At 47.7% G+C, this 67,041-nt stretch overlaps 10 protein-coding genes and 1 non-coding gene across 13 annotated transcripts; 6 read left to right on the top strand and 5 right to left on the bottom strand.

Moving 5' to 3' along the window:
• The first annotated feature begins 9,388 nt into the window (after window positions 1-9,388).
• Window positions 9,389-15,263, top strand: LOC117857882 (putative pentatricopeptide repeat-containing protein At5g09950). The gene is made up of 2 exons (XM_034740779.2): window positions 9,389-12,728; window positions 14,302-15,263. Exon 1 carries the CDS (start codon window positions 9,496-9,498, stop codon window positions 12,661-12,663), a length of 3,168 nt encoding a protein of 1,055 aa, XP_034596670.1. The 5' UTR covers window positions 9,389-9,495; the 3' UTR covers window positions 12,664-12,728; window positions 14,302-15,263.
• On the bottom strand, window positions 13,664-14,782 carry LOC117857883 (light-harvesting complex-like protein OHP2, chloroplastic). The gene is made up of 2 exons (XM_034740780.2): window positions 14,316-14,782; window positions 13,664-13,956 (listed from the first exon to the last, which is right to left on the bottom strand). The coding sequence occupies exons 1-2, from the start codon at window positions 14,780-14,782 to the stop codon at window positions 13,842-13,844; spliced, it is 582 nt and encodes a 193-aa protein (XP_034596671.1). The 3' UTR covers window positions 13,664-13,841.
• Window positions 15,264-15,873: 610 nt separating the features above from the next.
• On the bottom strand, window positions 15,874-18,333 carry LOC117857529 (uncharacterized). The gene is made up of 3 exons (XM_034740241.2): window positions 18,148-18,333; window positions 17,265-17,907; window positions 15,874-16,411 (listed from the first exon to the last, which is right to left on the bottom strand). The coding sequence occupies exons 2-3, from the start codon at window positions 17,816-17,818 to the stop codon at window positions 16,342-16,344; spliced, it is 624 nt and encodes a 207-aa protein (XP_034596132.1). The 5' UTR covers window positions 17,819-17,907; window positions 18,148-18,333; the 3' UTR covers window positions 15,874-16,341.
• A 728-nt stretch (window positions 18,334-19,061) lies between these two features.
• On the top strand, window positions 19,062-21,416 carry LOC117857530 (uncharacterized). Its single transcript, XM_034740242.2, has 3 exons — window positions 19,062-19,365; window positions 20,234-20,314; window positions 20,790-21,416. The coding sequence occupies exons 1-3, from the start codon at window positions 19,204-19,206 to the stop codon at window positions 21,156-21,158; spliced, it is 612 nt and encodes a 203-aa protein (XP_034596133.1). The 5' UTR covers window positions 19,062-19,203; the 3' UTR covers window positions 21,159-21,416.
• Window positions 21,417-23,640: 2,224 nt separating this feature from the next.
• Window positions 23,641-29,790, top strand: LOC117855011 (uncharacterized). Its single transcript, XR_011898154.1, has 4 exons — window positions 23,641-25,471; window positions 25,570-28,797; window positions 28,885-28,896; window positions 28,977-29,790. It is a non-coding gene; the product is annotated as an uncharacterized protein (transcript).
• An 826-nt stretch (window positions 29,791-30,616) lies between these two features.
• Window positions 30,617-32,230, top strand: LOC140220055 (pentatricopeptide repeat-containing protein At2g13600-like). Its single transcript, XM_072293985.1, has one exon. The coding sequence runs from the start codon at window positions 30,617-30,619 to the stop codon at window positions 32,228-32,230; it is 1,614 nt and encodes a 537-aa protein (XP_072150086.1).
• Window positions 32,231-34,033: 1,803 nt separating this feature from the next.
• LOC117858340 (single myb histone 1) lies at window positions 34,034-39,206 on the bottom strand. 2 transcript variants are annotated; one of them, XR_004640950.2, is made up of 7 exons: window positions 38,696-39,206; window positions 37,926-38,155; window positions 35,357-35,441; window positions 35,039-35,122; window positions 34,594-34,923; window positions 34,296-34,499; window positions 34,034-34,207 (listed from the first exon to the last, which is right to left on the bottom strand). XR_004640950.2 is itself a non-coding variant. In XM_034741394.2 (6 exons), exons 1-6 carry the CDS (start codon window positions 38,843-38,845, stop codon window positions 34,482-34,484), a joined length of 897 nt encoding a protein of 298 aa, XP_034597285.1. In that variant the 5' UTR covers window positions 38,846-39,206; the 3' UTR covers window positions 34,034-34,481. The 2 variants fall into 2 exon arrangements, 1 of the variants encoding a protein (XP_034597285.1); XM_034741394.2 differs by having other exon boundaries at window positions 34,034-34,499.
• A 1,304-nt stretch (window positions 39,207-40,510) lies between these two features.
• LOC117857639 (uncharacterized) lies at window positions 40,511-42,982 on the bottom strand. The gene is made up of 4 exons (XM_034740417.2): window positions 41,513-42,982; window positions 41,097-41,440; window positions 40,716-40,981; window positions 40,511-40,586 (listed from the first exon to the last, which is right to left on the bottom strand). The coding sequence occupies exons 1-4, from the start codon at window positions 41,720-41,722 to the stop codon at window positions 40,555-40,557; spliced, it is 852 nt and encodes a 283-aa protein (XP_034596308.1). The 5' UTR covers window positions 41,723-42,982; the 3' UTR covers window positions 40,511-40,554.
• A 253-nt stretch (window positions 42,983-43,235) lies between these two features.
• On the bottom strand, window positions 43,236-44,966 carry LOC117857640 (uncharacterized). Its single transcript, XM_034740419.2, has 2 exons — window positions 44,775-44,966; window positions 43,236-43,554 (listed from the first exon to the last, which is right to left on the bottom strand). The coding sequence occupies exons 1-2, from the start codon at window positions 44,895-44,897 to the stop codon at window positions 43,444-43,446; spliced, it is 234 nt and encodes a 77-aa protein (XP_034596310.1). The 5' UTR covers window positions 44,898-44,966; the 3' UTR covers window positions 43,236-43,443.
• A 98-nt stretch (window positions 44,967-45,064) lies between these two features.
• Window positions 45,065-48,055, top strand: LOC117857638 (protein PIGMENT DEFECTIVE 338, chloroplastic). The gene is made up of 8 exons (XM_034740415.2): window positions 45,065-45,729; window positions 45,871-45,945; window positions 46,040-46,111; window positions 46,244-46,324; window positions 46,819-46,916; window positions 47,075-47,200; window positions 47,361-47,409; window positions 47,518-48,055. The coding sequence occupies exons 1-8, from the start codon at window positions 45,112-45,114 to the stop codon at window positions 47,707-47,709; spliced, it is 1,311 nt and encodes a 436-aa protein (XP_034596306.1). The 5' UTR covers window positions 45,065-45,111; the 3' UTR covers window positions 47,710-48,055.
• A 14,005-nt stretch (window positions 48,056-62,060) lies between these two features.
• On the top strand, window positions 62,061-66,245 carry LOC117859321 (cytokinin riboside 5'-monophosphate phosphoribohydrolase LOG). 2 transcript variants are annotated; one of them, XM_034742552.2, is made up of 7 exons: window positions 62,061-62,487; window positions 63,073-63,170; window positions 63,798-63,828; window positions 64,437-64,536; window positions 64,616-64,686; window positions 65,484-65,627; window positions 65,751-66,245. In XM_034742552.2, exons 1-7 carry the CDS (start codon window positions 62,302-62,304, stop codon window positions 65,853-65,855), a joined length of 735 nt encoding a protein of 244 aa, XP_034598443.1. In that variant the 5' UTR covers window positions 62,061-62,301; the 3' UTR covers window positions 65,856-66,245. The 2 variants fall into 2 exon arrangements, with proteins under 2 accessions (XP_034598443.1, XP_034598444.1); XM_034742553.2 differs by lacking the exon at window positions 62,061-62,487 and adding an exon at window positions 62,537-62,989.
• The last annotated feature ends 796 nt before the right edge of the window (window positions 66,246-67,041 follow it).

Here is a 67,041-nt window from a genome sequence, read left to right as displayed (position 1 = left end):
GCGCCGCAGCGGGCATGGCTCTCGGGCGGCTGACGACGTGGCGCGGGGGGCCGCACGCTTTCTTCCGTCTTGGAACGGCCGCCGAAAGGACGTCGTGCATGCGATCCAGTTTCCTCTTTTTTTTTTCCTCTTGCAACGTCACCATTTTGCCGAGATGGCAGTTTATTAAATGTTATGGACACCATTGGTATTATTATATATCCATGAGTACTTCAAATTGATATACTATGGTCCGTTTGGATACGTCTGCTAAAGTTTAGCACCTATCACATCGGATGTTTGATGCTAATTAAGAGTATTAAATATAAACTAATTATAAAACTAATTGCACAGATGGAGTCTAATTTGCGAGACGAATCTATTAAGCCTAATTAGTCCATAATTTGATAATGTGGTGCTGCAGTAACCATTTGCAAATGATAGATTAATTAGGCTTAATAGATTCGTCTCACGAATTAGCACAGGGGTTCTGCAATTAATTTTATAATTAGCTCATGTTTAGTCCTCCTAATTGGCATCCGAACATCCGACGTGACACTGCTAAAATTTAGCACCTAGTATCCAAACCTCTCTATATGCATGAGTACTCCAAATTGATATACTATCTCCGGTGAGTAAAACCGTCCGAACGAGTAAAACCGTCCGAAGAGTATGGCCCTGTTTGGCACGGCTCCACTCCTAAAATCCAGCAACTCCATCAAAAAATTCAGCCAAACACCCCAACTCCAAAACTCCATGGAGCTGTAGTGCAAATGGAGGTGGAGCTTTTGAGCACCTCTTTTGCTGCTCCAGAAATCTCTCTTTTGAACCTCCTTGTGGAGTTGGTGGATAATTACCCACCAATACCACTGGTTATGGAAAAAAAACGTTTCATTCTATTCTATTCTACCTGTTCCCCGTCCCGCGCCTCCCTCCGTTCTCACGACAGCAGGGTGTCGTTCGGGTCTTGGCCACCGCCGGGCGCCCCCGCCGCCGGCCGCATCCCCCGCTGCCAGCCGCAGATCCCCCCGCCACCGGCACCAGCCCCGCCCGTCGCCGCCCCAGCCCCACCGCCGGTCATCGCTGAGCCCCGCCGCCCATCGCAGCCCGGCCCCGTCCCGCCACCTGTCGCCGCCCGCCGCACAAGCCCCGCCCCCGTCGCCGCCCGTGCTGCCCCGCCACCCATCGCCGCCCAGCGCCACCCCCGTCACCGCCCACCCCGCCACCCGTCTTGCCCCGACTGCAAAAATTATCCAGGGAAGAAGAAGATAGGATGGAGAGGATGATAAGTGGGACCTTAATTGGGGGCAACAATGGCAATCCACACTGAAATCGATCTTTTTTGAAGCTAAGAGCACCCATCTAGCCAAACACCCATTTTAGTTCTGGAGTTTTGGAGCGGAGCTAGCTCCATGTGGAGTTCTGGAGTGAAGCAGTCCACCCGGAGTTGGAGCCATGCCAAAGAGGGCTTATATATAGGTGTTCAAAACGGTTTGAGATTGAGCATCTTGAGCCAGACCGGCTAGCCATAATACTAATGCATCTGGTTTGGGCTCAAACTAGTTGAACATGTCTATAGCCTAATCACTAAGATCGATCTTAATGTTAGGTTGATGTATAAACCTAATCGACAAAGCCTTCTATTTTTATACCTGAGTATCAATGTTTATATAGCACAATAACCATTTTGGACATTTCGGTCGTATGAGGAAAACATATACGGATATACCAATTGTCTAGTGGAGGTTTGAAAAGTGAGAGCCTCGGAGGGCTAGGAAATGTACGCTGACTGCCAGGTTTCGCTAGTAATTAAATATAAGTTAGTCTGTGAATATGTTTACTTATCTATAGTCATCCATCTTTTAATTTGGATGCTCATGTAAGTCATGCATGTCCGGTTGATTAACTAACCAGATTGTTCGGCATGCCTATGTTTAGTGTCTACTATGTTCAGTCCTCTTAATCCACGGATATATGCATGCTAATATTGAACAAAATTATTCCCTAGAATGCAGTATATCCAGAGCACTTGTGCTATATCAGATTTTCTGATTAGTTGAATTCCAATACAGAACTACAGATAAACTGAATGTTCTACTGATTACACTTCATTTGACTTGCTAGCTGAATCCTAGTATAAACATAGTGATATCTAACAGTAAAGGAAAGACATTAAGTAGCAGTTAGCTGATCCATCAGTTTGTCTTTATTTTCATATAGAAACTTTGTAGGAACACTGAAGTAAAACCTTAGTAGGCTGTGGTATGACCTGTGTTTGTCTACTCATCCTCATGTTATGCTTGGTTTATTGATTCCCATCTTACAGAATTTGTTCTGGGCCTGAATTCGTTTACTGAAGCATGTTAATGGGTGGAATTCAAATCCGTCTAAGTCGATCAATTGAAACGGTTATGCATTCTTATTTTTTCGTTGGATTTCCATTTGTTCATAAAATCATTGGTATGATCTTCCTATCTTAGAAGGAAATCTCGTCATTTGTTCTGATTTTGATAGATCAGTTGCTACTTATTAGAAGGTAATAGATTAATTATGGGCTAACCCTAGAGGGTAGCTATATAGATGTCTTACATGGGCCTATTGGGCCCTAATACACACAGTACACCAACACTCCCCCGCAGTCTGAACTACCGACGCAGCGGAGTTGCAGACTGGACATGAAAAGAAAAGCACACACACAAGCCCCCCCACAGACGCAACTAGCCACAGGTGATGTTGAGGCTGGAGCGAAACTCGGTGAAGGCGGGTGACGAGAGGCCCTTGGTGAAGATGTCAGCAAACTGAGAGGTGGTCGGGACGTGGAGGACCCGAACATCGCCGATGGCGACCCGATCCCGGACGAAGTGAAGGTCAATCTCCACATGCTTGGTCCGCTGGTGCTGAACAGGGTTGGTGGAGAGGTACACCGCACTGACGTTGTCGCAGTAGACAAGAGTACTCCGGGAAGAAGGAGTGTGGAGCTCGACAAGGAGCTGCCGAAGCCAGGATGCCTCAGCCACGCCGTTAGCGACGGCGCGGTACTCCGCCTCGGCACTGGAGCGGGAGACCACCGGCTGACGCTTGGACGACCAGGACACCAGGTTGTCGCCCAAAAAGACGGCGTAGCCGGAGGTAGAGCGCCTAGTGTCCGGACACCCGGCCCAGTCAGCGTCAGTGTAGACAACAAGCTCAGTGGAGGGAGACCGGTGAAGAAGGAGGCCGTAGTCCACAGTGCCCCTGAGGTAACGGAGTAAGCGCTTCAGAGCAGTGAGATGGGGCTCTCGGGGATCATGCATGTGAAGGCAAATCTGCTGAACTGCATAAGTGATATCTGGCCTGGTGAAGGTGAGGTACTGAAGTGCCCCAGCCAGACTCCGGTATGCAGTAGCATCTGTCACAGGCGTGCCGGCGGCCTCTGACAACTTGGCCTGAGTATCAACTGGAGTGGAGCAGGGCTTGCAGTCAGTCATCCCAGCTCGCTCCAGGATATCAAGAGTATACTGCCGCTGGTGAAGAAAGAGGCCGGCCTGACGAGGCTCAACAGTGACCCCAAGAAAATGATGGAGCACACCCAGATCCTTCATAGCGAACTCCTGCTGAAGCGAGGTGATGATCCGCCGTAGGAGGGACGGACTGGAGGCAGTGAGGACAATGTCATCAACATAGAGCAGTAGATAAGCAGTCTCAGCTCCATGGTGATAAATGAACAGCGAAGTATCGGACTTGGCCTCCACAAAGCCCAGCGTCAGGAGGTAGGCAGCAAACCTCGAATACCAAGCTCGAGGGGCCTGCTTGAGGCCATAAAGAGACTTGTTGAGCCGGCAGACCATATCAGGCCGAGAAGAGTCGACAAACCCCGCTGGCTGGCTGCAGTAAACAGTCTCAGTCAGAGTGCCGTGCAGGAAGGCGTTCTTGACGTCGAGCTGATGCACGGGCCAGGAGCGGGAGAGAGCCAGTGAGAGAACAGTCCGGACAGTAGCTGGCTTGACCACCGGACTGAACGTCTCGTCGTAGTCGACACCAGGGCGCTGAGTGAAACCCCGGAGAACCCAGCGAGCCTTGTACCGCTCAAGAGTACCATCAGCCCGCCGCTTGTGAGTCCAGATCCACTTGCCGGTGATGACGTTGGAGCCAGGCGGACGGGGCACCAGACCCCAAGTCTGGTTGGCGAGGAGTGCCGCGTACTCCTCTTCCATCGCGCGGCGCCAGTGAGGATCCGACAGGGCGCCGCGGACGGAAGAGGGTACAGGAGAAACCTGCGGCGCGCCGGGCATCGCTGAAAGAGCCCGGGGCTGCAGGGTACCAGCCGCAAGTCGCGTCACCATAGGGTGAACGTGACGCGGGTGTCGGTGTAGGAGAGGCGGATGGTACACCGTTGGCGCGACACGGGCAGTCGGGGCCAGTGGAGGTGGTGGTGGTGTAGGCGTCGCCGGCGGAGAAGAGTCCACCGGCGATGACTGAGGCGGCGACGGCGGTGGTGGGGCCGGCTGCAGGTCCAGTGGAGCCGGCCGCGCCCGGCGCTGGTAGACGCGGACGGGCTGCGCAAACCGGACAGCAGGTGCTGCGGGCGGTGCCACCGGTCCCGCGCAGGGCGAAGGGGAAGAAGCAGCACGAGAGGCCGGCACCGTCGAACCCGTGCTGAGCGCAGGGTCGGGGACAGTACCGGTGGACGTCGAGCCCGAGGAGAACCACGGCGGAGCAGTACCTGCAGGACAGAACGGTAGCGGTGGCTGGTCCACCGGGTCAGTGGGAAACAGGGAGGAGAGATCAGGGTCGGAGGTGGAAGGAGGTGGGGTGGTGGTGGAGTAAGGAAAGACGGACTCGTCAAACACCACGTGGCGAGAGATGAGGACCCGCCGAGAAGAGAGGTCAAAGCAACGGTACCCCTTGTGATCCGGGGAGTACCCGAGGAAGACACACTGAGTCGAACGGGGAGCCAGCTTATGAGGAGCGGTGGCTGCGGTGTTAGGATAACACGCACACCCGAAGACCCGAAGGTGATCGTAACGGGGGGAGGTACCGAAGAGAGCGTGGTGTGGAGTGGGAGCGGGGCAGGCAACAGAAGGTAGGCGGTTAAGGAGATAGGTGGAGGTGTGAAGACTCTCAGCCCAAAAAGGGGCAGGGAGAGAAGACTGGAACAGAAGAGAGCGCATGGTGTCGTTCGTGGTACGAATCATGCGTTCAGCCTTACCGTTCTGGGAGGAGGTATAGGGACACGACATGCGTAGGTGCACGCCGTGAGAGAGGAAGAAGGCACGTGAGGTGGTGTTATCAAACTCGCGGCCGTTGTCACACTGGACGGCCTTGATGGTGAGACCGAACTGAGTGGACACCCAAGCGAAGAAGTGGAGAAGTGTGGGAAAAGTATCAGACTTGGCACGCAAGGGAAAAGTCCAAGAATAATGAGAGAAATCATCAACCACAATAAGATAGTACTTGTAGCCAGACATGCTCAGAACAGGAGATGTCCATAGATCGCAATGTACAAGGTCGAATGCATGGGTCGCATGTGAAGAAGAGGTAGGAAAAGGAAGTCGAACATGACGGCCCAGTTGGCACGCCTGACACAGGTGCTCATCATGAGCCCGAGTACATGGTATATCGGACCTACGACTAAGCTGTGTCAGGACAGCACGGCCAGGATGACCAAGACGCCGGTGCCATGTAGTGGAAGAAGCTGTGGCAGCAAAAGCGGCTGAAGAAGCGGAGGGCGAAGCGGAAGAAGTGGACGCAGGAAATCGGAGGGAGTAAAGGGGCCCGGTGCTGTCACATCGGAGAAGAGGTCGCCGGGTAGCCACATCCTTCACAGTAAGACCAGAAGAGTCAAACTCAACAGAACAGGAATTGTCAGTGGTAAAACGGCGAATAGAAAGAAGGTTGTGAACCATGGAGGGAGCAACAAGAACATCAGAAACTCGAAAAGAACCGGGAGTGTGAGCAGTACCCACGGAGGTGACAGGAAGACAAGAACCATTTGCGACCATGATGGACGAGGGGTGGGAGGAAGAAGGAGGGTGAACGGAAGTGAGTATACCAGGGTCGGGTGTAGTATGGAAGGTGGCACCCGAGTCTGCGATCCAGTCCTGACCGACTGGAGGAGTCAGGGCCATGGTGCCGAAGGAGCGTGCCAAGGCAGTCGGGTCCCATCCGACAGGCCCAGGCGAGGCCCCGGGAGGAGGAGCCCACGGCGACGCGAACTGAGGAGGAGCCCACGGCGACGCGAACTGAGCAGCTGGGACAGCGCCAGCGAGCATGGCGGCCGGTGGACGAGGCTCGCCTCCGGTGGCCTGGAAGGGCCACATAGAGATGCGCCCTGACCATGGGTGGGTGAAGGACGGCCAGGGAGAACCCCCCCCCCCCCCCCCCCGCGGAGGCGTCAGTGTGCCCGCCGGTGTGCCCCCACCGCGCCCCCCACCACGTCCCCCACCACGGCGACGGCGGCCGCCACGGCCCCCCCCCCACCCCCGCTCGGCCCAGGAGGAGGAGGACCAAGAAGGGACGACGGTGGCGAAGCGGAGGGTCGTGGCGGTGGAGTCACAGCAAGCGCGGTCGAGGAAGACGCGGACCCCGGCGCAGGAAGGGACCCAGGCTGGATGCCCTGAGTAAGCTCCTCCATGACAAGATCATCCCGGACCTGGAGGAAGGTGGGGAAGGGTCGCTGCCGGGTGATCCAGGTGCGGAGGTGGGCGTAGCGGTCGCTGAGGCCGCGAAGGACGTTGAGAACCAAGATCCGGTCCTCCACGGCCCAGCCAAGGTCCCCAAGGGAGTCCGCCATGGTCTTCATCTTCCGGCAGAACTCACCAACGGAGAGGTCGCCCTGGACGAAGGTGCGGAAGCTCGCATCGAGACGAAGGGCCCGGGCTTCGGCGTTGCCCAGGAACTGTCCCTCGAGCGCCAGCCAGGCCCGGCGGGCGGTGGTGTCGGGGGTGCCGCGGACGAGATCGTGGAGGTCGAGGGAGATGGTCCCCAGGATCCACGACAGGACGATGCTGTCGAGGCGAACCCACGCAGCTGTCCGGGCCGCAGGGAAGGTGTCGGTGAGGACGTGGTCGTCGAGGGCGTAACGCCGGAGAATGAGCAGGACCATGTCCCGCCAGCGGGCGTAGGAGGGCGACTCAGGGTCGAGGACGACGGGGACCAAGCTCTTGATGTTCTGGACACCCCCGGCCTGGTAGTGGAGCTGTGCGACAAGTGGATCGGCCGGATCGGTCCAGGCCACCACAGGCGGACGGGGAGCACCGGAGCCGGAGGAGGTGGCCGTGCTGTCGTGGGACATCGTGAGGAGCTGCTCCGCCTCGGCGATCTGACGGGCCAAGACGTCGGCCGCGTCCCGCTCCCGCTCCCAGGCCAGGGCTGCCGCGCGCAGGCGCGCCTGTCCCTCGGCAGCGGCAGCCCGGGCAGCGACGAGGGCTGTCGCGAGGTTCCCATCCGGAGGTGGTAGAGGAGGCGGGGCGGGGAAAGGTAGGCGAGCGTGCCCCGCCCCACCCCCCACTGGAGCAGCGGCCACCCCTGTAAAAACAGGGGCAGCAGCCCCCCCCACCCCCGGTTGAAAACCAGGGGCAGGAGGTTGCGGGTAGAAGGCAGTGGCGGCGGCGGTGGCGGCGGCGGCGGCGGCGGCGGCGTCCCCGCCGGCCTGCTCGCCCGCGCGCTCGCCCGCGCGACGAGCCGCAGCGGCGGCGGCGGCGTCCCCGCCGGCCTGCTCGCCCGCGCGCTCGCCCGCGCGGCGAGCTGCAGCGGTGGCGGCAGCGGCTGCGGGAGCCGCGCCGTCCGCCGCCCCGTCGGCGGCGGCGGCGGCAGGGCCCGCCCCGACGGCCAGAGCCGTGGCCGCAGGAGGCCGGTCGGCGGCCGCCACCTGCGCCCACGAGGGAAGGAGGGAGGGGAAAGAGGAGAGGGGAGGGGGGAAGGAGTCGCCGGCCATGGCGCCGGCCGGCGGCGGCGGCGGCGGCGGCCGGCTAGGTCACCAGGAAAACCCTAACTGATACCATATTAGAAGGTAATAGATTAATTATGGGCTAACCCTAGAGGGTAGCTATATAGATGTCTTACATGGGCCTATTGGGCCCTAATACACACAGTACACCAACACTACTAGCACTTTCCTCTTCTTTTTTCCTTTTCACAACTTGCTAGATACAGACGATGGTCTCTGACACATAATACTATTGGTTCTCATGTAGATAGTTGTGTGTGCTAATCAAATGCATTGTCTATGACACATAACACTATTGGTTCTCATGGTAGATAGTTGTGTGTGCTAATCAAATGCTTTTGAGTATGTGAGGCTAATTGTCAACTTGCACTCTTCACATAAGGCAACTTTTCTTATCAGTCTATTTAATTGGCAGCTGCAGATATCTTATGAGATCACACCAGTAAGGGGATTCTTTAGGGACTAAACTGCTGATCTATAGCATGGTTTTGTCATCGCTTTTCAGATCTATGTGATGGTGATACAATATACAATCTGTGTGATGGTGAACCTTGCGATGTGTTGGCATTCGGTTGGATGCAAGTGCCAAGTGAACTAAAGCGAGTTTTTTTTACTGCGAAAAGTTATCTGAAACCTAAGACACGTAATTTGTCTCGTAATTGTGGATTGTAATCTAAAATATTGGTGCAAATTTTAGCTATTGTCTCGTAATGTTGATACAGATCATGTAATTATTTCTCATGTAACTGAGTTTTTTAATCTTTCATTACGTACATTTTCTGAATTTTTTTGATCCCATTTGAATATTTTTTACATTTGTTGAATCTACATCTGAGTTTTTTTAATCTTTCGTTACGTACATTTTTTGAAATTTTTTGATCCCATTTGAATATTTTTTATATTTGTTGAACCTACATATAAGCACTGCCTTACTTTGCTAGCTTTCCTATCATATCAGCACAAAGGAATGTTTGCCCTGCAATCCACCTGCCAAACAACATAAGCGGACCCTGCCCTGGGTTGGGAGGGGGAAGTGAAGGTCCAAAAAATCCCCCGAGCGGGGCATGCTGCCCGGGGTTGACCTGGCATTTGCTTCCAAAGGATTGTGGGCAACATAAGTTGTTAATGTTGTCATGGTTTATTCCGTGAAAAAAAACCACATCACTAGCCAATAAATTTATACTGTAGAACAAGCAAAGAATCAGAAAATATCTATAAGCAACAAGTAAGAAGTCAATTTGAGTTTGATATTTTTCATGTACTTCCAAGTGGCAAGGCTATATTTCTCTTACTCATGAAAAATGCATCTTTCTCTTATCATGCTTAAAAGTTTGCACCAAGTTGGAATGGATGGTTGAGACTGTTATTCAGCTAACAGCTATGGTTATGGCCGTTGTCTCTCTCTTTTCAAACACTTCCCCATTCCTCTCAAACAGTCAAACCTGAATATTCTGTTGTTTGACTTGTTTCAGATTAGCTAACAGAATCAGCTGGACCTGCCGGCAATAAACCTGTGCCTGATATGCTTTTACGTATTTCGTGGAATACGCTTTCCTTCCCATCTGACACTTCTTCGTTTCCAAACACCGATGCACCGCAAGCTCCCGCCATTTCCTCACCTCACAATCCGATCCGCCTCCTCCGCCGCCGCAGCCTCCGCTTCCTCGCCACCACCTAGCCGCCTCCCTCCTCCCGTCCCACTCCGCGACCTCCTCGCCCACCGGCTCCCGCATCCTCGTTCGCCCTCGCCTCCGACCCCGCACCCTCACGCCGACATCCTCCACCTGCTCCGCCGCCGCGGCGACGCCACCTCCCCGGAGCGCCTCCACGTCGAGCTCGTCAAGAGGGGGCTCAACCATGACCTCTTCCTCGTCAACCACCTCGTCAACTCCTACGCCAAGGGCGTGCGCTTGGCCGCGGCGCGCCGGGTGTTCGACGAAATGCCCGAGCGTAACGCCGTCTCCTGGACCTGCCTCGTCTCCGGGTACGTGCTGCAGGGGCTCGCCGACGAGGCCTTCCGGTTGTTCCGCGCCATGCTGCGGGAGGTGGAGCCCGGGTGCAGGCCCACGTCATTCACCTTCGGGACCGTGCTCCGGGCGTGCCAGGACGGGGGACCCGACCGGCTGGGCTTGTCGACCCAGGTCCATGGATTGGTGTCGAAGACAGAGTACACGTCCAACACCACCGTGTGCAATGCCCTGATCTCGATGTATGGCAGCTGCGCTGTTGGTCCGCCGATCCTAGCGCAGCGGGTCTTTGATGGCACACCAGTCCGGGACTTGATCACGTGGAACGCCTTGATGTCCGTGTATGCTAAGAAAGGGGATGTGATTTCAACGTTCACTCTGTTCATGGATATGCAGCGAGATGATTCCAGGATTCAGCTGCGGCCAACGGAGCATACCTTTGGGAGTTTAATTACTGCGACATCTCTGTCGTCATGCACCTCTGGTGTGCTTGACCAAGTGTTCGTGAGGGTGCTCAAATCTGGTTGTTCTGGTGACCTCTACGTGGGTAGTGCTCTGGTTAGTGCATTCGCAAGACATGGCTTGCTTGATGATGCTAAGGATATTTTCCTCAGTTTGAAAGAGAGAAATGCAGTTACTTTAAATGGTTTGATGGTGGGCTTGGTCAAGCAACACTGTGGTGAAGAATCGGTAGCTATTTTCGTGGGCACGAGAGATTCTGTTGCTGTTAACGCAGATACATATGTTGTGCTACTCAGTGCCATAGCTGAATATTCTGTATCAGAAGAAGGGTTGAGGAAAGGTAGGGAAGTCCATGGGCATATGCTTAGAACTGGAATTACTGATATGAAAATCGCTGTTAGTAATGGTTTGGTTAATATGTATGCCAAATGCGGTGCCATCGATGATGCCTCTAAAGTATTTCAGCTAATGGAAGCGAGGGATAGAATTTCATGGAACACCATTATCTCAGCTCTTGATCAGAATGATACTTGTGAAGAAGCAATGATGCATTACTGTCTGATGAGACGTGGTTGCATAAGCCCATCAAACTTTGCAGCCATTAGTGGCTTGAGTTCCTGTGCAGGTTTGAGGCTTTTAGCTGCAGGCCAGCAAGTGCACTGTGATGCTGTTAAGTGGGGCCTAGATTTAGATACTTCTGTTTCAAATGCACTTGTCAAAATGTATGGAGAATGCGGAGCTATGTCAGAGTGCTGGAAGGTTTTCAACTCTATGACTGAACACGATGAAGTCTCATGGAACTCTATGATGGGGGTAATGGCAAGTTCGCAAGCACCTATTTCTGAAACTGTGGAAGTTTTCTCCAATATGATGAGGGGTGGTTTGACCCCAAATAAAGTAACATTTGTAAACTTGCTGGCTGCTTTGTCTCCGTTGTCTGTTCTTGAATTGGGGAAACAGGTTCATGCTGTAGTGCTGAAGCATGGAGTTACAGAAGACAATGCAGTAGATAATGCACTCATATCATGCTATGCAAAATCAGGAGAGATGGATTCCTGTGAGCATCTGTTTTCTAAAATGTCTGGCAGAAGGGATGCCGTCTCATGGAATTCAATGATTTCAGGGTACATTTACAATGGCCATCTACAGGAGGCTATGGACTGTGTTTGGCTTATGGTACACACTGGTCAAATGATGGACTGCTGCACTTTCTCCATTATACTAAATGCATGTGCCTCTGTGGCAGCATTGGAACGTGGAATGGAAATGCATGCTTTTGGCTTTAAGTCACACTTGGAATCAGATGTTGTGGTTGAGAGTGCTCTTGTTGATATGTACTCCAAGTGTGGAAGGGTGGATTATGCCTCGAAAGTTTTCAATTCCATGACTAAGAGAAATGAGTTCTCATGGAACTCTATGATTTCTGGTTATGCAAGACATGGTCTTGGAAGGAAAGCCCTTGAGATATTTGAGGAAATGCAGTGCAGCAGAGAAATTCCAGACCATGTCACCTTTGTTAGCGTCCTATCTGCATGTAGTCATGCTGGATTGGTGGAAAGAGGTTTAGAATACTTTGAAATGATGAGGGAACATGGTATACTGCCTCAGATTGAACATTATTCTTGTGTAATAGACCTTCTCGGTCGAGCTGGTAAGCTTGACAAGATAAAAGAGTACATACAAAGAATGCCAATGAAACCAAATGCTCTCATATGGAGGACTGTTTTAGTTGCTTGCCGACAGTCAAAAGATGGGGCTAAGATTGATCTAGGGAGAGAAGCTTCAAGGAAGCTTTTGGAAATAGAGCCTCAAAATCCTGTAAACTATGTTCTTACATCTAACTTTCATGCAGCTACAGGAATGTGGGAAGATACAGCCAAAGCCCGAGCTGCAATGAGGCAAGCAACTGTGAAAAAAGAGGCTGGTCGCAGTTGGGTAACGCTCACTGATGGAGTTCATACTTTTGTTGCTGGAGATAGATCACATCCAAACACCAAGGAAATTTATGAGAAGCTGAATTTTTTGATACAGAATATAAGGAATGCTGGTTATGTTCCCCTGACAGAGTATGCATTGTATGATCTTGAAGAAGAAAACAAAGAGGAGTTGTTAAGCTATCATAGTGAAAAGCTAGCTGTTGCCTTTGTTCTAACTCGCTCCTCCTCAGGCGGCCCGATAAGAATAATGAAGAACCTTCGGGTTTGTGGAGATTGTCACACAGCCTTTAGATACATTTCTCAGATTGTTAGCCGGCAAATCATTTTAAGGGATTCTATTCGATTTCATCATTTTGAGGATGGGAAGTGTTCTTGTGGGGATTACTGGTAACTGATTTGTGAAGTTGGTTCCAGTACCAATTTTAAACTTCTCGGATCATTGTACCACAGTACCAGGTACAAATTTCTCAGCATGAGTCAGATTTCTCCAAGATTTAAGTCAAATATTTCTGTTCAAATTACAGTTACAGACTTACAGTTAGCATTAAAAAAAAGTAAAGTTAGCGTTGGTCTTCAGATGCATGAATTTACCATTCCATAACCAAACTCTTGGGAATTATTATTCCATTTTCCTCTTCCCAAGGAATTTGTAAAGCAATCACTACATGTGTCAAATGCTCGAAGCTTACTATTCTAGCTCCTAACATGAAAATTGAATTCACTGATGTAGTTTGCTGTGATATCTAGACTAATGTGGAGCTTTAGAGATATTTAGAAATGATGAGCTGGAAGCCCGGAACTTGTGCTTATTTATAGGTTTTATCTTTTCATGGAAGTCCATGGATTGCACACACTGCATTAGGTAATATAATTTTGTGATGCATCAGAAATCATCTCTTTTGAATTATTATCCAGGTTCGGAGTCATTAGTATTAGCTATATTTAAGCAAGTAGTTAAAGAAGATTACGAATTGATCATAGGGAGGAAAATCCTGCATTGATTATGAGGCCACGACTTCCATATTGTACTCCTTATCAGCTATATATAGTGGAAGAAAACCCAGAAAATCTGCAAGATTACAGCAGCACAAATCCACTGTGTTCAAGTGTTCTTGGCCTCTTGGGAGAGTTCCTGGTGCTCACCTCGCAGGGGTTGAGGCTGACAGTGTGCATATGTTACTGTGCTATCCCTGGTTCATCTAGCAGACTCGAGTGAGTTTGAAGTCAAACTACACGAGCTGTTGTTTACTTATTAGCTGAAAACATATACTGTGGCACCTTGTAACCATACATTAGCATTAGAGAAGTAAACCCTTTTTGCACGCACAGTAACTCAGTAAATCCTAATTGAACCACCATGTTGCCTTTCTCCATGAGCAAATCCAGGTAGCTAAGCAAAGAAGAAAACTGGAAATTGACTTTTATGTTCATCCAAATTCACAGGGCAGCACAAATGAAACTAAGTTATATAAGTTAAACAACGTGCAAGATTGAATTTTCTATATGCCATATCAAGTAGGTACATTTCATTTAAAAGACTTATACAACAACAACACCAAGCGTCCACCATTAATCCAAGTCCACAATTCCAAAATTGGAGAGGAGGATCTTCATTTGCTGAACAAAATCTGAGCCTGTTGCATACTCTGTTAGCATCCCTACTGCAAACCCAAACATAGCCCATCTGCAGGATTTGTAACAATCTGAATTAGCGTATTGAAACAACTTAACATATTCAACAATATGGAGAATCCGAACATGATAATTTGTGGCAACTTCACTAGGTCTTGTTTCCTAATTGACTTGAAAACATGTCAACCCTCAACTAGAATAAGCGGTCTCAAGTTTGATGTTTGTCTGTTTCATTGGTTGTTAAAGAGCATGCTGCTTGTGACAAGCTTAGGCCAGATCATTTTGCTCATAAATTTGCAGTACCTTCAAATAATTAAAGCTAGTAAGAAAATTCGCACCGATCATGCTTTGATAGTTCAAATCACCTTCTGGCTCACAAATTTGATGCATCTTGCAGGGTAGCAAACGTACCTTCCATTGGAAATCTCATTCTTTGGCAAGAACCCAAAGGGGGGCCCCTGGTCGGCCTCCTCCAGCTTCTTCTGCTTGAAGTAGTCCTGCAGGTCCTTGGCCACCTTCCTCTGGTACTCCAGCGTGACAGCCCCAGCCACCGTCTTCTGCACAGCTGCCGACGGAGCTGCGGCCTGAACCGGCTTCTGCTCAAGAGGCGTCTGTGGCTGCTCCGACGACGCAGGAGGAGCAGCCGGCTTCACGGGGGTTGGGGGCTGTGACAGGGTCGGTGGTGTGGACAGAGCCGGCGTCTTGGGCGGCATCGGTGGCGGTGGCGACAGCGGAGGCGCCGCGGGTCTCCGGATGGGCCCCTCCGCCTTGGAGCTCCTGATCACCGCAAACGACGACCGGCATGCGCGGTGCGGGGGCGCCACCGAGACGCCCCCCACCTTCACCTTGATGGAAGGGATGGATGGTGCCAGAGACATTGCTGCGTCGCTTGAGCTCTGCAAGAGCTGGCTGGCTGGTTCTTTTGTTTCTTGGGAGGGGGAAGGAGAAGGAGAGGAGGGAGGGAACGCGTGGAGAAGGTTTGGACACACACCCACGCTCTCGCTGTGGATAAGAGTGTGTGGTGCCAAGTTTGCATCTGCGAACAGAGGGCCCGTGAGACCTTTAATCGGGCGTGCTGTCTCCTAACGGTTTGTGAGGTTTGCAGGGACTCAACATGGGCGCAGCACATTCAGGCATTCTGCTGACCTGCCGCGATTGTCCCTGTCACTTGGGCTGGTGTTTTGTAGTATGTGCATTACAGAAGCTGTGCTACGGAAATTAAATAACAAGCCCATAGCCCACCAGCAAAAGTATTTGGATGAATTTTTATGCAGAGTTCATTCTTGCTTAGATTTGTAAATACATTTTCAAGTATAAAGTACTCCCTCCGTCCCAAAATTACTATTCGTTCTAGATAAATAGTCTTTGACATGCACCTAGATACTCCCTCCATCCTAAATTATAAGTCATTCCAAGAATCTTGGAGAGTCAAAATATCTCAAGTTTGACCAAATTTATATGATAATATAATAACATTTATGGTGTCAACTAAGTGTCATTAGATTCTTCATTAATTATATTTTCATAGTATACCTATTTGATGTCATAAATTTTTATAATTTTCTTTATAATTTTGGTCAAACATGAGATGTTTTGACTCTCCAAGATTCTTGGAATGACTTATAATTTGGAATGGAGGAGGTATATATTATGTCTATAATTTGAAATGGAGGGAATATATATTATGTCTAGATACATAGTAAAAGTTATGTGTCTAGAAAAGTAAAGTTATGTGTCTAGAAAAGCTAAAACACGAATAGTAATTTGGAACAGAGGAAGTACTAGTCAAAGCCTCAAAAGTATACGGTTCAAAATTGATCTATTTTGCAGCACAGATTTAGCAAAAAAATATACAATTTCTCCTCGAAGCTGTTGGAGAAGAGATCTTATTGAACTGTCGAAAAGCATTGTATCATCACCACATTCGTTAGGGACAGGAAAACAAACCCACATCAAAACACAATATGACTGAGTTAAACAACCCAAATGGCTTGGAGCCACTTTTATACAACAAAGACATGAACTTTACCAACTTGAACGAAAATATCAAGCCATCACTCAATACGTCAGAAGCAAAGCAAAACAAGAACAGCGGGTCGTAACAGCCTAACAGGACAGCCTCATATGGTACAACGGGCATGAAAACACAATGGAAAGCCAGGAAAATAAAATATAAAGGAAAAAAAAGAAACAAATGAGTCAAATCTCCATATTGTACAGGTGGCCGTCAAAACTGTAAACCTGCTGGACAGACTAGCTAAGCATAGAACCAACAAATAATTTAGCATGATATCAAGTCGTTGCTGTTTGCTTCGTTTCAACTACCACCAATTGTTCCCATTGCAGAGAAGTTACCAGTGCAGCATGCCCTGCCCAGCAGGACTTCAATTTCCCATGAAGAAATGTTTCTGTCAAGCTTGTTGTAAAGAAATGGAATCTACTGAATCACACACTCACACTTCCTAAAACCTTCATTTTCAGCATCATCATCTGACAACCCTTCATCACTGCCAAATTGCAAATCTCTGTAATCAGAATATGTTACAAGTAAAACAAAGCGCTAGTAGAACACATGAATACATAAGGTATGTATGCATTTGTCACACCAATGTTGAGATGAAGGATGAAACTTAAAACTAGCAAGTTTTGTAAACTTAACAGTTTGGAAATAGTAGAAGTGACCAGACACTTTCACCATACAAACAAAGAATCAGTTAGAAAGGAGAGAGCTCTTTTAACAATTAATGAGTACAAATCAAGCAAAGATGCACCTAGTGCTTAACAAGTAATGGAATAGGTATTAAACCCCACTGAAACAGAACAACACATGTATTTACATCATTTGATGGTGCAAAATGCTTCTTCAACAAACTACAACTGGAGTAAGCTGCAGGCACTATAACATGTTTGATATATAGAGCAATTGAAAGCATAAGTTAAATTTTACTGTGTAGAAGTGCCTTTACTTTTTCAGGTATGTGTAGATAGCTTTACTAGATGTTTGACTCTATAAGAAAGAATCTTCTAAGTTCTAGGTTTATCGCAGAGGCTACCCCTACTCCATAAAAAGATAATACTGAACTTTGTGGTAGGCTTCTTACTGCAAACTTTGACGATGCATTTTACCTCATGGGATGGTTTCTACATCGCACAAAAATGCAAAACAATGGATATATGGTGTTTTTTTGCTCTTCTACCGATTACTTAAATTTGGATTCAGAATTAGTAGGAGACAGATTTATATTCATTTAAACGTATGATAATTGACAATGGACCATTCCGACATTAATAAACATGAAGACAATACATATTCCGGGAGGCACAGTAATGTACAAGGAAAACCGAATCTTTGGACCATACCTTGTTTCAAACTCCCTTATCTCGAAAAGATCCTTTCCGCATGTATCTGTCCACTGAACTTTCCTCCGTTCCATGCTAGCTCTCAAGGTCTGCACCTCTTCCAGTGACTCGCGCGGTTCCTCACCCTCGCTCACCACTATACAATGCTCCAAAGAATCCCTTTTGGAGTTGCTCTTAAGACAGCCTCGTCTCTCATTCCCAGTGATGGAACCACTAGTGGTCAACTTCTTGTTTGCTGGGCAAGATGCTTCATCTTCCTGTGTGCTACCCAAGGCATTGCTCGATCCCGCTTTTGCTGGCGACGCCACCTCGAGGCCATTGGCCGTGCAACCGAAGCAGACGAAGGGAGCACATTTCCCTGGTGCTTCATCCTTGCCGGAGGCCAGATGGCACACCTGCTCGGCCTCCCGGTCGACTAGCCGGTACTGGTTCCACGGCGAGACCTTGACGGGCTTCTCTTCCGCTTTCCTTCCGAGCAGCAGGAGGGCGAGGCCATGGCTGTACCCTGAAGCTGAAGACGAGAAGAACCCTCCTCCTTCCACGGCCAGTAGCATCTCAACTGCTCATCCAGGCACCATGAACCAAGATCTCGTGCCGAGCCGGACAAATTACCTCCCCATTGGCTAGCTCACAAGTCACAATCCTGCGAAGGAAACTTGCATCACATTCACTGTTCCAAAATATAGTGCGCCGCAAAGAAATACGCAAAGCATTGGATGGATCCAGGGGCGGGTCCAGTACAGGACACCCAATAATTCTTGCCAAAAATCGAAGTTAGTGGGTATGATACAAGTATGTAATAGTAGTTGGGTCAGATCCGAATGCACATAGCTTGGGCTGCTCGATTCCGCACGGCCAGAAGGGAAGGGAAAGGACAGCGTACCTAGTGGATGCTCTTCGCCAGCGAAGCCGCTCGCCCAGCACCGCTGCCGCCGGCGAGGAACAGGGACGTGAGCCACTAGCCCACCACGGATCGGATCGAGAGCGAGAGACACAGAGAGCGAGGGACAGAGAGGACAGTTTGGGGGAAGAAGAGGACAGTCTTTCGTTCCCGGATGATTTCATGGGGCAAATTGCATATTAGCCAAGTGCTTTGACCCGGCTTTGACCCTTAAAGTGGAATTCATCATTAGGAAAACCCTGACTCTTTTTTTCCAAAACAAAGAAAACCCGTATATAACTGCAAAATTGCCACTGAGTAACGCACTAACACCATATGCTAGGCAAAAAAAATGCTGAAAATAGATTGGAAAATAATATGGATGAGGAAGGACAAAACTACCCATATAGCTACTGTGTTATGGTCATTCTGTGTTCCATCCCAAACTCTCTCCGTTCCCAATTGCAGATCGTTTTGTTTTTCTAGATTTCTATGAGCTTAGAAAAACTAAAACAGCCTACAATTTAAAATAGAAGGAGCACCGCCTTTACCTCTTCTTGCATTTCTCCGTTGCTTCCATCTTGTTTTTAATTCATGAGGACTCACTGTTCCTGCCTTGCTGCCATCCAGCGTTGTTGTTGCCACTCACTGTCACTAAACTTACATATCAAAAAAAATTAGAAGACCTCCTAGTCCGAAACATGATTTGACAGAAAATCACTAGATAAACTGAGCCAACCTCGGCTCCACCAGGCTCCTATTTTCCTGCAAGTACGAGTATTTTTAGGCCCCCAAATAAGCATTTTATTTCTTTTTTGTTTGCTGGGATCCGGTCTGGCCCGGGCCCGGCCCGTTTCTCCTCCGGGTCGGCGTGTTCTCCTTTGCGTGAACCAAAAACACGGGACGAGATTTGATTTGAAGGGGCACCGAACCGAACCGAAACCCAAACCACGAGTAGACAGACGGAGGGGGAAAAGGGGAAACAAATTGGAAGCGCAAAGCAATCCGCAAACCCTCTTCTTCCCCTCCTCGATTCGCCCGGCGGCGGCGGCGGCGGCGATGGCCCGGAAGAGGAAGACGGATGCCGCGCCGCGGCTGGACGAGGCCGACCGCACGCTCTACTCCACCTTCTGCGGCGCCGCCAACTCCCTCTCCCAGCTCTACACCCAGGCCATGGCCCAGCAGAAGCTCTCCTTCCAGGCCGGCGAGCGCCACGCCTTCGTGCGTACAACCCCCCTCTTGCCGCCCCCATCTCTCTTCTACCTCCCCTGCCTGCTTTCCTCTCTTCGGTCTGTCGGTCTGTCGGTTGGGGGATTGGGAATTCGATTGGCCCCGCGCGCGAATTCGATTGCTTTGCGGTCAGCTGGGCTTGACGGATTGAGGAGGTGACTCAATTCGGGAATTTATAAAACTCTTACTTACATAGGCTAAAAGATGTGAGAAATCTTCCGATCTTCATATCCGAATGTCCCTGAGGGGTGAAGAGGTTGGATTTAGCCATCCATCAGTAGGCGTGTAGGATTCTGCAAGCACAAGATTAGAAGAAGAGAAATGCTGGTTGGAACAGTCTGAAATTTCAATTTTGTGTTTATGCCACACTGTGTCACTGTCGGTTCTTCATAGATAAACCATCTTGGAACAGACATTAGGTAATTCACAGTAATGCGACAAGTAATTGTGCAGTGTAGGATAACTTAGGTGCTCGTGTGCCTATTTAGCATGCTCACAGTGGATGCAATTTTGTACTGCAACAGTATAGCATCCACTGAGACTTGAAGTAGTTTAGTATGAACATTTATTGATTAGTCTTTGGAGAAAAAAAAATAATCATAACTACAAGTCTACAAATATGGAGAAACAAACAGGATTTGCTATCTCAGTTCAATCCTGCTGTTCAAGGCAGCATATGTAAGCATTCATCTCTTAGAGAATGATAAATTTCTTGTTGGGGAAGAATATTCATTTCAATTTGTGATGATCTTAACATTTAGAATTTAAAACTTGGTCTTGTGGTGTCTTGCCTCCCAAATTAAAGACCTTCCAGTTCTTGTGCTATTCTTCTTTGCTAAATTCAAGCTTAATGGTGCAGGAAAAGCTCTACCAGTGGATCTTGAGGAAGCATGAAGAAGAATCAAGGCTCACTGTAGCTGATATAATGTCTCATATTCAGGTCCAACCTTGAAACCTCCTAGACTATGCTGCCATCTCCTTTCCTGAGAACATGCTTTGACTTTAAGTATTGTTTCCTTTTGTGGAGAAGAAACACTTGATTTGATTTACATAAGCATAAGCTTAATCTTTCCTGTGCATCTGCTTAGGTAGCTGTTTAGTTCCATATTTTTTCTTTTTCTATTTGTGTTCATATACCTGTATGGACCTCCATCGTGAGGACCAGGTTTTCCGAACATACAAGACACACCTTATACTGTACAGGAGCTACGTCCAATGATGGATTGTTTGTCATGTTGAGAATTGCTAGAGTGTTGTCTTAAGTTGTGCTTGGTAAATGCTATGAAGTATGACTTTGGGAAGAACTACATATGGATATCTTGTACCTGTTGCATTGGGTAGTAAGATTTCTTGCATTTATTAAATTTGTGAAGCAATCGTAATGTTGACATACTCTTGTTTTGTTTCTTTTGCAGCATGAGATGGACTATGGAGGTACTGATGCACATGTCTCCCCAAGAGTACATCAGCATCCTCAGATTGCAAATCCATTCACAAATTCAGTTGCTCCACCGGCAACTGGTTTATATGGGCAAACAGCAGCTGGATTTGCTCCTAGACCCAGCCTCAGTGACCAGTCAAAGAATACAATATTCTCTAATGCCCTATCAAGCCCGGTGCGCAGGAGTCTCCAGAACTATCACTTAGCTCAAGGTGCTGGCAATGGAGGCCGGAACACAGAACCAAACTTAGCAGGGGCAAATAGGGAGACGAACTCTGCAAGCTCCAATGACACTTCCATGGACATGGTTTCAGATAGTGCTGGGAATGAATTCTACCAGTGATTTGTGGTGAGATGTGTCTGCAATCAGGAAGCATCGAATACCAGTGTTGTCTGTTATTTCCTGCCTTCCCTTCTTTGATATTTTCCTCCAAAGCTCACTATGTGGCGATGTTCCCGCACATCAGGTGATGCTATTTCCTAAGTTATTGGTAACTTTTGTTGGTTTATTCCCCAGTGTTCGTGAGTTCGAGACTATGAATGTAAATGAAAACCACATTGTGATATTTTCTTATAGAGGAAGTCGACTAAACTTCCTGAACTCGGATAAAACTTCTCTGCAACCTGCATCGAAAAATTTCAAGAACTTGATCAGACCTCAATTAAATCTGAGGCTTATTCTGTGCAAACTTTCTAAAACTTTTTGAGAGATTTGCTGTGTGAAACCACCCTTAAACTAAGGCTTTCCCTGGATGAAACCTCTCTGAAACTTGAGCTGAGAGCGTTTGGTCCCTGCTGATACGGTTCACGTTCTTTATTCATACACTTTTGGTCCATGTCTCTTTTTTTGCTGTAATCCCATTTTAATCGATGTGCTTGGATTTGTCCTCTCTTTTGATCACAAAAATGAAGGCTTTAGACACGGGTATGATATTCAAAACGCGCATTGACTATGGGTACGTATTTCAATATATTTGTAGAATACAGTAAATTATAATGCCCTGCCCCCATGTAAATATATTTATGAAATAAATCTGTTGGTTCCGACTTCAAATGTTCAAGCTTATAATATAAAAAATAAAGACATTATTCACTAGCAGAATTCATATGCACCCCGGCCTGAATTTTCTAGGCTCAGGGCAGCAGGAAGGGGCAGATTTGGACCTTAAGATTCAAGCCCGTCAGCCCGCCTCTTCGTGTTTATCTGTCTTCTCCATCTAAAAAAAAAAATCACAGTCTTATGCTTTCCTGTTGGATACAAGAAAGAAAAGGGACTCATCATAATCGAATCCGTTTCTTCTCGTTGGCAAGAAACAAATTTGATCGTCATCGTAAGAAAATTTGGTCATGGCGAAGAGAACAAGAAGAGGCGCCGTTGCCGCAGACGAGGAAGACAGCGACTCGTGCGAGGCTTCCCGGCATCCAACGCCGATGCAGCACTAGCAGACCTGGGCGACGTTTCAATCATCAATTGTCAAATTAAAACACATCTTTTTATATCTCAAGTGACTGAAAATTTCGATTTGTTTCAGACGATGTATTCAATACTGAAGATATATTGTTCTCTAGTGTTGTGGATACTGTTTTCTTCTGTTCTCTGATGTTACAGAATTGTTCTTCAACGTTGCAGGATGATGGAACATGATATATAATGTTGCATATCCCACATTAATATTGCAGACCATGTTTCTTGATGTTTCGAATGTATTTATTTTATGTTGCAACCCATCATATTGTTTTCTTTGATGAAGATGTTGGATGATGGCTGCTGAGGTAGAAGTATTTTTTTTTTATGTTTCACAGAGAAAGAAGATGCTGCATGATGAGATAGAAATGCCATCAATACGTTTTGATGCTTTTCTTATTTACTCCCTCCAATTTTTTCACATGTCACATTAGGTTTGTTCTAAGTCAAACCTATCCAACTTTGACCAGACTTATAGAACATATGCACTATCAAAATATATTCCTTGTATGTTGAACGAAACAAATTAGGTATTGTAGATGTTGTTGTTTTTTTCTATAAACTTGGTCAAAGTTAAACATGCTTGACTTAGGACAAATCTAATGTGACATGTAAAAAAATCCAGATGGAGTATAAGAGACCGAAAGGGGAAAAAAACTTCTCCAAACTGTTTCCAATTTCGTCTCCAAAATCATTAGCCTCTGTCTTTGTAACATCCCGATTTTTAGAGCATTTAAAAATACGAGTTTCTTAAATTTTTTCTTTAATTTAAACATACCTTCCTTTCCCAAAATATTCAAACTCTTTTTACAAATAAATTCTGCATAAAATATGAGCATAAGTGTTGCATTTGTATGCCTATAGGAAACTTTCCCTCCTTCCTAAGAAATCCCAAGAATAAATCCCTCAAAAATATTTCTTCTCCAAGAATCCTGAATTAATATTCAAAATTAATTTGAATATTAATTATGTCCGAATCCTTGTAGGGTTCATAACTGATCTTAGTTATAAAACCCAGAACTCTTATTTCCATGCCTACTCCAAGCCTATGCCTTGAATCCAAATCAAATTTGAAATTCACTTCAAATTTGATTTCCAAACTCTATCAAACAAAAGGGAAAAACCTACGAACCCTTAACCAGACCGCAACCTTATTTTTGGCCCGATTCTCCTTTCAGCCCAGCTCATCCCGACTCCCCTCTCCCGGCCCATCTCGCGCGCGCACGCTGGCCCAGCTCGGCCCACTCGGCCTGCTCCTCCATCGCGTCAACGTCGCTCCGCTGACGCCAGCACCGCCGCCGGCCTCCCTCCCGCCGCCACTCCGGCGCCGCGCCGCCGCCCCAAACCGCCCCACTCCGCCACACCGCCGCTGACGCCACCAGATTCATTTCCCCCGCCAGGCTTAGCCCCCAAGCAAGCTCCTCCTCTTCTCCCCCGCCTCTACCCGACCACATCACGTGCGCCCTCACCCCCTCCCTGCCATCGCCGGCCGCCTCATCCCTGCCACCGCCATTAATGGCGTGGCAGGAGCTTCCCCTTGCTTCGCCGCCGAGCAACCGGCCGCCCTTATCCCCCTTCTGCGCCAGCGCCAGACCCATCACCCCCGGCCGGCCTCATCCGCAGCCATCACCGTTCCTTCCCTCTGGCCGCTGCCACGCTGACACCTTATCCCCGGCCGGCCTCATCCCTTTGCCACACTAACGCCATTTCCTTGGCCGCCAAGCAGCCCCGGCGACATGGCAGCCGACGAGCCCCTCCTCCGCGCCTGTAAAAGGGCACCCCCGACCCCTCCCCGGAGCACACACCCCGGCCGGCCGCGCCCAAGAACTCCCTCCGCGGCCGCGCTCCTCCACCCCGTCTCCCAGCCCCATAACCCCACTATGCTGTTCTCCACATCCTCCTCTTTCTCCCTGTGCTAGCCCCGTGGCCGGCGCGACCGGGAGCACCGTTCCGGCGAGCTCCCGGCGCCCCAGACGGCGGCGGGCACGGTGGCGCCGCCCGGCCGTCAGGCTGAGCCGGCACGCCGTTCGCCCTACCGTCTCCCTCCGTCGCCTTCCTCTCCCCGCCAGCTGGGCCCGGCCCCTAGCGTCGTTGCCTCGCCGTCAGCAAGCACCTCCCTCCCTCCCATGAGCGTGGTCCAGTGGACCATACGCTCAGCCCCGCGCCGGTCCACCAGCCCACGAAGCCGGTGCACGGAATAGTGAACCGGGTGACCCCATCCCTTGCGTCAGCCCATCTGGAATTGCTTGGTACATCCGTCAGTGTACACAAACTTCGACTTCAAGCCCGTCCACCTTCCTAAGAATTCCTCAAAAATACTACAAAATATTCCAAAATATAGTGCCTTACTTTTTCATCGTTCATCTCATTAGAGCCCTTTTCCATAATATCCTTCCCTTGCATAATAGAAAAATCCTTTAGAGTGCACCCAAAAATTCGCGTCTCGTCCATCTATGCTCCAAAAATCTTAGGAAAATTCCTAAAAATATCTTAGGGCCATCTAAACCTAGCCTTGCTTCCACATTTGCACCTCATATTAGTCCCTATACTAAGATCTTAGAGCTCAGCCTTATTAAGAAAGATGCCGCACTGCCTTCACTCGCTATCGTGCACTAACCCCTAGGTGCCGGACGGGTCAAAGTTGAGTGCGTCGTGCGGCCTCTCGCCACTTTACCCGCGTGGTTAACATCACTCAGCTGGGTGTTCCTCGCTACTCTATTATTGCTGCTGACCCCAATCGCTGCCACGCATTTGCTTGATCTTGCCCGACTGTGTCTACCGCAATGCGTGCTATCCCCTAGTGCCGGGACAGACCAATTGTCGCACAAGCTCTCAAGTATCGTTCCACAATCCCCTAGTGACCCCAACCCCTTAAGGATCTATCCGAGTCTCCGATCCACTCCTCATCGCACACGTTGTGTTGCCCAAGTTAAACCCCCAAGATCATCCCAACCTGGTCGTTATAATGCCCAACCAAAACCCTAATCTTTAACCCCATCTAGCCATAGTGCCGCCCATCCAAATCTCAAATTATCGTCCAAACCTAGTCGTCATGCTTGGAAATCTGTTCCTAATTTCTAAGAATTCTTTTGAAAACCCAACCAATCTATCCATTAATTATTTAGAAACTTATTTCTAAATAATTAATAAACCTTTCATCCTTCATTCGGGAATTCACCTTTAAATACCAGGTAATTCCCAAAATGTATGTCATCCTCCTTTGTTTTCATTTCTTAGGTATTGATTGATGTATTATTTTATCAATTATTATTTTATATGCCTATGCCAGTCGGCAAATGACCAGGCTCCACCCCGAAGCCGAGGATCCAAAAGGACGAGAAGTCAAGACCTTGGTCGACCTAAGAAACATTAAAGGAAGCGTTAATGAAGGAAAGTCCTAGCACCAACCTCCTTGATCATATTTTACCCTATGTTTTTAGGAATAATAAAATGTACTAAGATAATAACTTGACCTACATATTTGTAAGGTTATCGGATGTAACATCCTAAAAATCACCAACTTAAAATCACCCGTTAAAAATCATTTCAAAATCTTTTTACTGCTGAGCTCCCGGAATCCAAACTCTTCCCGGCGATTTCGCCGTCCCGGCACCCAAGCCGACATCCATCATTTTATCCGTGCCCGTAATTTTCGCCGCGTGCCGTCATCAAACCGCCGCGCGCGTGCTCCGACCGCGTGCCGCAATAGCCGCCGGTCTCCCCTTTTCTTTTCTCGTTTTCCCTCTCCCTTTTTCTTTTTCTTTTTCCTTCCTTTCTCCTTCTTCTTTCTTCCTCCTCCTTCCTTCTTCTCTCTCCTCCTCTTTCTTCTTCCTGGCACCCGGCACCACTCCTCCTGGCCGGCCCCAACGCCATTACTCCCGGCGTCCCACCCTTCCTGCCGCCATACCCCGACCGCCTACCTCCCTGGCCCCCGCACGCTCGGGCCCGCGCCGCCCGTCTCGGCCGCGTCGGCCACGCCGGCGCCCGGCCCCTCCCGGCCCCGCCGGCACGCCCTTATGTCGCCCGTCGCTGGCCACTACCTCCCTACTCCCGACCCCTACCTCCCCACCTCGGCACGCCACCGGTGTCGTGCTGCCGCGCCACTCCGCCGGCCATTGCCGGTCCCCTACCACCGGCGTCCTCCCCGCTGCCTATAAAAGCCGTCGGCCTTGCCTCGTCGTCCCACCGCCACTCCACCGAGCAGCCGCCCTCCTCCCTGCGCCCAGCCACTGCCGCCTCCAGTAACACCGCCGCCTGTGCGCCTCCACCCGAGCGCCGCCACCACCTTGACCACTGCCGGCCGCCCCTCCTCCGCCTACAAATCCTCACGGTAATGGGCAAAATGGAGCCCCCTCCCTTTCCTCCGCCGCCCCTTGGGTGCTTCCGTGTGGACTAGCCAGTCTTAGCTAAGGTGGGTAATGGCTTTGTTAGGATCCGCACTGGCACTAAGGTGATCGTGCTGCGGTACCCTACTTGTGGGAAAAGTGTACAACCTCTGCAGAGTTAAAACCTATCCGGGTAGCCGTGTCCACGACATTGGACGAGTTACGGCTTGGTCACATAACTAGCTTTTGGGGATGGATGGTTACAGGTATGTGTGTGTGTGTGTGTGTGTGTGTGTGTGTGTTGGATTTTGGAAGTGTCCGGCAGTTGTGCCGTGAGCTATGGCGGACGGGGAGTCCGATAGCGATAAAATTTGGATCCTTTGTGTAGGATCAACCCCGCTTGGTGTTTCGGTTACTAAAGAAAAGCTTTACAAAAATTCTTTTGAAAACAAGCCCGTGCATGTGTTGAAAATCTAGCTTTATTGCAAATGAACCCTAGCCTATCCTTGTTATAACTTGTGCATATACTTGTTTGTATCCCCCTCCGTGGATGGGGTTGGACTTGTTGAGTACGTTTGTACTCACCCTTGCTTCGTTGCTACAGAGGAAGACCCGGACTTCATCGCTGAGGACTTTGAGTAGAGGTTGTGTCCGCACCCAGCGCTGCCTGTGGTGTTGGTCTTTCCAAGATGCTTCTGCTGCTGTGTAGTCCCGAGTGTTGTCTTTTGTCAGTCGCTTGGTTAGCCGCTGTTGTTTATTTACTTCTTATCGCTGCGTGGCTTTCACGCCCACTCCCTCGGGAGTTGTACGGTAACTGAATTATCTGTCGAATAAATGTGTTATCAGCCTCCTGAGACTGATATTTGCATCACATTTAGTCTCTACTTATGTGGGGACGCTTCATCGGAGCAACCCACCTCCATTCCCTCTCTCGCCTTGACTTTAAGCCGTTTCTAGCCAGAAATCCCATTAACGACCCCGATCATGACTAGATCGATGACCGAGCATCATTTAGAAATAGAATTCTTTAGGACACAACCATTATGTGTTTTATGGAAAACCCTTGAAAGTGAGAGTTTAGTAATAAAATCAACCAACTAATTCTACCCATGAAGGACAGGATAAGGAAGTAAGGGGGTAGCTTCGGTAGAGGATCCTGTCCCAAAAGCTTACTTCGGTCGCATAAGAACCGCATGGGAAAGTCTTTCTAGTGAAATGTGCAACCATACGTGCCAAAAAGGTATAGCCTTCGGGAGTTCCTATTTATGTGAGGCCTTGGTTCACACCCCGCTAGCTGAACCTAGAAATCCATCCATGAGGCCACGATGGGCAACGGAGATGCTGGAGCAGGACCTTTGCAGAGTCCCAGGTCTGGTCGGTACGGGTTGATTAAGAGGGTCGGAGACCCTGAGGGCAGAGGCCCTGCTTACTTTGTGCACATTTTCCCGGATTGATATCCGCGTAGCGGATGATAGTCACCCTTTTTTAGACCCTAACATATCCGTGGATGGACCCAGGGAATACTGCCTAGAGATAGGCATGGGCGGGTATGGATCTCATACGTCAGTACCTGTGGAGGTACGCATGGGCGGGTATGGATCTCGTACGTCAGTACCTGCGGAGCTACGCATGGGCGGGTATGGATCTTATACGTCAGTACCTGCGGAGGTACGGGCTGATCAAACGTATGGGTAAACTGTACACCTCTGCATAGAGTCGTAATCTATCTTGATAGCCAAGACTCATGGTTACGAGCCCATATAGTTAAAGCTCTCGTCGATTAGCAATCATAACTTAGGGATGGTGAGAAAGAGCCAAGGCCCGATGAGAGTAAATTGAAATGAGGCGTAATCAAGCCCAGAAGGACCCTGATATCTTCTGATGCTCTTTAAAACCTAGGAACTGGTAGGGGAGGTGAAATTCCCCCTCCAAGACCAACTACATAATAAAAATGCCTTCTTCCTCTTCTATTTCCAAAATTCCACCTCACCTTGCATTAAATAAGTTTATTATCAAATCTCGTACCTTTCCCTTGATCTTCTCGGCATTTAATATAATTTTAACGCTAGGATTTGCTGAGTACCAACTATAAAAGTATTCAGGCTTGCTTTCATTTGTACAGGTATAGGTCTCCAGGTGTTTTAACCATCTTATTAGTGGATGGACACTTGCACTTCCCTTCGTTGCGCTAGGTAAATTTGATTTCTTATTAATTTATACGTCCTTTATTGCTTAAAATATTGAACTGTGTTGATGACTGTATTAGCTTACTGATACAGGGACGAATACAGGTAATTAGCAAGATCTTCAAGGAAAGGTGCCGTTGAGGGCACGTACAAAGGATAGCCGGCTAACGTCTATTTGTATCCAGGTCAGCTGAATTAGCCTATGTGGCGGTCATTAATTGAAGAAAGAGAGGGTTGCCGGCATCTCGTTCATCTACGACTCGCGCTCGTGCTCCAACGCAAGTCACCTACTCCCAGGCCGCGTTGTAGGAGTTGCTGCGGCTCGCCGATGGCGGCGTGGATCCGGTGCGCGCGCAAGGGGATCTGGTGCCGACGTACCTCTCACACGAGGTCCTCCGCAGCAAGTGCCCGGCGCCGGAAGATGTCGAGGTCGAAGAGTTGGACGAAGTTGATGGCGGCAGCAAGCGTAGCAAGCTGTCGTCTCCATAGCCGCACATGGAGAATCTTCCAATTCCTCTTCCCTGGAGAAACTCGTCGTCGATCTCCAGCCGCCTCCTCACCAAACTCGCCTCCGCTTGCTTCGAGAAGGCCACGCTGCAGGTCTTCGCCGTCGACACGAAAGGGAATCGGGGCGGCCTGCTAGATATCAACCTCGCGCGGGCGTGTGCGGTGTTGAGTGCGGGTGAGCAAGCTCTCGTCATCGTTGCTGAGTCGGTCTTGCTGTGCGCGGGCGAGGAAGAAGATGATGGGGGAGTGGAATCACGGCACGGTGCTAGCACCGGCATGGAAGCCGCCTCGTCGCCTCCACTGTTGCAGCCGAAGCCCCTCTCAAACTTGCCCACGTTCACGAGCTGTGTGCTCAATGCTCTGTGCAAGGATTTGAATTGTGTGTTGTCCCTGACAAATTGACAATGTGACCGCGCGGTTACGACTTCTCATGACGATGATGGCCGCATACCGCCGCTCGATTGATGAATTTCTCTGGCTTTTGGTTTGAAACTCCGATTGTGTTGGTCGATTTGATGGGGTGCTCAATGTGTTCGTGGAAATGCCCGTGAGGGAGTTGGCTCGTGTTATCATGAGTACTCTTTTGATTACTACATGCATTCGTGTTGTAGACTGTGAGCAGAGCAATGATTTGATCAGAGATCCAGAGGAGAAAGGAAAGATAGAATTGATCAGAGATTCACGCAACTTATTTGAATATATCATTCATTCTCCCATTCGAGCACCAAAATGATTACAAAGATCAAATGTATACTTGATTGATATTTCTATGAATGAAGGAAATAGCTTGCAGACAACTAAATAGACGACTCACTGTACAAGCTGTCTTTTGAGCTGTCTGTGTATCACATGGCATAGCTCGTAGACAGTTGTTGTCTAAACTGTTATACACGTATCCTGAGTCGTTGACAGCTCTATGCCATGTGCCGAGCCAAGTCACTGACTCACTGTAGCGATGGTTTGTGTCAGTGAAATTGAACAAGGAAGAGTAGAGCAGAGATTTTGGTCGCCTGTGGACATCGGCGTGCTTTGATTGTGCCCTTGTGCGAGCTCGGTCCGAGCGCTTATGGCTGCTGCAGCAGAGAGAAATCAGCAGAGCGAAATTTATTATTTTTTTTCAGCTTAGGAAGAAGGGTAGCGGGAGCATTTCCATCTAGGCAAAATACCAAAACTTGAAGGACCTAGCCGGAAATCGTAGAGACCACAATTGACAGGTTGCAGTTCTGCGCACTCATCCTGCGGGAGAGTTAGGGAGGGAGACTGCAACTGATCTGCCTCGGAAGTCGCGCGCCGCCGCCAGTGGCGGCGCCGCCGGAAAATGGTGTCACGGACGCTTTTCAAGGCGGTCGGAGATCTGCCGCGCCGTTCTCGCCTTGTCTGGAGGACAATCGAGGTTACAGAGGCGGGCAGAGCCGGGCAGGCCGAGAGGGCCCTCGACCTGTTCGAGGCAATGCCCGTCAAGAACCAGGTGGCCTGGAACGCGGCTCTGGCCGCGCTCGTCGATGCAGGACGCACCGACTGGGCGCTCTCCTTCTTCCAGGAGATGCCCAGGAGGAACGCCACCTCGTACACCACCATGATCGGGGCCCTCTCCCGCGCCGGTGGAGCTGCTGCTACTGCCAGGGCGCGGGCTCTCTTCGAGGAGCTCCCGCTTGATCAGCACAACGTCTTCACCTGGACGGCCATGGTGTCGTGCCACGTCCGGAATGGCGAGCCTGATAGGGCGGTGGAGCTCTTCGTGGCTCTCTACAGCGAGTTCTTTGCGCGCGGGATGCTGCCCAACGCGCACACTTTCAGCTCGCTGCTCAAGGCCTGTGTGGGTATCCGGTCGCTGGCCATGGCGTTGCAGCTCCATGCTGTCATCGTCAAGCTGCTGGACGAGGGGAGCAGACATTGTTTCGTGTGGAATGCGTTGATTGATGTGCACGCGAAGCTGGGCGCACTATCAGATGCAGAGAAGGTGTTCTACAGGATGCGGTATAGGGACATCTGCTCTTGGAACATCATGATGGATGGATACTCCCGGCATAAGCTCATCGACAGGGCTCTTGAACTCTTCAGAATGACAAGGAAAAAGGATGCCTTCACATGGAACATAATAATATCCTGCTTGGGGGAGAACCGCCTTGGAGAAGGCGCGCTCTGCCTCTTCATTGATCTGGTCAGATTGGATGGCCACTGCAGTGGCAATGCCAAGCTGAGCGCGTCAATATACACGACAGTTCTGCACGTGTGCTCAGTGCTGGCGCTGCTTGTGTTTGGGAGGCAAGTCCATGCACGCACTGTCAAGGACGGGATTGGTCAGAGCAACATCTCCGTCAGCAATTCTCTGCTCAGCATGTACAGCAGCTGCGGCGCGATGAATGATCTAGAGCAGGTGTTTGAAGAAATGATGGTCAGGGACATCATATCATGGAACTCTGTGATACAGGGGCTTGGCCAGAATGGCCTTGGGAGGCAAGCCCTGGCGGTTGCAGACCGTGCACTGGAACTCAAGATGTACAACAGCAACACTTTCATCGCCATCCTGACATCCTGCAGCCACGCAGGGCTAGTCACCGAGGGGCTGGGCTACTTTGACAGCATGACTGAGAAACACGGGGTGGAACCAACTCTTGACCACTACATCAGTGTCATCGATCTCCTCGGCCGTGCAGGGAGGCTTGAAGAGGCGTACGACCTGCTCCGAAAGATGCCGTTCGCACCAAATGCTGTGGCGTGGCGCACTCTTCTGCATTCTTGTCTAGCCCACAAGAACAGTGTCATGGGGAGCATTGCCGCACAGGAGCTGAGAGCGCTGCAGCCTGACTGCGGCGGGGGGAACTATGAGAGACTGGTACAGGGCTGTGGATCCAGTAGCACATCTGATGAAACACTGGATGGAAACGAGAAGAGTGCTGATCACGCGCCAGGGTGTAGCTGGCTCACCTGAGTTTCTGAACATCCAAGGTCCGTGCAGTTCATGCCTGAACAAAGCCACATCAGTATTCAGTAACTTCAGCTATGGCCTGCCAAGACTCAGCAAGGCATGCAAAGGGGCTGTACGATCCGTGCTGAATAGTCTGAACTCATGACCTGAGTCCGAAAACATCAAGTTCACCATGACCTGGATCATGAATGGAATCCGACAACATCAAGAGATATGCCAGAAGTTCGGAAACAATATTCTGGTAATCTACCATGGTGACTCAATGCAGAATAAGATGAACTTGAAAGCTGAAAATGGAACACCTGGAAGCTGGAGCACCTATGCCTATGGGGATATAACTTGAGGCTTGGACTGCCATGATGAGTGAACAAACATTTATCGAACATGCCTGAACAAAACTGCATCAGTAACTTGAGCCTTGGCCTGCGAAGAATCTGCAGCAAGCTTGCTACTTGCAATCTGCCAGTAGAAGGCTAGAAACAGTAATTCTGGCTATCTGCCATGGTGAGTGAATGCAGAACGAGATGAACTGTTGAAACTTGAAACATCACCATCAACATCCTCTGCCTCAAAAAGCCGTCATAGACGTCGGTTGCACCTAGGCGTTATTTTGCTAAGGGTGGCTTGGGGTTTGATCTATGTATGAATTCAGCACACACCAGAGATAAAAGGAAGACGAGCTATGGTCATAGAGCTCATGGATGCATGATGATACCAAGTTAATTCTTTTAATGTGCCAAGTTTTACTATGTAACATCGAATTACACCTAACAATTGAAAAAAAGCATAATTGCCCAGGAACGCCTAGGCGACTAGTATGTACACATTGTGGACTTCTATTGTACTCCCTCCGTCCTAAATTACTATTCATTTTAGCTTCTCTAGGTATATAGCTTTACATGCGCACCTAGATATATAGTATATTTAGATACGTAGCAAAAATTACGTATCTAAAAAAGTCAAAATAAATTATAATTTGGGACGGAGTATACGTACTCTCGTTTGCTTGGAGACCTGGCAAAGCTGCCTGGCTCAGGCAGCAACCTCAACCTCAGGCGCACGATTTCATCAGCCTAGGGTGGAGATTGCTGCCCGGCGCTGCAGCTGCCTGCCAGGCTGCAACCAAACAGCCGGATTTGCCAACGGGGAAAACACGGCTTCATTTTGATTTATTTTCTTCATTTTTTAGACCATACATAAAATGGGCTGCCTGAAGGAATGAACGGGCGTAAAGCTGTATAGAATAAATTGCTACTCCTTTGTCCTGATAGTTATTGTTCCTATATGTGAATTTCGTTAAAATGGATGGCGTCGTGGCATAAGAACAATTAACTTTGATTTTTTTCTAATTAATGTTTTTAATGATTTATTTGCAAATATTCTCTCTGTTTTCTTTATCTCTTTTCTTTAAAAACCCTTTGACCAGCATTTTTATGACACAAACTTGATCTCATTAGATTCTGATTCAAAACTTTCTTATTGCTATAGTTTTGTATTACACAAATAAAAAATGGAGTGATTATTTGCCAATGCCTTGTGCGCCCGTATAATTTCAGTTGTATAGTACAATTACAATCCAACATAATTAGGATATTGTAAAACCGCTTTTTGAAACAAATATAAATATAAGATTCAGCATATTTTCGAACTAATGTTAAAACACATTTATAATCAAAGTTCAACTGCACACGTGTAATGAAAGGCATATCCTAACTCCTAAGCACAAGTAAGCTGAACAAGAGTACTGTGCCAGTAGGTGTAAAGATATGATTATTATACCAAGGATATACCTACAACAAATAGAAATGAGGCAGCGGCCAATAATCCACTACAACTGTGAATCAGCCACAATGTTAAGATGCTGGCATCAAATAATCGTATCTAGAAACATTTTATCGCAGCAACTTGCATTAACTAAGGCAGCTTTCTGACATTTTCTTTCCACTACAGTTGTTCTATTTGACGACATCACTTCATCAACTACAAAAGGGAAAAGGCTAGAGTTTAATTACAAAGCAACACAATGGGGGAAAAACAAAAGAAAAAAAATGAAGACTACTTTCCCGACCATTCTTGTCATTATACAGTCGACTGGCTGCAAGCAGTCAGGACCAGCAGCGAGATGTTGACAACCCCTCCCATTGAAGCATAATGATCTATAAAGCTATACAAGAAACTCATCTATCCGGAAAATCTTTGCAGCAGAACACTGTTGTTCTGCTGACCAAAACCACATGACGGCATGGGTAAAGGATCAGCAAGCTCGAAGCATCTGCATTCATCAAAATGTTATCAGTTGTAGGGTTTATGTACTACTAAAAGCACTCATCGCATAGATATCCTGACAAAGGATGGATTCACTCTACCGTCGAATTGGCATTTCTGTCTCTCAAAGACAAAGTGAGGGCTTCAAGAAAAGCTATTGCAGTTTCAGCATCATTTTCTAAAACCTCCGCAGCCCTTGCTGCTTCCTCAGCTTGCGCCATTGCTACTTCCGCCTCAGCAACTGCCTTGGCAGCAAAGGCAGCTGCCTCTTCCTTAGTCATGCCTTTCAGCTTCTCCAGTTCAGCATCCACTTGAGGCTTAGTTAGCTGCTTAGTATCATTTTCTCCAGTCATCTCTTCAGCAGAGTACACCTTGGTGCTTATTCCACCCAAGGAAGGTGAACTTGGTGCAATTCTGTACTTTTGGTTTACCTACAATCATGATTAAAAAAGAATCCAGCTTGAAGTCTGGACACCTTTTATTCTTAAAAAGCACCCCCCCCCCCATTAGAGAGAGAGAGAGAGAGAGAGAGAGAGAGAGAGAGACCTTCATCAATTTTCCAGAATTAACCAATGCCTTCAATTTGGTAGACAGCAGCCGCGGAAAATCAGCAGGTGGCCAGTATTGCTCCTAAATATATAGACAATTTAAATTAAAACCATGCGCAAAAGAAAAAATAGAAAAGGATTATCCCCGTTTGCAAAAAATCAGCAGAGATGCTTCATATTATTATAAAGTGGATGAGACAAACAGCACTACAGACTAGTCAGGAAAAAAAAATTACTAGCAAGACAACTGACATACAGTTAAACAAAACACAATGTAAAACAAGCAAACACATTATAAAAAATATTATCCACTAACCTCAATATAGACAGCAATGGCTGCCTTATTAGACCCAGAAGGCTCCTTAAGCTTCTTTATAGCTTCTAATATGAGGTCATCAAGCCTGAACAATGACATACATAAAAATTCAGATTAGATGACCAAGCATCAAGAAAGCTCTATGCTGAATAATTGAGGAGTTGGACAATAATGGTTTAAGTAAAATGAACTGAAAAATGTGGATTCCAACTGCTGAATAGATATGTTCTCTCAGTTAAAATAAAAAAAATAGCGATATGCATATACAATTATGTACTAATAAACATGTAAAACAAAAGTACCAACATTCATGGCAAGACAACTAGAAGTCTAAAACTATTTAGGAATTGAGCATTGGGAGGAGCACAGCATGTCCCGAACTCAGGGGATGTTTGTGTGCCAACTTTATATTCCAAATCACAACAGTTTTCTTTCTTTCCTTTTTTTTCCGAATCGAGGCACATCCCCCATTTCCATTTCATAGAAAAAAAAACGGAAATACCAGTTGTTTGATACAGTGACGGGAGAGAAATGGAAAGAGATAGATGCCTAACTGATTCGCTAGACAGGCTAACAACGCATGGTAGAGTCCCAGGATCCCAGGGTCTTACAGTCTTTTACAACCACTTTTCCTAGTTGCTCACACAGGCTACTGCTTATTCTCTACAAAAGCAAGCACCACCACTCTCTTTCTCCAGACTCGACAACTGAGGACTATGACTCCTTTTTTGTTGACTAACAGAAAGGGTGTGCTCCCAAGTCCGGACGTATGGAATACACCATAGGAACAAATTATGACACTACCCGAACATCTCAATAGAGCAGATCATAGAGGGGGCAAAGAATATTAAACATAGAAAGCGCGCCCAACTTTTATAACAAGAGATTGGTCAGGTCAACATTTATTAATCTGTTTTCTGTGTGGGTATGATTTAACAACTGTGTACATAGCCCACCATTGCCGTGCTGACCACAATTAACATCTGCATGTGCAGAGTTTCCTGTTTTTTATTATGATGACCATATAATTGTATAGTTCACTTTAGGTGAATAACCATTTATTTCTGTTTTCCTAAAAAATGTAGCAATAGCAGTAAATGTAAACTTTTAGTAAGTATAACTAAACCAGCGACAAGGTCAAACTGAGCATCAAAGGAAATGTATGAACAATTATAGATATGACAAAATAGGCGTGTATTTGATTTGCTGCAAGATCACTTTTTTACATGTTTCTTTTACGTTTGTCCTTTAGGCTGTCTCCAACAGTTAAGCCAGGTTACTAGCTCTTAGCATGATGTGGCATTTCCATATCACCAAAAAAAGCTCATCCACCCATTGGTTTGATCTTCTGCACACATCTCGGAGTTTCTGTGGGACCACGCGTAAACAATTTTTTATTCCAATCTATCCCGCAATCTCATCTTTCTCCTCGGCCATCGCCAGTTTGTTCACACACGGAGGTGCCCATCGTTGCCGGCTTTCACTCCGCTTGCTGTAGCACCGATGCCCACCGTACCAGCAGGCCGGCCTCCATGGCCGTGTTGATGACGCATGTGGCTTCGAGGTGGTTCGGCTGCAGGCTCCATGGTGGAGCAGCTAGCGGAGAGCAGACACGTGATCAGATCTGAGCAGCTACCCCACCGCCCTGCAGCCATGGGCCGCCCATGGCACGCACCCCTCTGCCACAAGCCACCCGTAACGCCACGACCTCGCCGTTGCCCACTTGTCCTTTAGGCCAGCGAAGCGAGAGTAAGAGGGAAGGAAGGATCAGTGGGGGCTCATGTTTTGATGTGTTGGGCCCAGATGTGTTTCTGGGCGCGCGATTGAGCCTATCTCTTAATCCCACGCTAATGTTAAGTTTTTCTTCCTTTCTCTCTCTTCCACGGCAGCAGCAATTCAACATCAGCCAACTCTGAAGTAGCTGGCATGCCTCTGTTGGAGGCCTTAAGGGAAGTCCTAATGGCATGACTAGGATGGTTTCTATAGCATCAATTAGTGTGCCATGTAAGCAAAATGATGGTGTGGCAATACAGTTAAAGAGGAGAGAGAAAAAAACCATTTCTCATGCAAGAAACCAGGTCAGCTCGGGAACCAAAGAAGGGAGGAGGGGATAGGAAGAGGAAAGGAGAGACAAGGCAGGGGATTGGATGAGAATTTTTTATCCATATGGAATATTGTCTCTATATGACATGGCAGGTATGGAAACTACCACCTGGTGTACCTGGTTGGGATTGTCCTAATGCACTTTAAAGTTTCAAAATTAGTGTAAAATACAACGACAAACAAATCCCTAGACTAGTTGTCACAAAGACAGTTCAGTACCCTACTATAGTATAAAAAGAATTTTCATGATGGTCAACTTCTGAATTTTAATGCCTAACCAGGCCTGAACGACTATAGAAGCCGAACTCCAATCAATTATTATTAATGGTTTCTAGCTAGTAGAACTCCCACGTATCCGCAAAACATATTCACCAAAAAGAAACCCAATGAACTGAACATGTAGGTTACTTGTAAAGTGTAATATAAGAAACAGCTTTGATAAAACATATGCATCAAATATACTAACCTAGCAACTGATTTTTCTGAACTCTCCTCAACTGCCAAGGGCTCCACAGCCATTGCTAATGGTTCTGCATCGATGACTGCATCATGAACATTGCCCAAACCATTCGCATCAACATCCATTGGCTCAGCAGTGAGCTTAGGCACCACACGCCTGCCTTTCTTCAACGCCATTCTCGCCTTCTCCCTAGACCCATAACCTCCAGCAACCACGCTCAAGTTGCGCCACTTGTCCTGCACAATCAGACATACCAAAGATTGGTCAGTACTTGTTGATGCCCAGAGACATTAAAAAGAAAGTTGGAGACTCAATACAGATGGCGTACGACAAAACAGATTACAAAACAAATCCTACTCTCGGGGAACAAGATCTCTACATGGAAATGGCCTCCCAAGCAAAACCACCAAGACCTAACATGGTGAACTAGATCCCTACTTGGAATGAAACAAAGGGGTGTGGTGATAGCTTTCGGGGCATCATAATGGAAAGAAATTCTAATCATCTGATCATCCTAGTTCCAGATCACTCTCGCCAGTCTGACCAAAATAGTAACAAGGTTGTGTCAATCCCTAGCACAACCGCCTAAAATCCCGATCTAAAATCAAACCAAGCAACACGCCCCGCTCGACGGACCGTCCAAAGCCACAATTTAGTTTAGCCCAAAAAGGACCCGAGATTTCTTTCCTATTCCCCACTGGCCGATAGCCAGAAAACCCCGCCGCCGCAAATTCGCGAAACCGCCCACCCTCCCTCCCCGGCGATCCGAGCGTCACCTTGAGGTCAACATTGGAGCGGAGGCGCAGGAGCGTGCTGAAGTCCGGGTCCCTGAGGATGGTGCGCCACTTGCCGGGCCCGTGCTTGGCGACGCCGGCCTTGAGCGCGGCCTCCTCCTCCGGCGTCCAGCGCTGCTTCGGCGCCCCCATCGCGGGACGGGGAAGAAGAAACCGAAATCAAGAGAATCCCCCGCCCGAGGATCCAACCCGCCTCAGGCGGTGCGTTACTGATCGGGGGAGCGGGCGGGTTCGATTTCGATCCGGGCCCGGAATTCCGCCGATCTGGCGCGGGCGCGTCGGGGGGCGATCGGAGCGAGGGGAATTCGAGGAGGAGCGGCGGGGGGGCGAGGGTTCTAGGGCAGCGCGACGGCACGGGATGAGGACGAGGAAGCCATTAGGCTTTGTTGGGGCGGTGGAGGAGGTTATGAACGGAAGAGGATTAATTGGCAGAGGGGTGGGGCTTCGGCGTGGCGTTGGAAGGAAGCCTCTTCTCTGTCCTCAGCTTCACCCCCAGTCCCCACCCTCTCTCTCTCTCTCTGCTCAGATGTAAATCGTCGGGAGGAGGTGGTGGGCCGGGCCCACTGACAGTGTGGGCTCCTCGTTGGTTCGTGCAGGCTTGTGGGACCCACTGGGCCCATTTTCTTTTTTCACCCTGTGCCGTGTGCGTGTGCCGTTCCCATTTTCGTGTTTTGGAGGGTCGGGTCAGGAATGCCGAGATAAGTTTTGGGTCCATTGACGGAAACGCGATGCAATTAGCGAGACCTAATCCGTGGACAACTTGGTTGTTCCGTGTTTGGCCAATTTCGACATCCCTAGCACGGTACGTCTCTAAGACCTTGTTTAGTTCTCAAATTGGAAGTGGCAAAGTTTGCATTTTACCATAAATGCGCAACTGTAGTATTTTGTCTGTATTTGTGAATTATTGTCCAAACATTGACTAATTAGGCTCAAAAGATTCGTCTCACAAAGTACAACAAAACTGTACAATTAGTTTTTGATTTCGTCTACATTTAGTACTCCATGTATATACCGCAAGTTTGATGTGATGGAAAATCTTCTTTTTGCATAGTGTTAAAATTGGGAAAAAGGAGGGAACTAAACAACGCCTAATTGTGATTGATAGCGTCGTACCAGAAGAAATGCTGTGTGTCAAATCCATGTACAATGCTTTGCTACTGAAACCATGAAAAAAAGTCAGGCCATCGAATTGCATCACCCAGCAAATGTTTCTTCCCACCATTTGATAGTGGATGGAAATATAGGATCGTACATCCTGGCAGCAACCAAATCTACTGAAAAGGTAGCAACCAATCCGTGTATGCTCATTGCTCAATGCCATTGCTTGACCCAGTGGCCGATTTTGGTCCACAGCTACCTCTATTTACTTGATCTCCACCCCCCCCCCCCCCCCCCCCCCTATCCTTCCATTGAATCATAGCCAACCTTTGTTGCCACACTGTCATACTACGCGCCAGTAAAACGTTCCAGCTCCTTATCCCTCGCAGAAAATAGAAAATAAAACAGAAAAAAGAGGAATCTTACATCTTATCTTCCATGCGCCTCTCATTGTGGCTCACCTTGGCGCCTCGGGTGAGAGATGGCACAGGTGAGCGAGCTTTGGCATGGCAGTACGCCGTGCCCATTTTTGTAGGTCATGTTGGAGCTCTGTTGTTTTTTGCTCTTTTGTGATAGCTTGAAAGTTCACATGTACCATGGTTAAAGCATTCTCTTTGGATAAATACTTCAATAACAGAGGTTCAGTATTTTTTTTCCCTTTCTAGTATTCAGTTGAGGGGGTTTTCTTTTTCATCTGAGTATGTGGAATGGAGCACCGAAATTGTCATTAAAGAAGTAGAGCTTCAACAAGGACTCAAGGAGAATGGATCATAAACTGCAACGCAAAACAGAAGTAGAACAGATGCTACGTTATTCACGAAATACAAATAGAGTAACTCCCAATCCAATCCCAGGACCCAGGAAGAGCAACATCACTCGTATCAATCATCGGCCCTGGGGGTACCTGCCAGCAGGAAGGCCTTGAAGGTCACCTTGCGCACCAGCGACGCCCCTCCCCACTCTTCCTCCAGCTGCTTCACCACGCGCTCCCCCAACAGGTCCACGCCCTGCTGCTTCGCCGTCGTCACCGCCGACCACGAACTCAGCATGCCTATCAGGCCCTCGAACGACATCTCCTGCTCCATGTCGAGGCTTGCCGGCTCACCTTCCCTACCGAGGCCGATGTCGACGAAGGGGAACGGCAGGTCCCGGTATCCATCAGTGCAACACCTGGTGTTACCACGCATACGCAGCATGGATGATGGATCATGCATCTGATCAAGAATTTTTTCCATCCCTTGCAAAGCATGCAGTGGTCAGTGACTCAGTGCTCCGAGTGGTTTACCGAGCTCGGGGGTCCCAGTAAGGAAGGGTGGTGTTGAAGAAGCGCGTCATCATGTCCTCCACGGGGCTGATGCGGTAGTTGTAGCCCCAGACGGCGATCACCCCGCCGGGCCTCCGCAGGACTCGGTGGGCGACGTCATAGAACGCCGGGAGGTCGAACCAGTGCGCAGCCTCAGCCACCGTGATGAGGTCAACACTGCCCTCACCACCGAGCGTCGCGACGAGGTCCTCCCCTGGTGTGGCATCTGGGGTGTGGAGGTACCGGACCTTCGGGTGTGGTGCAGCATGTAGGAGCTGGTCCTCGCTCACATCCGTGGCCAGCACACTGTCGTAGTGCTCGGCGACCTGCACGGCACTCAATCCATGTCAGTATGTATGAACACGCTCTGGTGGAGAGCAGGGAGTTGAGATGCTTACACCGATGGCTGCTTGGCCATTGCCGGTGCCGACATCCCAGGCAAGGCAGTGGTGAGCTGTGAGTGCCGCAAGCTTGGTAAAAAGATCCTTCGGGTAGGCTGGCCGCGCTGCAGCATACACAGCAGCCTGCTTGGAGAACAGCCCAGCCATCCAGTCCGGTCCCCAGTGGAACAGACCTCTGTCTAACCTCAGTTCATCTGGCTGTTGCATGTGCAGATCTTTTAGATCTGAAATGGGGTACCAGAGCTGGTGAAGGTACTGACTGTTGGCCCAAAATGATCTTTTTCATTAACCACACATAGATAGCAGTTTGGGGGTACATATAGAGAGATAAGGTAGGGGTAGGTAGCAGGGGTAATTTAGGAATAAGTAGCTACTGATAGATAAGGTGCACATGCACCACCAACTACACCCAACACACACATGACTTATGCTATTACTGACGTGAACAAGATAGCAACCACAGCACGTGTCCCATTAACTACACAACCAATTGTCTAGGAATGATAGACTATGTTGTGTGTTGAATTGACGACTTTGCTGACCTCATTCTGCTTGTCACACTCAGTTTCTTGCTTCTTAAGTCTAAGTCTACTCAGTATGAACTAATTTCATACCTCCAAGTGTTATCGTTGAATATTATGCCTTACAATTATGAAAAAGCAATCCCTAATCAAACACTTTCGAAATCAGATAAGGTAGGAAAGAAGAGTTCTATTCAAAAAGGGTGAAAAGTCACGATGGAGACTTACAGTTAGGTAAGCACACTGGGTGGCATTAGCTGACTGACAAGCTGTTTACATGGGAGGGCAAACCTTTGAGCATAATGCCTCTACCATCCTCCAGAAGCATCTGCAAATGCTTCTAATGCTGCATACATGTTCTCGTAATGCCTACAGAAATCAAGCTTCATCATAATCCTATGAAGATGACAGATCATTCCTGCATTGTTTTTCATCCATGTGTAGGAATTGGTAAGATAATAAGTCCAAAGGATGATACTGCACAGTGTATGGGGTAAGCATTGCCCCTGAATTTGCAGCAGTTACGATATAGCTAGATACTGCGAGATTCACCAAGAAAGCCATGAACAGCCACCAGCATCCTCCAGAATGGTCTGCCACTGCCCCAGACATGTTCTCACCATGTCTTCAGAAACCAAGTTCCCTCACCATTACAGTAGCAATCATGGCAAGACCATTTCATCTCCACCCTAATGGAGATAAGATCATTCCAATGACCATTCCCTTATCAACTTTTCATCCATGTGTTGCGGTTGGTAAGATAACACTTGGTCCCCAGGATGTCACCACAAAGTGAATGGTGTGAGCTTATAATGCCCCTGAATTTGCAGCTGCAACCAAAAGAACTGTATATCAACACAGGTTTAAATAATTGTTACAAGAAATAGCAAGACACGATTCCTCTATAACCTATAAGCAGGACACATACCAAAAATGTGAAATTGAGCAAAAAAAAAAAGAGGACTTAGGAAGATATAGTCTCACCAGTCAAATTGAATACCAATTGCGCAAAAGTTCAATGGCTTATGGAAGCAGCTAAATACTGCTCAGCAGTCACCAATGTTTGAACAATACTCGCAAGAAAATTGCTGAAACGTACCGAAGGAATGCCATGCACAGACTAAAGAGTGCCCAGAGTCTTGCTACGGCAAATGGTAACATACAAATAGAAGATAGTTTGCAACATCTGAGAACCTATGTAATAAAAAAATGCATTTATTTGATCTTTGTCCATCTCAAGAAGATGGCATTGACTTGGCCATGCAGAAGTGTAACACAAGTCAAAATCAGGGTTCATAGAATTCCAACAACACAATAGTACAGCTTTAAATGCTGCAGTTTATACCACATGCAGCAATCAAAAACACCTGGGCGGATGTAACCGATACATAAGCCCAACTCATTAAACTAATCTGATGCCTCTTTAATAGCTCCTGGTTCTTTTCTGCTTTCCAGTGCTGATATCCTCTTATTTAGGGCTTCATAATGCTTTTCAGAAGCTTCCTTAATATCCTCCACCTGGAAGTAAGCGCATCAAACCTTAGCCACTAGTCAAACATAAAGCAAACTTGAAATAGTCCATTTCAAAATGTTACGTTGAACTACTAGTCCCACAAGCCAAATCAGACACAAATGATTAATTTATCATGAGACTGCAATAGCTCGAACCAGCAACCATGGCTACACCATAACAGAATTTAACTCCACAAAACCAATAATATATAGTTATTTTACAAATTTATATAGAGGCCCCAGCCAAAGTTAGAGCTAAAGTAAGTTCAGGTGCAACTACTGTTTCTGAAACCATAGGTGCTCAGTTACATGAATCCTCTAGTGGGTCTAACTATTGTTGATAAATAGCACGCCAGAATTAAGTTGGTAAACCAACTTATGAAATGTACCAGGGCATAAATAACACAGAAGAAGCTCAATTAACCTTATTAGCAAGTGCAATGGGCAGATTAAGATCCACAGTGCATAGTCAGCATGATATTATGCTAATACTATCATGGTATCACCGACATGATGACTGCCAATGCCTTTCACCAATACTGCCTGTAAGGATTCATAGTTTGACCACAAATATCTGACCCAACAACAAGGTATAATTAGATACATGTGTATAATGTATGGAGTAGCTACATCATAATAGAAGGTCGTAATATGATTCATGTTACATAACACTGATCTTTAATTCAGACAGTCTCTTAATGGATCGTGGCAAACTCTGGATACAGTTACAACCGCGAACAAACTCTGGATACGAGACTGAAATGATATCTAACTTAGTCAGTCACCATTATAACAATTTCGTTGTATAGCAACCTTTTTCAGTAACCTCAAATTAATTTGTTCGCAAGCATAGATCAGAGCGAGCAGCTCCAGCTTCTAGAATAAACACGTACAAGGAATCAATCGCAAATTCACAACCTGCATTTCCCTCGACCAGGCCGTGGTTCCGCCTCAATTCCAGGAACCAAACAGTGTGGCCTTTCGGTCAACAGATACACAAACAGAATGGAGAAAGGCTTGACCACCTAATCGGTAATTTACGCCGGGACACAATGGTCGGAACCAGATCACGGTATGTGGGCATTGGGCAGGAAACCAGAGGCGCCTAATTTATCGAGAAGGCTCGAGTGCGCAAGATGGGGTGGAACGGGTGATTAACCAGATTAGCCCGGAGATACGGGTAGGGACAAAGTGGCTAGATAGATGCGTGGGGATGGCGGGCTCACCTGCCGGGCGATGGTGGCGCGAGCGAGGAGGTGGTCCTTGTAGAGGAGGAAGAACCCCGCTGCCGACGCCGTCGCCGCGCCGGCAGCGAACGACGACAGCCGCACCCGCCAGAGGTACCCCATCCCTCCCTTTTCGCCGCCGCTTTGCTCGCCGGAGACGAAGACGAACAGAGACAGGGAAGTCTCAATGAATGGACTCGTATAAAGAGGACACTCAGTGGGCCTCCAAACATTCGGCCCAGCCCAATTGGTTTCGTTTGTTTAGATAAAATACACCGGAAAAAAATTACAAGCGGATAAAGTAACCCGCCTCGACGCAACGCTCGCCACTGACGAGATGCCGACGCCGTCGCGAGCGCCGGCGCCACCGTGTCGCGGCCTCCTCCCACCCCTCTCGAAGCCCCAGCATATGCTATCTGTCGCCAAATCCCTGGCCTCGAGGCAGGCCCAGGTCCAGGCCCGAGCGCGTGCACAGCCGGTTGCGCTCGCCAGGTCCAAGAGCATCGACGACGCGCTCTCCGCCGGCTTCGTCCGCCTCCTCAATGCCAGCCCCGGGCAGGACGAGGATGCCACCGGTGCAACAGGCGGTCTGTACGACCCCAAGCCAGGGGACTTCGCGGTTGGGGTCGTGGTCTCCGGCACCGAGGCGCGCCTCGACGTCGCGGTCGGCGCCGACAATCTCGCCACGCTATTAGCCAAAGAGCTCCTCCCGCTCAACCGTGATGGCGGTGACCTTGCGGAACGAACGGCCCCGCCTCGGCCGGGGAGCGTGGGCGTCGTGGCGGGCCCCGCCGTGGACGAAGAGGCGGCCCGGAAGCATAGTCGCGGGAGTAGGGCGCTGGTGGCGCCCGGCACGGTGGTGTTCGCGGAGGTGCTCGGCCGGACGCTCAGTGGGCGGCCGCTGCTGTCGGCGCGACGGCTCTTCCGGCGCCTCGCGTGGCACCGTGCCAGGCAGGTTTAGTCCTCAGTCCTCACGTTTCCTCTTGCTCTCGCATTTGGCATTGCTGAGGCCAAGCCGATAGCTCTCTATTCATGATAGTGCGAGGGATTCAGGCGTTGATGCAATGATTCGTGCGTTTTCAATTTTGTCAGACAGATTATGCAACTCGATGAGCCAATTGAGGTTAAAATTCACGAGTGGAACACCGGGGGTCTACTGACAAGAATTGAGGCAAGGGATCTTTTCCCCCTTCATCTGTTGTTGATGCATCTGACCATTAAGGTGCATCTGTTCAAGGCTAAGATTTAGGCCAATTTCATTTCAGGGGCTGAGAGCATTCCTTCCTAAATTTGAGCTCATGGACAGGATAGGTACATTTACAGACTTGAAAAACAAAGTAAGGGCCATTTGGATTTAGTACTGTTAATGCCTAAATCATCATTCAGTCACCACAGTGTCGTTATGATACTTGAAACATATGGTGTTTCATGGTATTATGTTACATCACTCGTTGCTTCGTGGCATACAGGTTGGCAGCAACATTCGCGTGTGCATTGCAAGGTTTGATGAAGAAACTAATGACCTGATAATTAGTGAGAAGAAAGCATGGGTCAGTACACTGAGTTGTCTCCTTAAATTGCAATTATGGATTAGTAAAAAAAATTCAGATTACATGTTTTGTAAGTTGTAATGATCAAGTACCAAAAATACCAATTGAAATTTGGCACAATCAAATATGGTGAGACGAACTGAATTGTGTACATGGAGAGTATGCCATTTATTTTTTGGGCTTTATCTGTTGAGGCTGTGTACTGAATGCCATCACACTTACCCAAGTCATCAATGATAAGTCAGCTTCTTGACATTGCATGTTTGCACTATAAAATCAATGGCACAAGCTAATACCCCTTCTTGCCCCTGTGATATTGGTTACTTTTCCTGTTATAAGGTGATTGCATCTGATGCATGACACTGGACATAGCAAATTTATTTTCGTTTTGCTGCTTCTTCAAAAAGAAGCTCCCATTTGTCTACAAGCTACTAACACTACCAAAAAATATCACGACAATGAATGTACTGATATACTGAAGTCCTGATCATCAGGAAATGACTTATCTTAGAGAAGGAACTCTCCTACAAGGGAGTGTTCGCAAAATTTTTCCATACGGTGCACAAATTAGGATTGCTGGGACAAACAGAAGGTACGAGATGGAACCCACAAGGCTACATGCACTTTATGTTTTTTACTTGTTGATTTTGTTGTTGTTTTTTTAAATTTGCGATCAAGCATAAGCTAAAATGTGCGTTTTCCTTACTAGCAAAGAGTGCAGCTAACATGTACACATTTAATAATTTGCAGTGGATTATTGCACATATCGAACATTAGTAGAGGTCGTGTTTTGTCAGTAAGCGACATCCTAAAGATAGATGATGAGGTGAAAGTTCTCGTGATCAAGTCAAATGTCCCAGACAAAATTGCGTTGAGGTAAACCTGACCTTACACTAGCACTGGCTATATTCAGTTGTGAACTAACTGTTGAAACTGCTGTATGTAGTTTCAGTTTTACTGAATGCTTTCTTTGTGATAAGATTTGGTCACCATTTATGGTAGAGTACTGAAACCTATTTTGCTGCTTAATCAACAGCATAGCAGACCTCGAAAGTGCACCTGGTTTGTTTCTTTCAGACAGAGAGGTGAGATACTGAGTTGCAATCTTGTCTAGTTATTCATTCCACCTCTTCTTTGATGAGTCTCCCTCCTATGTATCTATTCTTAGTATCATTTGTCTTGTACTGATGCAGAAAGTGTTCTCGGAAGCTGAGGCAATGGCGAAGAGATACAGGGAGCAACTTCCAGTTATATCTCAGAACACCATATTAGATGATAGCCTTCCAGGAGAAGCGCTACCATTTGATGACGAAGCTAAACTGTACGCAAACTGGAAATGGTTCAAATTTCTGCATCATAACAAACCTGGTGACAACAGCAGCTGAGATCTGCCATAGTTGAGGAAATCATGAGTCGTGTCCAAGAGTACACCTAAGGTTGCAAAACAAATATCTGGTAAACGTTGATCATGCAGAGCTGAACCATCACTAGAGGGCCTGATGAAGTCAAATAACCCAGCATCAATCTTGGAGAAGTATACTGAACAGCAACAGGCCACGTCATCCGGAAGCCAAAGGGGGGAAAGGACAGAGTTGTTGCTCCTCACTACTGCTGCAAAAATGCTGGTCTTTCAAATTTCCTCACTCGTAGCTCCCTGGAGTGAAATGTTATACTAACTTTACCTGTTTGTAGAATATAGCTTTATTGCATTCATATTCTGTCAACGCGTCAGAGCTCTTGTTGCCAAGAACACGGTTCTAAAATTTAGCCCCTGTCATATCGGATGTTTGAAATTAATTAGGAGTATTAAACATTGGTTAATTACAAAATTAATTGCACAATCCTTAGGCTAAATCGCGAGACGAATCTATTAAGCCTAATTAGTCCATGATTTGACAATGTGGTGCTACAGTAACTATTTGCTAATGATGGATTAATTAGGCTTAATAGATTCGTCTCGCGATTTAGCCTAGGGGTTCTGCTATTAGTTTTGTAATTAGCTCATATTTAGTCATCCTAATTAGCATCCGAACATCCGATGTGACAGGGCTAAAATTTAGCCCCTGTCTCCTAAACACCCCCGGAATAGATTCTGGATTTTGGCAAAATATTTTGGGTTGCATGATCTATTATCTGAATCTCTGAAGTGGTGTGATGGGCGCAAGGGAAGGGAGTCTGGATTATGAGCATTATGCCTGGCTAATCACGACTCTCAGTCATGTCAGGGTGAAGTCTAACGCGGAGCTCGGCGTATATTTTGCGAAGTAGCATCAACGTGTATCTGAATTTTTTGGATTATGAACAGTATGCCTGGCTCATTAGTCTGAAGATTATTTGGAACGCATTACATTATCTGAATGTGTAATGTATCATCAACGTGTATCTGAATTCAGAAGAGGCGTGGTGAGCTCATGCTGTTACTAGTTTACAACACCTACCAGTTCGCAGTGAACTTGCACTCCAGTGTCCCAGTGCAGCTTACAGTAGAAAGTACTAACCGAGTTGCAGTTGGAGGATTTGAAAACAGACCCGAGGGGGAGTACCTGACTGATCGCTGCGCCGTGCCAGGCTAGCCACAAACTTTTCAGGCCTGAGTGAAGTCTGACACAGTTCAGTGCAGTGCGTAGCGTATCTTCTGTGAGATTACAGATTTTTTTTTAATCTTCTGTTTGGGGGACGGAATGTCTCTTGTAGTCTTGTGATTTGTTTTACTTGCTCACTTGTCGCCCTCGTCACTGCTCCTGCGCGGCTGTACCGTTCCGCCTCGAGCAGGGAGACGGGGATCGCTGCAGAATGCAGCCTTGCAGGTGGTGCATTTGCTCCTGCGTTCACTCTACGCACGAAGAAGAGTGCACCTCAACGTTGAACAACTGAAGCTTGGGTGGAGTTAAACTCTGGCCACATTGTTACTCCAAGAATACTGGGGTGGGGTGTTTGGATACCCCGTGCTAAAGTTTAGCACCTGTCACATCGGATGTTTGGATGTTAATTAGGAGTATTAAACATAAACTAATTACAAAAATAATTGCACAGATGGAGTCTAATTCGCGAGACGAATCTATTAAGCCTAATTATTAACCATTTGCTAATGATGGATTAATTAGGCTTAATAGATTCTCTCGCGAATTAGCATAGGAGTTCTGCAATTGGTTTTATAATTAGCTTATGTTTAGTCCTTCTAATTAGCATCCGAATGTTCGATGTGACACTGCTAAAGTTTAGCACATAGTATCCAAACACCCCCTTAATTTCCCTTGAATTCCAAATTAGATCCTGCGAATATTTTGCCTAAATTGCAACGAAGTTTCGGAGGAGCGTCGTGAAGGGGGTATCAACGAAATCCTTTGCCTGAATTACTCCTCTGATCATCAAATCAGATCCAGGGCAGCAGATGGGTTGAGCATGATCCAAGTCCTTTCATTTCACAAGGCTACAAAATGCACAGGCCGCAAGCTGCCCTGAACTGAGCGAGTTGGTGGACCGGTGGACTGCCACTGCCAGTGCACTGCAGCTTCTGCTTGAGCCCTGAGCGTGAAGAGCAGTCAACTCGGAACGAGCGAAATCTCAATCATGGCGGGCCAGCCTGGGACTGCGTTCGGTCAAGTCCCAAGCATTTACCATCAATTTATAACAAAATCCCCTGCACTGCACGCGCTCGGAGCTAGGCTACGGCTATCAACCTGGGAGCTGGGCTACGCTACGCTACGCCGCCCAGGATCGTCGGCGATTGGCTCGCCGGCCCGTCCACCAGCCGGCCGGTCCACCGCCCACCGTCGGCTTCCAACAAGTACGGAGACGGAGTAGCAGTAGCCCCACTAGTCTGCTGAAGTACTGTGCTACACCTCCATACCACGCGTAGTAGCACTCGCAAGCCTGTAGTATACCCTACCCCAGATAATTGGATTGGGTTTTTGGTTATAATAGGTAGATTTTCATTTTGGACTCCTTTTAGTTGGTTTTTAATAGACTGGACCAATAGATGGCTTGTATCTTGCCCCTTTTTCGTACTTTGAATTGTGGACAATCCCCTGTAATTGACATTTCCATACGTTCTTGTGCAACAAATGAATAGTTATTTAACCTCTGTTTGCTAAATTAGTGCAAAGAACAACTGAAATAGTAGATCTAAAGTGTTGCAAAGTTGACCATAATGCAAGATTAGTTACTTAATGACTTGTGAGTTGTGACTTAGCATGTGAAATAAAGTCTTGGTCTCTTGGAACGAATTCTTCCTTTTGAAACAAAAGAGTCTATGGGTCTTCATATTTCCATTGCATCGTATCCGATCACCCTGCAATCGCTGCTTATCTTGTTGTGCACAGTTATTTGTTCCCCACTGTGTTACAAAAGTGTTGCTGTGGTCATTTCTTTCTTGGTAATTCTTTGCAAAAGATTTACTTTGTTTGCATTTGCAACTAAGAACGAGGACCATTTTATGCAGCACATAATGATTATTTGGTCACTGTGTGATTCTGCAAACTCTGAAATAGTTTGCACAATCACACAATGTTCTGTTCTTTTTACTGTTCACAGTAATGTGTTTTGGCTGTATGTCTTCCATTGTTAGCTGTAGGTCTTCCTAGCTTATTAGCTGGTGTAGCAGCTTCTTGTGCCATCTGCTAGTTCTAGTACATTAGCTTTTGCTTCTCTGCAAGATCGTGCACCGCTTCTTTGAAGTAATGCTTTTTAGCTGTTAATTCCATCATGCTTTAGATTTTTGTCAAATTTCTGCTTAGAAATGCTACCCAAAGCTGACCTCTGTCACCTTTAGATTCTAGATTTGTTTACTGTAGAACAAGGCTAACTAGTATGTTACTGTGATTCCTGCAGGATGACTAGTTGTTGTAAGAATTTGTAAGAATGAGGCAGTGAAAATAATGATATAGTCTGGGATTTTCTGCAGTCACAAAATTATCATGTCTACATGTTATTAGCTGATTATTTGGTGTTGTCTGTTAAATTGCAGCCTTCTTGCTTGCTTGTTTGGACCTGTCATCAAAGCCTCACCTTTGTTGGACGCGCTTATGTGAACACTCTTAGCACTGAAATTTCATCTACAAGTTTGCAAAATCAGACAAGAACAAGAATTGTATTGTATACTGAAGTTTATTGCTATAGAACAAGTTCAGTTTGTTCAGCTTGAAGTCTGCAGTGAGTGAAGTTCCCTGGTTCTAGCTGTTGGACGTCATCATCATACAAGCTCTTGTTGTTGCTGGATTTAGTTTCTGTTTAACTTATGACCTAGTGGTACCTTGCTTTAATGTAGTTGATGGCATGTGTAATCATCTGTATAGTTGGTGATTGATTGGTTGGTGATTGATTGGTCGAACAAGTTTATTGATAAATCCTTGTAGGAATGATTGAGTTTGAACTATGCTCGTTAGCCGTGCATTTTCTGATTTATGTTTATTTTGTGAAACCATTTTGCAGCTCCTCCCTCTCGCCTGCTATATTTGATGGATAGCAGCTTGCAGTGGGCAGTCCAACGGACCGCTAGTCTACTAATCTGCTTGGTCAGTAGCAGTCTGCAGAGCAATCCGGAGGTGGGGAAATGGGTTCTTAATGGATAGCAAGTTATAGTTTGCTGATGGTTTGGTTTGTTTACCAGCACAAATGATATAAGGCTCGGGGAGGGGGGTGCGATTGCTGCTAGTGGATAGGATTAGTGCGGGTTGTTTTTACTGGGCACACATATATGGATCGGTGTGGGTAGAAGTTGAATCTCAGCCCAAGTAGCAGGGCTACCAGCTGTGGAGGAAACGGGATGCTCCGTCTTGGAAAGAAAAAAATGCAGAGGGTGGCTCTAGCAATTTGAAACAGTACTCTTAGGACGTCTCCAATAGTACAAGTCAGTTGATAGCTCATAGTTGATGTGGCCCTATATACAAAACAGCTTTGAAAAATCGTATTATGAGAGAGAGTTGCATCGCTCATCGAAAAGTGAACGAGACTATCTCTTCACTTCATACTTCATGCTAGTCTCATACTTATTGTGCCGTTCAACTAGTAAAAATTTGATTGAGCTAGCTCTAAACTAGATCATGTAGCCGCGCTTAATTTTCATTCTCAACTCGCGTACGTATTGAATTGTCCTAGTATCATGACGACGGGACCTGAGCTTATTGTCTCTCGTCCAACAATGTTCGTATGAGGTGGAAGAAATAGCCACAACCTTCACACATTTCCATGGGATGCGCACAATTTCTCAGACCGGTCAAATTCCAAAGTTCTCTTCTTAAACCACGGACTTGAATGCACTGCTCCACAAGCACGGTCTACTCCTGCGAGGCTACTCTATCTCTTTGCGTTGGAGCTGGACCACGCGGCTGGCATGCTAGGTTGCCAGGGGCCTGGGATCCATCTTCTTCTCTGATTGCAACGAGCACGGAGCAGCCTACGAGGGCGCAGTGCGCGTCGAGCCTGGCGCGGCAAGCCAGTGAGGTGAGCTGCGCGCGTCGGAGGATTCTTGAGCATGAAGAGTAGGTAGAGTACTAGAGTAGAAATGGATTTCCCGCAACGTCCGAAATTCAGACGCCTGTGCCACTTTAATTTACTACAGTACTACCATAGTAGAATAGTAATTCTTTTCTTGGCACCTCCTGAACATATCGATGGCGTTGAGTTTTTTTGTTTTCGAAAGGCATGCAAGCTACCCCTCTCAATTCTCAAGCTCGATCCGTCCCAATTCTAATCCTCTGCGTCGCGTGCCGGCCGGAGGCACTTTGAACACAGTTTTCACCTCCCTGCCCGTCACCAAGATTCGCTTCCTACGAGCTCTACTGTTGAGAAGATTTGGATCGTGCAAGTGAACGCAAAGGAAAAGACCAGACCAGACCAGACCAGGAGCAAGTGAACGCAAAGGAAAAGAGGCAAGAGCCTAGCGAGCGAGCGGCAGGCACTGGCTGTACTAGTGCACTGGCACCTCTACGGTTTCGGCGGTTCCCAAAGGAAAATCTAATGATTACCTCTACGGCTCTGGCCGCTGCAGCAGGATCTCCCGCTTGTCCTGGGTGTTGCTGCTCCCGGGAACACGCAAGCACCATGGCAGCTAGCCCCTGCTCCTGCTTCTGCACCTGCACGGCAGCTCGCCGCGACAGGATCATGCACCATCATACTGTACGCATGACTCCTCACTCGATCACTGTAGTGGGTGGCTTGATGATGGAGCGTCAGCGTCCGGGTGTTTCGGGGGGAGCAATGCAAGGAGCATGCAGCGCTTGAGCAGCCTAGTCTGCTACTTGGGGCGAGAAAGTAGGAGGTTGCAGTCAGATCAGTCGGCCTTTACTGGAGTGCAAGTAGTCGTACTCTGCAGGTACTTGGGCGAGAAAGAAGGCGATACAGTGGTCGACGGCTTTCCGGATCGTATCCGATCTTTCAGCGTGACGGCTATTTGTGCGACAGGACATGGCACAAGGCCAACTGGCCTGGCCCAACTGCCCCCGTCTCACCGGTGACGTTTTGGGCTCATGAAAATTGCTCCACAACAATGCAAAACGGTAACATAATCGAGTCACGTTCCCATTTTCATACAAGATCATGCGGACATTTCGAAATCCAAGGTACGGGGCGGTGGTGCGGTGATTTTGGCACTACTCTCGTTTACAGTCTAGGTTGGACACTTGAAACCCGTACCACCAGCAGCGCCCTTCGACGAGTCAGTCAGTTGTGAGTAACGTGGATCGGCGATCGCGACGCGTACGTGCATGCGTCCGTCCAGCCGACGCGGCGCACCAAACCGAGCGCAGTCTCGGCGCGGCGCGCGATCGATCTCCCAATTCCCACTGCTGCTTCGTCCTCGGGCGCCATCGGCGGCCGCTTCCTGCGCGTGCTGCAGCCCGCAGAACCCCGTCGGTTGGCTGGCCGCTGGCGCCTCTCTCGGCCGGGCGGTGCCGCGCCGGCGGCCCCACGCCGCCGCGGAGTCCGCGTCGGCGTCGCCTGTCGCGGTCCCGAGTAATAAAGACTAAAGGGGAAAAAAAAACTAAAAGCACGCGAGCGGCGTAGCGCTCACGTCTCGGAGCCCCAGCGCCCGACACGTGCCCCCCGAGCGTGACGTCGCGGCCACCGTCCACCGGGTTACGACGTCGTGGGCTCCTGCTGCCTGCCTGGTACGTGTGTGAAACGAACCGGAGAGGTTGACGCGCCGGCGCCTCCTCCTCCTCCTCCCCGACGGCGTCCGGTCGGGTCACGGACCACGGTGACGCCGCTGCTCGTTGCTTCAGTACTTGAGTCCAAGGTATGGTTCCGGCCAAACTTGATCCTGATCCAGCAATTAACTTGTTAATGGCAAGTGAGTATGTATAGTAGGTAAAAGAAAAATAACACCGGTCCTCCTGGGCTAATACTAGTACTCCATGTATGCCACGTCATTGCCCCTGTCATGATGCCCCGACACTCCGACAGACGGTGGCCGCGTAGAGTTGTAACTTGTAAGTCGTTGGTCGTGAACTGGCCGCCTCAATCCATTGCTTAATTTAACCGCGGCCGGAACCGGAATTGAGAGCTCGGCTCTCTCTATCTGTCCGGAGCATCGAAAGGGACGTGGCCAAGGCGACCGGAGCAGCTGTCGAGAAGGGTTTCCTATGTGGCATGCAGATCGTGCGTGTCGACACTGTGTATCCACCTCGACAGCGACACGCCCCAACCCCATCCGTTCCCATCTGCAGAGCGCGCGCGCGCGTTCCATCCGCCACCACGTTCCCCACTCGGGCATGTGCGTGCGGTGTGCAGGGCAACATGGTGACGTCACTCGATGGCGGAGCAGGAGTTATATTCTGGTGGCCGGTCAAGGAAGATCCAGGCTTCAGGCTTGACCAATAATCAACTTGCCAAGCAGGCAAGGAGCGAGGTGGCCTATGGGGCGTTTGCTTTTTAACACCTCCTGAAATTCTTATCACATCGAATGTTTAGATACTAATTAGAAGTATTAAGCATAGATTAATTACAAAACTAATTGCACGGATGAAGACTAATTTGCGAGACGAATCTATTAAACCTAATTAGTCCATGATTTGACAACGTGATGCTACATAACATATGCTAATGATGGATTAATTAGGTTTAATAGATTCATCTCGTGAATTAGCCTCCATCTGTGTAATTAGTTTTATAATTAGCTCATATTTAGTCCTCCTAATTAGCCTCCGAATATTCGATGTGACATAAATTTTAGCTAAGCAATTCTTCTTCTTCTTTGCAGCACATATATGCTGCAAATTGAGGACCTATCCCCATTGGAGAGTACTGCGTACTGTATAACTGATTACAGAGTGCCAGGCAGAGTTATGCAAAATAGGAGCAATGAACACGGATTAGCAAGCACTGGTGGTGATAAACCAACGGCTACACAAGCAGTAGCACATTTTTAGGCCCCACTTGGAACTCAGGAAGTGCTCTGTAATTCTCCGATAGCAAGACGATAGCTGAGAAATTCCTCTCCGATCCAAATGCTGCTGCAGTTATTCGCGATCCAAATGGTGACGATACATCCTTTTGTTTTGGCAAGTTTCGTATCCTGTGTACATTGGTCGTCCAGATCATTCGCATATTTCGCAAAGCAATGTGCCTTTTCATTGATCTATTCTTTCTCTGATTCGTTTTTTTTTTTGGTTCCTTCCGGGTCAAAGAAATATGAGCTCGTGCGGCTTGGACTTTGGAGCTGCGGCCACGCGTAGGAACCGTCGTCAGGCTAGAAGATCACAGGGATAAATGGATAGTTAACGGGCAGCCTCAGCTCAGCGCCAACTAAGCTTAGCTGCCGTATCTTGTTCTTGTCTTCTTTTTCCACACCTATCTGATTCTTAGTTTTTTTTTTTAGCCCTGGAGGATTCGCTAGCCTCTTTCTTATTCTGACTTGCATATGTTTTTTTTTTCTCCGGTTCCTCTTTCCTGTTACACACAAAACCAAGTAATCTAAGGTGAAGAAAAATTTATAAAACTCACACAATGCCTGGTAGTCGTGTAAAAAGATAAACCCAAAAGAGAAATTATGAGAACCTTAATGTCCGGGAGGGATAGCTGAAATTCGTTGCAAAGAAATCCCACACCTAAATTGGTATCATTCTCAGATAAGCACCATTTCCGTTGGACATGGGTGCAACGATGACGACTGTTAAATCTCGAACTAGCTAGAGTATAAAACCATAACAACGGATCCAATCGGGGACGAGGCTTAGTTTAATTGCATGGACCGGTTCCAAGCAAGATCTGCTCTTATCCACACGTCGCCCCTCCATTAGCCAGCCACGGAACCATTCGGCCGGATGCGAAGACCAGCACGTACTGTGCCGATCTTTTGACCGGCGAGGAGGAGGATCGGAGGGGCATGTAATCCTCCCATATCTCGCCATGGATTTAGTCGGTGGGGTTGGAAAGCCTCCAAACAACAAACAAAGCGTAGCATTTGCTGCCACAGTTGGCCAGCCAAGGAATCTTTGCCTCAAATGGGCAAGCAAACGATTCGGCGGACTAAAATAACAACGGGAGACGAGAAGTGGATGCGGATCGGAGCAGAGCTGGAAACAGAGACCCTGCTGCTGCTGCTGCTGCGGCCGTGATGCTACCAACTCAAAGATGAAGCCACACTATTAGTTATAAGTAGTACGCTATTAGTTATATGCATATACTTTTGCGTCACTTTTGATTTGCAGCTGCAGTAGTGGACTGGTGCAACATGGCTTTTTGTCTAATGTGCACATGTTTGGGGTGCAAAGGCCTGTTCAAGTTCAACTGCCTCGTGGATACGCAGTTAGTTGCAGCAGGTTTGTTGCCATGGTCGGTCAGGAATGAGTGAGTGAATCTTTCCAAACACCATTTAAAATTCTTCAATGATGCAGCATACGCTTCTGTGTATATTTACATCTTATACGTTGGCTTGATATGGTTGCATTTGACTATTGTCTCAAGTAGCATATTACAACTTATTACTGGCCTGTAATTTGAAATAGAAATAAGCACCTTATTACACCTTATACATAGGCTTGCCACTGGATATACATTCCCTCTCCTCAACTCCACATCCACTTCAAATGGGAAGGATATGAGTAGAAAATTGCATACCCATTAGAAATGGGGAGGGGAGGGTACAATTAATCAATTGCATATGGATGAGATTGGGGAGGTAAGGAGTGGATAATGATTATTTGGATTTGGATGTAAACAAGAGTGGATTTGCCTACACCCTTCCCAGTGGGGACCTACTTACATTGGGTTGAAACGTTTGTATTTGAATCTTAGCTTAAAAGATGAACTTTGAAATAGAAATCCGCAGTCGGATCACTTACTTATTACTGAAGAGACTTGCTGAGGATAAAAAAAAAAATCACTCGCTCTTTAACTTTTGGGAGGTAGTACTCCTATTTGCATCAGTATCCCTCCTGGTCCTAAATCCTAATTCTAATACCTGTTTGTTTTGGCCTCGCTCGATCTTGATCGATCGTAACGGCTGATGTCGTGTGCCCCACTTGTTTGCTCAATTAGACAATTACCTAGTAGTATATCATAAACGAATGGAGGGGGTACTACGCAAGAAAGATTCATAGGCGGATATTATAATGCAACACCGGCCAATTGTCTCGTGTTGCTGATGCCCTCAACCAAGAGGCGGTAGCTCGTGTACATCTAGGACCTTGTTGCCATGACGATCTTCCTGTGAGACACAGACAGATAAACCTGAACACCAGTGCTTAAAAAAAGCCTGAGGGAGTATCCAATGGCATGTGAGATAGATAAGACTGAGGCCTTATTTAGTTGGCCAAATTGGGAGGTGCCAAATTACTGTGCTGGCACTGTAGCACACTGTAGCGTTATTGTCCAAACATTGACTAATTATGCTTAAAAGATTCGTCTCGCAAAGTACAACAAAACTGTGCAATTAGTTTTTAATTTCATCTACATTTAGTACTCAATGCATGTACCGCAAGTTTGATGTGATTGGGAATCTTCTTTTTGTATAGTGTCAAAGTTGGAAGTTGGGAGTGAAGTAAACAAGGGCTGACTTTTTTTTTCTCCGGTGACGACGGATCGAAGGTGGGGAGCAGAAGAATATTTGCGCGGGTGATCCTCGAGGAAGCTTAACAATTTGGCATCATGCCCGATTATATAAAATCGCAAGTAAACCGGAGGAATTTGTCAGGGACGACGACCTTGTGGAGTAAGCGTGTCGCGCGACACGTAGGCCGCGGCTCTGCCGCTAGCTTGTTTTAGTTTTAGATTAGAGATCCTCCGTGATGTCTGGTGACAACTAAGCTGAGAGCTTTACATGTGGCATTGAGAGGCTTAAACAAGATATGCAAGTTGCCTTATCAAAACGGAGCAGGGACTCTTCTTGCTCCGCTCAGTCCAGACTCCAGAGTCCACCCTTGAGACAAACACGGAGTAGGATCCTGCTAGAAATTAAGAATTTCTACAATTTGTTTTGACCGAAGTGAGGGGAAGCTCCTACCTATTTTTTTTATAATTTTTTTATTCCAGACCTGTTTAATTCACTTCCATGGGAGTCGAACCCGAACCGTGCTACTCATATGCTCTAACCACTATGCTAGATGCTATTTCGCAAGAATTTTCACATTGTTGGGTGCAGAGAAAAACTCTCAAGAAGTTCCAAGCCGACTTTAGGGTATTTTGGGAATCTATGAGGTACTAAATTCGTAGCCAGAAGAAAGGAATTTTCTTCTGGATGCAATGCCTCATGCTGTATTCTTTTCATATTGAATTCCCACTGAACGGTCCATTTCATAGGAATTTAATATTAATTTTTGAATACCATTTTTACAGTCCATTTCATAGGAACTTAATATTAACTTTTGAATAGTATTATGTCCTACAAATGTTTTTTTAGAGTAGTTTCCATCTTTGACGAAGGACAAAGTTAGATGAAAGGATGTGGTTTTGAAAACCTTAAAATGCTACTCCATCTGTCCCATATTACTATTAATTTTGACTTTTCTAGATTCATAGATTTTGCTATGCAATTAGATATATGGTATGTCTAGATACGAAGTAAAAAATTATGTACGTAGAAAAAGCTAAAATAAATAGTAATTTGGGATGAAGGGAGTACACTTTTTATCCAGCGAGTCCTTTTTTAGAGAATTCGGTGGATCGAAGCTGTTGAGCACACATCTAAAACAGTATTGGCGTGGATGATCCTCGAAGAAACTTAAACAATTGTCACCCTAGGCATTACTATAATTTTCACAGCCAAACTAGAGGAATTTTGTCAGAGGGGCCGTGGATTAAGCTGCGGTCCTGCCACTTAACCCAGTTACCAACCTGTGTGCTGACAACTCAACTGAATAGCTTATTAAATGAGACTATTAAATGAGACGAAACAAGACAATCAAGGCAGTGCATCAAAAGATTCAAAACCTAGCAAGTGATGTAATCTTTCGTTCACTTTAGCATTAAAAACCTAGAAAATCAGCTGCACGTAAATTTAAAAGAGCCAGCCGCGAATACCTCTCGAAAGTCGAATACCGCAGTTGTGGTGCGGTAAAATTCAACCGGAATGCACCGCGTCGGTCGTGGTAGACGTTAATGACGGCAGGCGATTTGACCACGCGCGACTCGGCTCGAAGCAGCACCAGGGCTCGATTTGACCCGCCATCCAGCGACAGGGGAGAGCGACGCGATCAAGAGTTCTGTTCGGCAGCAGAGGCAGGCAAGCGCACGCCACAACATGCGCGAGATCCCGGTGGTAATCGCGCCATTAATTGGCGTCAACAGCCGCCCGCCGTCGTGGGCGTGGGCGCGGCCGCGAAAAGATGGGAGGGAGCGGCGGGCGCACCGGCCCACGTCATGCCTCACGCCTCTCCCTCCCCGCCCCGTCGCACCACCACAGGTGGACGCTGTGGCAGTACGTGATACACATGGATGACATGTCTTCTTTTGAGGCCGGCCCCACAAGTATTGTATTCTTGTGCTCGCGCCTCGCCACGCAGCGGAGCGGAAAACACGTTTGGTTGAGGCGTACGTCCAGGGATCGGCATGGTCCGCGTATTCCACATTCCTGATTTTGTTTTACATAATACTTTCTCGTTTTGTTAACTTCGCTTTTTTTATTCGTCCGTCAAATCATTTTTTGAAATATACTATTATTTTTCAAAATTTTTTAAAATATAATATATCTGCAAGCACGCATACCTCCTCCTAGGAAAGTTGAAATAAGCCTCACAGTTTTGAGACCATGAAGTTATTTTAACTATATCATTGTCGATGCATAGGTTGACTACCATAACCGTGGAACGATTTTAACACAATGGATCTACTCCCTTCGAACCAAATTATTATTTATTTTAGCTTTTCTAGGTATATAACTTTTGCTAAGTATCTAGATAAAATATATATCTATATGCTACTCCCTCCGTTCCAAATTGTAGGTCGTTTTAGCTTTTTTAGATTCATAGATATTATTATGCATCTAGATATAGTGTATGTCTAGGTGCATTATAATATCTATGAACCTAGAAAAGTCAAAACGACCTACAATTTGGAACGGAGAGAGTATGTATTAAAAAAGTCAAAACGAATAATAATTTGGAATAGAGGGAATAGTAAAAAAGCTACGCTCCTGTGTTTGAATTTAGCGTTACAGCTAGATTTGTATAATGGTTGTTCCTGGATGAAAGGGATGGCATCGTCAAGGTCACAAGGAGCTTGGTTTTTTCGTTTCACACGCCTCTCATTTTGTCTTGCGCATTAAAGATGGAAGTCCAGGGAAAACGAAGACAAAATTGCAGTTTGAGTATGTTTTAGTGGTTTATTTGCATTTATGGTGTAGTCAATACCAAGTGTCTATTTTTCGGCATGGTTTTTAGGATTTTGATATCCAAATTAAGCATGTGGTAATTTTGTCAATCTCAAAAGCTACTGATCTAATCTCTCCGATACGCTCATAGGGATAAAAGTGTGCACACGGGAGTGTGCATGTATAAAGTGTGCACATATGTTTCAAAGGGGAGTGTGCGTGTATATTGTGTATTTGTTTTGTGTTTTTAAAAATGTTTATTTAAATGAATTGGCATTAGTTGAAATTTTAAAAGCATACAGAAATTGCCTGTAACTACAATTTTTAAACTTGGCCGAGACCAAAAGTTATACTTTCCACCCAAGTAAATAAAACACAGGATGGTCTCGAGGGAAAAGGTAAATAAGGAGAGGAACTTGACCGTTAGCCCTTGGCAAAAAGTTACACTTTACACGCCGGTAAATAGACACGCACAAGCACAACTCAAGAACCCTACAATTTTTGTGCTTACAACCATGACATTTCCGCAGGATATGCCTCCCTCTCTCCCTCTCTCTCTCACGAAAAAAGAGGATTTGCTCCTCTGTGTCGCTGGTAACAAAATTTCCATACCCCATTACTGAGACGAAATAATTCCTTTCAACCAAATTAGCACGCGACGGAATTTAAAATGCACGCACAATCTCCACGTTCAGCAAAACTCCAAACTTGACCAGGACAAAAAAAAAATTCACTTTACACGCAGGTAAATAAAGACAGGATCCCTCAAAGGGAAAGGGTAAATCAATAAAGACGGGAAAAACACCACTGGTAGCAGCAGAAAGTAGAAACCACATCCTCTCTCAAAAAAGAAGAAAGTTACAAAAAAAAAAGAGAGGCTACCACCACAGTGGGCCCGGGCAGCCCAGCAATGTTGGACCCACCAACCCCAGGCCAGGCCCCCTCCCGTTCAACCTCCCAAGCTTCACTATAAATTGACGCGTTCCCCCACGCCATCCGGCTCAGCTCAGGCAGCGGCAGCAGCAAAGCCTTCCCAATCCCAGTCGTCGGAGCACTCGCGATTTCCCGTGCGCACCTCCTCCCCAGCTTGCCCACCTTCCTTCCCCTCCCGCTACGCCCCCGCGCACACCTACCCAAAAGAACCGCGCGGCGGGCTCTCGACTCTCTCAGTGCCACCTCGTCGGACATCGACCGGCAGCTACGAGCTCCCACCCCCAGCACGGCGGCGGCGGCGATGGCAATGGAGGCGGCTTTGGTCGTGAAGAGCGGCGGCGGCGCCGGAGCGGCCGGGGTGGCCGCGCAGGCGGGGAGTGGCGGCGAGAGGCGGTCCCGGTTCCAGCGAATCTGCGTGTACTGCGGCAGCGCCAAGGGCCGGAAGCCCAGCTACCAGGACGCCGCCGTCGAGCTCGGCAAGGAGCTGGTACGTGGCCGTGTCTCTTCAGCTCTGGTACCCCCCAAAAAATCCCGCCTTTACGGGCCGGAGACCCCCGTAAAAAATCCAGTCTTTTCGGGGGGAATCGCCGCCCGCTCTGGTCCCCCGGACCCAGACCCAGATCAATCTGGCGCCTCTCTTGTTCCTCTCGCTCCACTCGATTGCGCCTTCGCCGTGGCGTGTGCCGCCGCCCGCTGCCGCTGCGCCGAGCGCTGAGGCTGCCGTGGCGCACGCCGCGTCATAGCGTGATCATGCATCCGCGCGCGCGCGGCTCACGGCTGGGACGCGGCAAGCCTTGTCGCTCTCGGCTGCTCGCCATCCGGGGAGCCGAAAGGCGCCGCGATCCTTCGCCGTTTTTGAGCGGTGTGGTCTCGCTGTTGAATGGTCGCCGCGCAGACCATGATGGATGGCTGCCGCGCGCGGTGACCTCACTTGCCTCCCCAAAATGAACAATCTTTGCTTCTTTCCTTGGCGCACCGAAATCCCAATTGTATAACAATATAAACATCGCCTTTTCTTTCTCTGCATTTCTTGAGGTAATTGTTGATGAGGAGTGGATTTCGTCTTGCGCAGGTGGAGAGGGGCATAGACCTGGTCTACGGGGGAGGATCCATCGGCCTCATGGGGCTGGTGTCTCATGCAGTTCATGATGGAGGGCGCCATGTGATTGGGTGAGCATCCTAACCTCCCTCTCTCTCTAGTAGACAAGTTGTGCTGTGTGTATGCCAGGGCGCTCTCCTCCTTGATGAGTGCTCCTGCTGTGGGTGCATGCTTCCTGCGCCTTCTTGCATCAAAATGGCAGCTTTTGATCGCCACAGCCATGGCCTTGCCCCCTGGGTATGCCGTTGAGACGTTTGGTTTGAGTCTCTTGCTGCATCATTTCAGCAGGAGCCATTTTGAATGCAACTGGGTTGGGCTTCATCACTCACAGGAGCGGAAGCACCTTTTGGCCTGGTTTCCGAAAGGCTACTCGGTTGCATGCTCCAAATGTCCATCGAGCTCCTTTATCAAAAAAAAAAATGTCCATCGAGCTGCAACTTGCAAGGGGGGCAGGCAGTGCTCTCTTCTCTCCTCTCTTCTTCGCCTTAATAATTGTGCAGTGTTTATTTGCTCCAGTCCACAGTCTGCTTCTCTCTCTAGACTGTCTCTAGCTGTGCCGTGCCTAGCCTGAGCTAGCCCTGTCTGGCTTGCCAGTTTCCTGCAATGGGAAATGCCATGGCCTGGTGCTTCTACCTGCTTGACTGCTTCATGCTGGAAACTGATGTGCCTTTCTGTTTCCCCTCTTTTCTTGACTGCAGGGTCATCCCAAGATCCTTGATGCCCAGAGAGGTGAGCCTCTTCTTGCACACCCTGGAGACTTGCATTTGATTGCTGCTGTGTACTGCTTCTGTCTCTGGAATGCATGTCTGGCTCCTTTCGTGATACCTGTGGTCACACGGCTTGCGTCTGAGTGAACAATAGACATCAAGTACCAATAATAACAAGGGACCTTTTGAGTAGGGAGACATGTTGCATTTATATCCATCACATGAATCTAATGCTCCTGACCTGAACATTGGATGCGTGCTGCACTATTCAGGCTTTAAGATTTTACTGTACTATTATAGCACTTGCTTGCTCTGAAGTTTTTACTGGATTTGAGTGTAGTAACTGACTTGTTCTTTACTTCTTGCACTGCTCCTGTACTTTATTATGTTCAATGTAGATTTGGTCCTTGTGAATCATCTTGGTCGGTGTCCTTGACGAGCGCATAATGTGGAACTAGTCTTTTGTTTTCTAATAAGAAGGATGAGCTCACGTATAACCATTATGGTCATGCATTGACATACCTGAAACATACATTCATATCTGTCGGGGGATTAGCGCTACATTTCTAATTTCGGAGGAGTATTTAAAAGAGTGTCAGATGCTTAGATTCCAAGTTTCTGCTTCTGCAGGTAACTGGTGAGCCTGTTGGGGAAGTAAGGGCAGTCTCCGGAATGCATGAAAGGAAAGCTGAGATGGCTCGGTTTGCTGATGCTTTCATAGCATTACCTGGTATGATTATTTAGTTGAACTACAACACTTGTGAACTGATAGTCCTGGGACGCCAAATTTGACACGCGCTATATTGCAGGCGGCTACGGGACTCTGGAGGAGTTGCTTGAGGTCATCACCTGGGCGCAACTAGGAATCCATAAGAAGCCGGTAACAACTGATTCTGATACCTTGTTGGATCCAAACCAGAACTTACTCATTGGCACGCAATAATTTAGAGTCATGTGCAGTGTCTCCAAGTTTCAGGATTCTTTTTGTCCTAGCAATTCTGTATCCTACTAGTTTATCACAAAGTCGTTTGATTAGAGATACTGTGATCTTCTGTGAACATCTTGCCTTGATCATGCCTTCATGGCGCACGGTGCACCCATGTGAATGGCTGGGGTTTTGGATGTCCAGAGACAAACCGTTGAATTATTAGTTTAGTTTAGTTAGCCTCTTAACATCCACAGATGTTAATTAGAACTTAGTTGGGGGAGCATGCGATCTGCGCTCTCTGTTGTTTATGCGCTTTGTCCACTGAATTCCTTATGAATATTTCGACACAGCTAATAGGGTGATTCTGGCATATCTTGTACTGGTCAAACTTAGCGTTTGGAAAGGAATGTGTAGTTGGCAACTTCTCTAAACAATTGCTCAGCGTTAGTGAGCCACAAATGATAGATAGATGAAAAGATTTGATCGATCGATCCAATTGTTATCGACTTTGATTCGTCAGCCAGCCGTTACTATTATTGGAGCCTGGTGGCCCCCACCAAATTGATTAAACGCTTCAGTGTTAAATCAACTGAGATTATGGGCCCTACAAGGATTCTTTCTGTAAGGAATAGGCTACCGATAGCCAATAGTTTGGAGCTTGATAAACTTATAAATTTTTTCTATATCCATAACTCATAACCATCTACCTCAGGGAATTATGTATTTAACTGCTTGTAAATATTCACCAGGTTGGCCTTCTAAACGTGGACGGGTTCTACGATCCGCTGCTATCCTTCATCGACATGGCTGTCAACGAAGGGTTCATAAAGGAGGACGCGCGGCGCATCATCATCTCCGCACCTACAGCGAAGGAGCTCGTTCTCAAGCTTGAGGTAAAACTCTCAGATTCCGATTCCGATCCATTGCTCTCAAAGTAGGGGATGCCCATTTTGACTGACCCGCATCCCGCACCCACGGACAGTTTCCTCGCACCTTAACGCACGTGTGATTCGCAGGAGTACGTTCCCGAGTACGAGGTTGGTTTGGTGTGGGAGGATCAGATGCCATCGGCGGCGCACAGCTTCGCCCCCGAGCTGGAGCCCGGGATTGCTTCCTCCTGATCCGGACGCCGGGTCGCCTACTACACCTAACCCAGATTCTGACCGACAGCCGGCCGGCCCCAACAAGACCCCAGTAGTAGCATCTAACAAAGAAGAACGGGACGTTATTCTAGCTCCAGCGCTTGTCAAGATTGTTCTTTTGGGACAGAGATAGCGGTGTTGTTAATCCTTTATTAGCATCTCGTAGCTTGCAGTGCCCTCTCCCTGTCATGGCTGCCCGCCTTTTGCTCCTAGTAGAAGTAGGAAAGGAACGCCTGTAAATTCCCGGGGTATGTGGCGATTCCTCCGATTGTTCGTTCGCACGTGTGATGGATGGTCTGATCTGATGGATGGAACATGGATCATCGGATGATGTATTTTGTCCAGAACCCGTGCAGATGATTTTGTTCATTCTCTTCTGATCCTAATCGGCGGCCTTCCGGCCGCTGTGCGTGTGAGTAGACTTGCTCCTGTGATGTTCTTTTTTCCCCCTGGAGGGGGTGGTGGTGGGAGCTGCGGTTCCGGCGTCGCTGTCGGAGGCGGGCGACGGATGGGATCGGAATCTGCCCGCCGGTGTCGGCAGCGGGGGCAGGAGGACACCGGTGGGTCTGGCGGCGGCGACCGTGGTGGCGCCCTGTCGCGCGCTTTTGGTTGGTGCCGCCTCCATCCTCCTCTGTTTCTTCCTCCAGGGAAAGGCGAGCTTGACATCGGCGCTCAGGTGTTCCCCGACACGCGGGAAGAAGGATGAGACTGAGAGCACAGCCAACCATTGGAAAAGGAATGCCACTCACGACCTCTGTCTGGATCTCGACACGTGGGGCCCGCAACCGAGACAATCAGCGAGTGAGTGATGGCCGGATCAAATCCCATCGGAGATGATCGGAGACACAGGGAGCGTACGGCTCATCTTGCTACTACGCTTTTTTCTAGAGCGCGAGCATGACGCGCAAGCGGTAGCATCACTGCACACGCAATTGGCTGAGTATGTCTCTTGTCGCACGCTTAGGGCACCAACAACGTATGGTTGCACCCCTGATTCTAAGATGAGATCTAACAATAATTTGATGTCACATGTTATATTATCTCCATGTATAGAATCAGGTTGAATTTATAAATATGGGATCCGCAACCCTCCATCCCTCTCTTCTCTCTCCCATTCTCACTATATTATATTGTATGAGACCTGATTCTATGTACATATAGAATC

Source organism: Setaria viridis, chromosome 5, assembly GCF_005286985.2.
Source record: "Setaria viridis chromosome 5, Setaria_viridis_v4.0, whole genome shotgun sequence".
NCBI lineage: Eukaryota > Viridiplantae > Streptophyta > Magnoliopsida > Poales > Poaceae > Setaria > Setaria viridis.
Note: the sequence above shows the minus strand (reverse complement) of the source record. Positions and strands in the feature narration are given on the sequence as shown.

What these genes read in the sequence shown, in the direction of transcription:
- LOC117857882 (XM_034740779.2), top strand. Translation starts at nt 9,496, where the DNA reads ATGCACCGCAAGCTCCCGCCATTTCCTCACCTCACAATCCGATCCGCC.
- LOC117857883 (XM_034740780.2), bottom strand. Translation starts at nt 14,782, where the DNA reads ATGTCTCTGGCACCATCCATCCCTTCCATCAAGGTGAAGGTGGGGGGC. An exon ending in AATGAGATTTCCAATGGAAG is followed by an intron (nt 13,957 to 14,315) that starts GTACGTTTGCTA and finishes CAAATCCTGCAG; the next exon opens with ATGGGCTATGTTTGGGTTTG.
- LOC117857529 (XM_034740241.2), bottom strand. Translation starts at nt 17,818, where the DNA reads ATGCTACTGGCCGTGGAAGGAGGAGGGTTCTTCTCGTCTTCAGCTTCA. An exon ending in ATAAGGGAGTTTGAAACAAG is followed by an intron (nt 16,412 to 17,264) that starts GTATGGTCCAAA and finishes GCAATTTGGCAG; the next exon opens with TGATGAAGGGTTGTCAGATG.
- LOC117857530 (XM_034740242.2), top strand. Translation starts at nt 19,204, where the DNA reads ATGGCCCGGAAGAGGAAGACGGATGCCGCGCCGCGGCTGGACGAGGCC. An exon ending in CCGGCGAGCGCCACGCCTTC is followed by an intron (nt 19,366 to 20,233) that starts GTGCGTACAACC and finishes TTAATGGTGCAG; the next exon opens with GAAAAGCTCTACCAGTGGAT. An exon ending in ATATAATGTCTCATATTCAG is followed by an intron (nt 20,315 to 20,789) that starts GTCCAACCTTGA and finishes TTTCTTTTGCAG; the next exon opens with CATGAGATGGACTATGGAGG.
- LOC140220055 (XM_072293985.1), top strand. Translation starts at nt 30,617, where the DNA reads ATGGTGTCACGGACGCTTTTCAAGGCGGTCGGAGATCTGCCGCGCCGT.
- LOC117858340 (XM_034741394.2), bottom strand. Translation starts at nt 38,845, where the DNA reads ATGGGGGCGCCGAAGCAGCGCTGGACGCCGGAGGAGGAGGCCGCGCTC. An exon ending in GCTCCAATGTTGACCTCAAG is followed by an intron (nt 38,156 to 38,695) that starts GTGACGCTCGGA and finishes CTGATTGTGCAG; the next exon opens with GACAAGTGGCGCAACTTGAG. An exon ending in TCAGAAAAATCAGTTGCTAG is followed by an intron (nt 35,442 to 37,925) that starts GTTAGTATATTT and finishes GTCATTGTTCAG; the next exon opens with GCTTGATGACCTCATATTAG.
- LOC117857639 (XM_034740417.2), bottom strand. Translation starts at nt 41,722, where the DNA reads ATGCAACAGCCAGATGAACTGAGGTTAGACAGAGGTCTGTTCCACTGG. An exon ending in ATGGCCAAGCAGCCATCGGT is followed by an intron (nt 41,441 to 41,512) that starts GTAAGCATCTCA and finishes AGTGCCGTGCAG; the next exon opens with GTCGCCGAGCACTACGACAG. An exon ending in CAAGGCCTTCCTGCTGGCAG is followed by an intron (nt 40,587 to 40,715) that starts GTACCCCCAGGG and finishes TTTGCGTTGCAG; the next exon opens with TTTATGATCCATTCTCCTTG.
- LOC117857640 (XM_034740419.2), bottom strand. Translation starts at nt 44,897, where the DNA reads ATGGGGTACCTCTGGCGGGTGCGGCTGTCGTCGTTCGCTGCCGGCGCG. An exon ending in GCGCCACCATCGCCCGGCAG is followed by an intron (nt 43,555 to 44,774) that starts GTGAGCCCGCCA and finishes GCTTACTTCCAG; the next exon opens with GTGGAGGATATTAAGGAAGC.
- LOC117857638 (XM_034740415.2), top strand. Translation starts at nt 45,112, where the DNA reads ATGCCGACGCCGTCGCGAGCGCCGGCGCCACCGTGTCGCGGCCTCCTC. An exon ending in TTAGTGAGAAGAAAGCATGG is followed by an intron (nt 46,325 to 46,818) that starts GTCAGTACACTG and finishes CCTGATCATCAG; the next exon opens with GAAATGACTTATCTTAGAGA. An exon ending in ATTGCTGGGACAAACAGAAG is followed by an intron (nt 46,917 to 47,074) that starts GTACGAGATGGA and finishes AATAATTTGCAG; the next exon opens with TGGATTATTGCACATATCGA.
- LOC117859321 (XM_034742552.2), top strand. Translation starts at nt 62,302, where the DNA reads ATGGCAATGGAGGCGGCTTTGGTCGTGAAGAGCGGCGGCGGCGCCGGA. An exon ending in TGCTTTCATAGCATTACCTG is followed by an intron (nt 64,537 to 64,615) that starts GTATGATTATTT and finishes GCTATATTGCAG; the next exon opens with GCGGCTACGGGACTCTGGAG. An exon ending in AGCTCGTTCTCAAGCTTGAG is followed by an intron (nt 65,628 to 65,750) that starts GTAAAACTCTCA and finishes TGTGATTCGCAG; the next exon opens with GAGTACGTTCCCGAGTACGA.